Genomic DNA, 71545 nt, shown 5'->3' with positions numbered 1-71545 from the left:
CTGCTACGGCCTCAGGGACATCATGGGCGGCTATGACAAGTGCGCTCTGCATCCAATCTCGCGGCCTCTTACAACTTTTGATACTCCCCTTGGGAGGTTTCAGCTGACACGTCTCCCTCAAGGAGCAAACAACTTGGTTGCTGTGTACCAAGCGCAAATGGTCTGGATCCTCCAGGACAAGATTCCGGACCACGCTGGCATCTTCATCAACGACGGGGGTATAAAAGGGCCCGCTTCCAACTATGACAATGAGCTGCTTTCTTGGCATTCCGGCATCCGACGATTCATTTGGGAATACACCAACACACTGGAGCGGATTCTTTTTCAAATTTAGGAATCTGGCTTGATGGTGTCCGCGTCGAAACTAGCTGCCTGCGTCCCTGCGCTCAAGATAGTGGGACACGTAGTTTGTAAGGAGGGTCGGAAAATGGCTCAGAGTAAGGTCAACAAGATACTCTTGTCAACACTGGGTTGATACAATTCGACACAATATTAGGCCAAATTTTGTATTGAATCAATCCCCGTTACCTATTTGGACCGTTACCGTTAGCAGTAACAAGATTTTTTGCGCGCTGCGCGTATCAAAACGCTATCTGTGTTACCATACCGTTACCGTTATGGTAACACAGATAACGTGGTAACGGCAGTATTAGAGCCAAAAACAGGCTAAAAGAGCCAAAAAAACCGCGGCAATATTGACTTCATATCAGCGGCAATATTGTAACAGCTTGAAAAAAAATCCAAAATTCAAACCAAATATTGGTAACGCGCTGCTGTTACTGGTAACGGTAACAATAACGCACCAAAAATCGATATGATATCGACACATTACCGTTACTGGTATCTTATTGACCTAGTGTTGCTCTCGTGGCCGCATCCGAAAGAAGCAACGGAGGTGCGTGTGTTCTTGGGGGTGGTAGTGTATGTCTGGATCTTTATCCCTTCCTTGTCCCAAATCTGTGTCCCGCTGCGACGTCTGACAAGGAAGGACGCGGAATTTGTTTGGAAGGCGGAGTGCAAGGAGGCTTTTGCGACTCTGAAAACAATCGTGGGAAAGGACATCGTGCTGGCGAAGATCAACTACGGGCCCAAAGCAGGACTAATTAAGCTCGCCGTAGACTCTAGTTTCCATGCGGCGGGAGCCGTGCTCACTCAGGCGGATTCGGAGGGTTGGGACTGACCGGTGTTGTACGAGTCTCTTTTGTTCACAGATGTTGAATCCCGCTATTCTCAGCCTAAGCTCGAGCTCTGCGGGGTAGCAAGGATACTGAAGAAGCTCCACACGGTGCTGTGGGGCCAGCATTTCGAGCTCCAGGTCAACGCGTAATCCCTCATTCAAATGATTAACGCGCCCAGCTTACCGAACGCCCCAATGACCCTTTGGGTCGCCTTCATTCAAATCTTCTCCTTTTACATCGTCCATAGGCCAGGCAAAGCATTTACATTGCCTGACAGTCTCTCTAGGCGCCTCCAAGGGGACGGAGACTCAGATCCACCGGCCTCCGACTTTGATGAAGACGCACCCCACGTTAGACCTTTACAGGCATGTTCAGCGAGCTCCGACCAATCTTACAGCGGATATCAAGAAGGTTTCTGGCGGAAGTTAGAACAATATCTCACAACTCTGGTTCGCCCGCCCGGTCTGAGCATTAAGGAGTTTCAGGCGCTTAAGCGCAAGTCACCCAATTTCTTTGTTCAGGCAAGTTGGCTTATGAAGCGGGGCAGCCCACTACCTCGGATTGCTGTCATGATACCCAGCAAGCGAGAGGAAATCCTAGGAAATCTCCACAAAGGCCTGGGGCACCGCGGGGTCGCGGAAACTTATTGCCGGATTGCGGATTGATTCTGGTGGCCCTCCTTGAAGCAGGCCGTCGCGCGCTGGTGTCAGAGCTGCGAGCCCTGCCAGAAGAGGGACCTCTGTCGGCCTTTGGAGATGCGGTACCCAACTGTTTTTGGACAGGTGTCAATGGACGTGGTCCACATCAAGGCGGGCGGCGCTAAATACCTCATAGTTGCGCGCAATGATTTTTCCGGCTGGGTGAAGGCAAAGTTTCTCAAAAACATCACATAAAAGGCGATGACCGCCTTCCTCCGGGAACCCTGGACCATGAGGTATGGCTTGGCAAGGTCCTATTCCACCAACGGCGGATCAGAGTTCGGTGGTGCTCTTGCGGAGATGCTGAGAGCGCTACCAGGTCGAACTTAACACAAGTCCCTCCCTGTGCTCGCGGGGCGCGAGCACCCTCCCGCTTGCGGGATGGACTTGTGCCTAATGTCCAATATTTGGCCTGAGGCTGCCCAGCCAAACGTCTAAAAATTCCTTATATCCCCCATATCACCGTATACCCATCAGATTTCTTCACAGCCTCTGGCATCATTAGAATCAGGTTTTCTTTCTACATATTCTGGTGTGTTTAACACAACACCTACCCCCATCCCTTGAAAAAAAATTGCTGTAAAAGCATGGCTTGCAAGGCCTTGCAAGGCTGAAACCGTGAGAAAGTGTCTGTACTTGACCTGCAAATGGCCCGGCGGGTCTGTCACATTGCTCAGAAAATGCCCTTACAAGAATGGCTGCTGAGCGGCCAGTTCTTGATGAATTTACTTGAAAAAACATGTACAAGACAGCTGAGATCAAGGGCTAGACATGGCCAACTGGGATTTGGATTATGAGGTGATACCAAGTTGTAGGAGAGTTGTAAACACAAAATCACACATTTTCATTGAAAAAACCCGTCAGCCTCAGGCCAAATATGGGACATTAGTCCTAAGCCTCTCCTTTGGAGACGCTTCGCGCCTCCTCAGAGAGGCTTAGTTAAGCTCGCTACCAGGTCAGCACAGAGTCTCAATGACTTACTACCCCAAAGCTCAAGGCATGGTCGAGCGTGGGCACGGACATTTGAAAGCAGCTCTAGTCAAGTTCGCAGGCAAATTGGGCAAGAACTGTTGCAAGTTTTTGCCGCTGGTGCTGTTTGCTGATCAAATCTTGACGAAGCGAACCACGGGATACTTGCCTTACGAGTTGGTTTTTGGGCAGAGAGCGGCGCTCCCAATTGATCTGGACATTGAGTCTTTTTTGGGTGTCGACTGGGAAGACGTGCGCGACACTTTGGATTTGTTGGTGGCTCAATCTTGGCAGCTCAAGAGGAGCGAAGATTGTCGGCGTCTTGCGTATGAATGAATGATGAACTCGCGTCAAGAGTCCGTACGCTACTGGCAAGAAAAGAACGTCGGGAAATTTCGGGATCCACTCCAGTCTGGCAACCTCGTCCTCGCCTACAACCAAGCGCTAGAAGTGCAATGGGGGCAGCTTTTTGCTCACAAGTGGAACGGCCCCTACCGCATTGTCAAGCAGGTTCAAGGGGGCTCTTACGTCCTCGCCGAGCTTGATGGGACGGAGCTCAAGCGCCGGTTCGCGGCGGATCAGGTCAAGCGGTACTTTCCGCGCGGGGGAATTGCTGACCAAAAGCAAGTCCCCCTCCTTAGTATGCACCTTGGGTTCTACTACCGTCTTTGTTGTAAGCATTACATCGCCACTTCGTGAGCCATCCGCGGGACCCCTTCTGTCCGTTTCTTTAGGTTTCTCTCTCTCTCTTGGCCGCGCAGAACATTGAAGGAGTCTGGGGACAGACTCCAAGTGGTGGGTGGATGTGGTGGCCCCTCTTGTGGCCAGCTAGTCAGGAGCATCACAGCCGCCAGCAAGATCACCAAGGCTCAACTTCCTTCTCACACTTCAAGACTCAAGAACCACCCTCAAGGCCTCAAGATCCTCAAGATTCATAGTTCAGAGTCCCTTTTCTATCCCTGCTCAGTCCTCCAACTTCACCTCTCTTCTTAAGATTCTTTTTTTTTCCCCTTCTCTCTTTCCACTACTCCTTCCAAACACCTTTCCCATTTCCTCTCTTTCTCAGTCCCCCATCCTCCTTCAGCTTTCTTGGTCCTAACACAGCGCCTGCTGTGGTTTTATTTCTTTGTTTTGTTTCTGGCTTCTGTCCCTTTCCGTTTGTTTTTGCCTGTCTTAAGTGTTTTCTGTCTTCTCTTTCCTCTTTTCCCTTTTTCTCCTTTGGTTCTTTTCTTTCTGCCTCATCTCACTGTGCTTTCCTTGTTTCTTTGTGTTGTGTTATCTTTTCCTGCTTCTCTTGTTTGTTGTGAGTGTGTGCGCGTGTAGCGCGCAGTGAGGGACTCCTGTCCGTACTAAGCGGCGGCAGTCGTGTGAGGGGAGAGTTGCGGTTTGCGCTGCCCTCAGGGTGATGGTCTGTAAGAATGAGAGCGGATGGGAACGGTGATAGCTTGTGGGGTTGGTGTTTTTGAGAGGTTTGCCGGGGTTTTGGATCCGCAGCGGCGGTTGTTCTGTTTTGAGGGGAAGGGGAATGTGATCTTAAGGAAGAAGAAGGAAGGGGGGGGGGGGGGGTGGGTCTGAGAACTCTGGATGAAGGCGGATCGGCGAGCTGAGCTCAAAGGTTTGGAACTTTGATGATTGATCTATAAACTCTCTGATGGTCCGTATTCTGGGGATCAGAATGCCATGGCCACCCATCATCCAAGTTCGAGCTGAACTTGGACTCCGGGTGGCATGTCACATACATTTCATCACATCCTCCGCGCGCTACACGCGCACACACAAAACAAACAAAAGAAGCAGACAAAGAGAAAAACACCGCACAAGGAAATAAGGGAATCAAAATGAGATGAGACAGAAGGAGAGGAACCAGAGGAAAGGAAAAAAAGAAAAGGGGAAAGAGGAGACAGAACACTCAGGACAGACAAAAGGACAAACAGAAAAAAAGGAAAGAGAAAGGAAAAGAAAATGAAGAACAGATGAATAAACCCACAGCATATGCTGTGTTATGACCAAGAAAAGTGAAGAGACTGGGAACTGAGAAAGAGAGGATATGGAGGGGAGAAAAAGAGTATAAGGGAGAGGGGTGAAAAATGAGAGGGGATGGGAAGAGGGTAGATTCTTGATGGACTTGAGGATCTTGATGTTTCTTGAGGCTTGAGGGATGAAAGTTAAAACTGGACTCTTGATGACAATCCTGGCGGCGGCGATGATCCTGACTAGCTGGCCACGAAATGGGTCACCACAGCGGAGGATGTGATGAAATGTATGTGACATGTCACCCGGAGTCCAGGTTCAGCTCGAACTTGGATGATGGGTGGCCATGGCATTCTGATCCCCAGAATACGAACCATCACGGAGTTTATTGATCATATCATCAGAGTTCAGAACTTTCAAGCACGGCTCGCCAATCATCCTTCATCTAAAGTTCTCAGATCCTTTTCTTCTGTTCTTAAGATCACACCTCATCCCTTTCCTCAAAACAAACAGCCGCCGCCAAGGATCCAAACCCCCGGCGAACATCTCAAAACCACCAAAACCCACCAGCTATCCCAGATCCCCCTTTTTTTTAGCGCTCATTTCTACGGACCATCCAACCATGAGGGCAGCCTAAACAGCAACCATCCCCTCACACGACTGCTGCTGCTTAGCACAGACAGGAGTCCCTCAACACCACCACCACAACCATGTGGACACCATATGGGCACCACCACCACCACCACGTGGATACCATCACCACATGGACACCTGTATGGTGGTCACACCAGCAAAAATCCCTCACAAGGATCCCCACCCAAAAAAATCCTTCACATTTTACTATAAAAGGAGGATGTTTCCCCTCCTCAGTTTCAGCATGTCACTCAGGCAATCCTAACCAGAACACACATCTCACTCAGAGTTACAAGCCTCATCCACATAAAATCCAGTAGTGTGATCTCAATCAAGTTGCCCATCAACATCTTTCATGCCTCAGAGTAGTTCTAAGTAGTCAAGTAGCAAGTATCACCCACTTGTGCTCTTAACAAGTCAAAGTGATCTGAATTTTGCTCTTAACTGAAGCTTAAGGAAGAGGGCAAAGACACTTTGAATAGTTCACATATAACATCAATTCTCTCAGAAGTCTTGTATCAGTTTATCTCCACTTTCATATCACAAAAATATAAAAACCATATAAAACATATCTTACGTTAAAGCTCATTTCCATTATCTGACTCAAGGCTGCTGTAAACCACTCTGACTCCATTTCCCATACAAAATCCACTTTCTGCTGAATTGAAGTTTAATCTAGGTCTGATAAGAGACTGCTGTACATAGTTTTCTCTATCATTAGTTTGCCACAACAATAAATAAATTTGTTGTGATAGCTCTTGTGTAGTATCATAGAGGGGCAGGTCTTTCAAACCACCCGTAACATTTGTAATAGCTTCTTACATCTTTGAAATATTATAACTGGTATTTCCCCCTCGCAGAACTGCCACCTGTCCCAAAGGAGCTCTCACACCGCCGGTGGCTTGTGCTTTTCAAAGAGACCCGGTGTGTTGTGAGGGATCCGGAAACTTACAAGGCTTGCGCCTGACCAGCAACGTTGAAGAGAGAGGAGTGTGGATTCATTATCAAGCTGGTCAAATCCAAACCCGGTCTGTTCTTGGAAGAGATCCAAGAACACCTGTACAATGGGACCGGGGTTCTCCTCAGTGTTGAGGCGGTCCATTGCGACCTTGTCCATCAACTATTGATTACGCTGAAGAAACCCCCCAAGACCTGCAATATCCGGCAATCTATACTTGCCAAGTACTCTTTTATTGAGCGCATGGAGCATTTCCCCGCAGAATTCCTGGTCTTCATTGGTGAGGGTTTTTTGTTTCTGTGGTTTCATTTGTCCTTGCTAATATTATAGTCAGAGCAAATAAAAGGTCCTTTTGCAACAGGGATCTCCTCCAATGCTATGCTAGGTCGCCGCGAGGGACCCCTGCTGCTTGGTTTGTGATCAACCAGAACCCCCTTTGACTCAGCTTGCTGGCAGCCATCTCAATCAATGGACTTGCTGCCCTTACAACCACCGCCAACGTGTTTGATGGCCGCAAGTTCAAACATTCTTTGGAGCATGATCTTGTGAGTGATCTCAACAGCCGGCTCGTTTTTTTTGTCTGTAGCTGATTTGATGCACCAGCTTCCTCACATGAACCCATACCCCAATGTCAACTCGGTCCTGGTCTTGGACAACGCCAGCATCCACCAAGGCCACCGTGTGCGTGATCTTTGTGAGGCGGCCGGGATCCAACTCATATTCTTGCCACCCTACTGGCCAGAATTAAACCCAATTGAGCTCGGTTTTGCCTTGATCAAACATCCATTGCGAGCTTCCCAGATCCTCAATCGGTCAAACGACTCCAAATGGGAAATTCGCCTGGCAGCTGGCGATATCCTGACTGCTGACTTTGCTTGTAAAGTGTATGACCACTGTGGGTATTGTGTTCCACCCAACTGAACCATTTTTTATTCTCACTTTGTCCATCTTACTCCCTGATCTCACAAAGCCAAGCCTTAAGAAATACTTTTATCCTAGCTCACATGATTGTAAGTCTTGGATCGGACACTTGATCCAGTATTCTTCCCAACCCAAGCCTCAAGTCTGAACCATTTTACCCAAAAAACATGTATAGTATCTTACTCAAAAATAGTCTTAGGTGTCTTGTATTGTGTAATACGTAAATTTGTTGTTATCATTAAAATTAAACATCACTGAATCAAACTCACTGTGCATCTGATTCCAACTTGCATGCCTAAAATTGGACAATGAAAAACTAGATGGGCTGCATAAACAATGTGGAATGCAAACCACTTGATATGCTCAAGTTATTGAGCCAAGGGGCTCAAATTCACATCTTTAAGGCTAGTATTACTGTCAGTTTTTGTTAAGGATCTAATACATGTATCAGGCTATGCAAATGTATGAAAAAATAAAGCTAGATGTTCAGTTGTTTGAAGTCTTAAGCTAGAACTAATGCCATTGGATATATACAAAAAAACAAGCTACATGATTTCTTTTCAAGGCTACAAACGGTGATATGAAATGTGTTTAGTATCCAAACGGAATATAAAAGGTCAGATTTTGTACTCACAATTGCTTGCGCCCACTTTTGGAAAATGGTCAAAGTGAGAGGACTGTGTTGGGTTGGATCGGTGGGATCAATGTAGACAGGTAGTTTTTTTTCGTACTTCAGGTTTGGTAGGTGGGCGGCAAACATTTGATTGACAATCACGTTGATTGCATTGAAATTGCCGGGCAAAGCCCTCCTCAATGGATCTTCCGGATTCAAGGGGGAGGCCGTTTGAGCAGCCTTTCGGGTCACAAGGTGTCTCTTGACTTCAACAATGGCCTTGGCTTCTTTGGCGACGACCTCTGGGTTGACCATCACAAGATCCAGGCTTGCCTTTGTATGGTCTTTGCCGTTGGAGAGGACCGTAGCCATCCAGTGGGTGAAGGTCGCAACGTCTTTGACTTGATAATCCAAAATTGCCTTGAATTCATTGGCAGCTGGAAGATTCATCAAAATCTTCCAATCCATAGGCGGGTGCCTTATAGGTGATTTTGTTGAGTATTTAACTATTTAATCCGGATTTGTGCTGGGGTTATTTACTAAACTATTGGTATAAAACTAATTTGGAAGTGTTCAAAACGGAGATATGGTCCTTTCACTTCGCCAAAAAACAGGTAAGTTCTCCTGCCGTAAACTAACCAAATTCACTAAACAATATGCTAATAAGATTTGCTAAAGTAGTTCAAGATGTATATTGAGCCACTTGCTAACAACAGGAGCCTCTATCACTTTGGGGACTCCCTTGTAAAGTTCAAAAGTGTTCCTGAGAACCTTTTGCTGAGTGCAGAAAGGGATTTATGAGGAAAACTCTGCCTTTCCTGGTTCACTAGACACTAAAACAAGCCCACCAATCTCAGATTGGCAGGTTTAATGTAGTGATAGTGGAGTGTTATCAAAAGATAACTGTTGTTATGAAGTGGTTGCAATGAAGTTGCTAAAATGTGTTATGAGTGAGGAGTCTGAACTTCAACCAGGTGATATTTGGTCAAAGAGGACCCCTCAGGGGTTTGTGTTATTTAATGTAAGTGTTGTGTAGAGTTGTTATTTCATGTGTAAGGGTTTGTAATGAGTGTAAAACTAAAATATTGAGTGACTGATATATTGTGGAGTGAGCAGTTGTGTACTTTGTTATAGGGGAAACTGAGTGCAGGTAGTCTGCTGGGGGGAAGTTACAACAGGGGAGGAGAGCCTCCTTTTATAGACAACAGTGAGGGATTTTAGCTCCAGAGGAGCTCCACATGAGAGATTTTAGCTAGGTACATGAGGGTTTTTGGCTGGTACATATGCTGAATGGGTGAATGTGATTGGTCAGGACTGTACACGTGATTATGGGTTATGATCTGCAGGCTGAATCAGGGGTTGTGATTGGTCAGGAAAGGAGGTTAGTGTAGTCATGCTGTAACCAGGTCACCTGCTGTTGTCATGCAACAAAAATCCACTAGCGCATGCAGCTAGCACCTGCAGGATTGCCTGCATGTGTACACTATATGTATGTAAGTGATGATGCAGCTGTATGTAGTGTTCTGTGTATGTAACTATGTATGTAGCTATGTATTTAACCATGTGTGTAAACTAAGTGTGGTGAATGTGGTTTGTGTAACTGATTGAGGTTGTAAGGGGTGTTGTGAGTGTGTCAGAGTATGTAACTTCTGAATGAGTGCCATTATGACTGTTCTGTAAGGCAAGACAAGGAGTGAATTTGTCCCTAGAAGCTGAAGCTTGAGGAATATTAAGTGATTTACAAGAGGAAAAGGGAGATTAAGAGTGAAACTAATAGAAAGAAGAAAGAAAATCAGAAAATTTTAATTTTGGTATATGGGATACCATAAAGCATATGTCAGGGCACATCTCTTCTGTGAAGGCGCCCTGAATCAATCAAAGAACTAGCAGTCACAACCACTGAGTCGGGGCTCTACTCAACCGTCTATGCGGCAGGATAAAACCACGCCTCCTATGGGAGGGGCTGTTGACTCCGGTAAACCAGAGGCTAGAGGCGCTCCTAAGAGTTGGATAGAGAGAGGAAGGAAACCTGAGACTCAAGCTTACCTTGTATCGGCGAGGTCGGGCGCAGAGTCAAAGGTTGAAAGAAAGAAGGAAAAGAGATTTGATCAAATGCCCCAATCGCAGTGTTTGATAAGTGTCAAAGACTACAAAATAGCGGGCTTGGTATAATCAGATCTGGGAAAAGACTCCGAGTTGGAGTTGTTTCCTTCACTTATACTTACTTGCAGATCTGTCAATCTGTGACATGTTCTCTAGCTGACTTGCGGTTGTCTGTCAACGGCTGTTTGGCTGCGCGCAGGTACCTCCTGTCGCGGGGCTTCTTGGCCCGCTCTCTTGAGCGGTCTGTCAGTTTCAGCTACTACCAAGCTAGCTGGCAGCTGAAAGCGTACCACAGCGTAGATAACGTTAACGTAACAGAATTTTTGTTGTTATCTACGCGTTACGCGTAACAGCTGTGCAGTTACGTTATTGCACCACATTAAGCCGTTTTTTGAATGGTTGTTGCGTTATCTGGGCGCGCGGAGCCCCTGAGAACGGGCAAAAAATTAGGCTAAAAAAGCCTTAAATGGTCTGTTTTTGCGTCATCCAGGGGATAACGCAATAACGGGCTTGAAGATACCAACTACATTTTCTCAACTTACAGGAAGTTATCAACAAACTTCAAACTTGAATTCCAGGGTACAAAACTTCTGTGATGTCATACATGGACCGGAAAAAAACAGATCCCAAAGTATTGGCCTTGATTTTACTAAACCAAGAGGAAGAAGACTCAAAATATAACTGCTATTACAGTTGTGCCTTGGGATTCATCAACACTAAAATCTCCGGACAAAAAGTACCATTCACGGTGGATTCAGGATCAATGGTTAACGTAATTCCCAGCCAGGCAACAATTGATCTAGATCTAGAAGTAGTCAAAGTAGAGATTTCAATGAGAGGCATTGGTGGGGAAAGATGTAAAATCAAAGGAGTAGTGGAAAACTGCACCATTGGAATTGTGTGATTCTCCGGACCCGTACACCTCTTCGTTTCACCTCAAGCTCCAGAATGTATCCTCAGACAACCTTTCCTTTTCAACTACAACTGTAGGTTGGATTATCCAGGCACTGGCAAATTTCTATCCTTTCAAGGCAATAGCAGACGTAGGATTACGGTACCAATTTTCAAAGTTGGACGAGGCCAAGGATGGAATCAATTGAAACATTTAGGACAAAATCCCCCACAATTGGCACAAACAACGGCGTACATGACTCAGCATTCAAATCAGTCACGCTTCTCAAATGACACCGACTCCATCAAAATTCAATCTAAAATATCAAAGAAGCTGGGTTGGGTTAAGAACATGTGCCTGCGTCTCAGGAAGAAACCAGAAAAGGAGAAACCCTTACCTCAGATCACAACACAACCTCCAACTTTGGACAAAGACTTAGATGGCCTGGCCTGTCAAATGATGTCATCTGCAAGCTGCATGAGGGGTTTTTGCTATCTTGACACCTGCATGATGTCATCTGTCAACTGTCAGACTGCAGCCCCTATTACACTAGTCTGCATGCACCTGCATAAGACTGCATAAGCCTGCATCAAGTGTGCATGACACTGCCTGACATATGCATAGCACAATGTAATGAGTGCAGCTGATGAGGTAAAGGATATGTAAAGGGTAGACAAGCTGTCAGAGTGGTCCATGTAACAGATTACATGTCCTGGGTAAGTGTGGTTCATGTAACGGATTACATGACCTGAGTATGGTTTTTTGTGTGTATTTAACTGAATGATGGTGTCTTGAAGGGGTTGTATATTCTGATCCAGAGGGGTGTAAGGTGTGATGTCCATGGTTTCCTGTGTAGTTTTGGCCGTAGAATCCAGTGGTGCTGCCATATTGGGTGATTTGTGAGTGTAAACATGAGAAAAAAGTAAATTTTGAAATGGGCTAGATGGGTAACCATCAAGCATACCACACCGCATTGGGTTGGATCAACCAGGGATCAACTTAACCCGGAGCTCTGTTTGGAGCTAGTGGGGTCTAAATGTAGACCCCACTAATCCTGGGACTCATCCCAAAATGAATATCCATCATGCTTGTTAGCATCAACTTTATGTGTTTAGGTGCCAAACACATAACATATGGGCACCTAAAAATGTAACCTCCAACAGCCTCGGACCCGCTAATCCCCACCCATGCGGATGGCCAATTGGATTAGCCTATTCCAATTGTAATCCAAGCTAGTTAGCCCAGGCTAATCTAGCCATGGATGCGGATGCTCTGATGTTATGCATCTTTTGTTCCCCTAAAACTCAATCACATAATGTGATGTGATGAAGCTATACAGGCTTGAAAAATTCCAAGTTGCTAATTCTCTCAGGCCGCAGGGTCCACTTAGTGTATAAGTCCCTCCTTCTGTGGGTTCCTGTGGGACGGCGTCCGCCCTCCAATAGAGGGACTTAATTAAGTTAGCACACAGATTTTCCTGCAGGTCCCAATCTTCTGGACCCCAGAGGTCGGCCAGAACCTGGCCAAGAAGGGTTACTCCCATCTGATTGCTTGGATGCATTGTGCTCAAGATGTTCGCCGGCCAACGGCCCGTGTTGGACGAGGAGGCCATCCAGGCTATGTTCAAGGTCCCCTCCCCTTCTTCCCTTCTCCATCAAAGGTCACTGATTTGTTTGTGTTTGCGTGTGTGCTCAGTTGAGCGCCAAATGGCTTTGCCCGCAGGCCTCTCCCAACGTCAAGCTGGGATGGATGTTGGACCACTTCCCAACCCAATACTTCATCATGTACGCCTCACTCCCTTCCTTGAACACCACTACCCATATCTCTCTCGCTTGCATGTGTGTGTGATGGTGCTGAGTTGGTGATGGTGGCCAGACAGGGACCCCAAGGCCCGGCGGATGGCCATTAGACTCCCTGACCATAGCTTCCTGGAGATGGAGAGCAGGCCATGGCTTTTTGATCACTCCAATTTCAACTGGTCCTCGCCCACCTCTCCCCCATATCCCAGACACTGTTTTCTTGTGAAGCCCCCGCGCACACTAGGGTTTCACAAGGAGTATCACAAGACTCCCCGGCCCGTATACTTAGTTCTGCTTCCTGTCCACGTCCTAGCCAGTAGAGATTCTTGTTTTCCTATCTCTCCCGGCTAGGTCAGAGTTTCCTTGTTTCTTTCTCTTCATATTATTCCTGGTTGTACTCAACAGAGAGATTCTTGTTTTCCCATCTCTCCCGGCTAGATCCCCCGAAAAAATACAGCCCACCGATTGGACCTAGAAACGTTCCCGGCTTCTTAGCCCCGTCCCGAGCGCCTTTTCCCATCATTCTTAGTGAGGGTCCACGTGACCCTTACATTTCTTGTCTTAATACTCAGGGACAAATCCAAAAGTTTGGGACTCCAAACCAGGCAGTTGTCACCCAAGCTTTATGCACATCCGTAGGGAGTCGGGAGTTGTGTAAGTTTGACTGCGTCAACCATTTGGAATCAATCAATCTATCATGATGTAAGTCAGCCAGCCACATCATCAGTCAGTCTCCAATGGCCTGATGGACCTCAACCCCAATGGTCCCTGTCGGCAAACAGTACACACCTCTCTCTCCACCTATTAACAACCTATGGATCCCTTGCCTTCTTGAACCTCATCCTGCATTATTTTTTTGTTCTCCTGAATGCTATTGTATGTCTGCTTTGTCTCCGTAGTATGGGAAATGTGTTGTTTGTAATTATCAACAGGTCAAGAGAGATTTGTGTTTGAATGAGTTCGTGAACTTCAAGCAATGCGTCCAATGAAACTTCCCATTTGCATTCTATGAACCACTCACCTCTATAGATCTCTAAAAACCTATTGCTCAATCTCTGTCTGCCCCAGATTGGCTGTCTTCTGCCTCCTATTGCTAATAATAGTCATGTCCCTTATCATATATTTGCTATTCATGCTCATTTGTTGAACCTTTCCTTGGGTCTAAATTTTTTTTTATCACTAACCAGCACAAATTACCATTTGCTTTTAATCTTACATTATTCAATCACTCCTGCGCCTCAGGTTGATAAGAAATGGTAAAACATAGATTAGGAGTGGCATGTCATTCTGTTAAGATAGTGTACAATAATCTTATGGAGTTGTATGCTTCTACTCCATACACCCACGAGCTGGTCCATATTGGTACCATCTTATATAGTCCAGCCCCTGTCTCAGTTGTCTTCTCTTTTACTTCACTGAATGATGATTATATCTTGACTCACTGTCCTTGGACTTTGTCCTTGACATCTTGTCAAACCTCTCTCTTAGTCTTGTGTCAACCAAGTCACCCTCAACACATTTGACAAATTTCCCATTTGTTTGATGACTGATATATTTCTGATACACTAGGTTGTTCCATGCACTAGCTTATTGATGTATACCTGTGCTTCACCACTGCTGAAGTAAGTATGTTGCTACTTTTTTCATATGTTGCTTTAAATCCTCCTTGAGATAAACTCCTTTGAATGAAAACAATTTTTTCCCACCTAAAATTTGAATTTTCAAGGGGGCACAGGGATTTTCCTTAAAGCTAATAAGAGCTTTCACATTATGGGTATCACAGAAGGTTTAAAATGACAGCTTGGCCTAACTGAGAATGAAAAAAAATCCAAATTTCAAAATCAGCTATGAACAAATATTTTTTTTGCATTAGAAAGCTTTCAAATAATTCTTAGTTTAATTTTTGTGGCATTTTTGCCATAAACCACATGGTAATTAGACTTATTCAAAGCAGATTTGACATGTGTACTGCATGCTGACTGTTATAGTTGGTTTGAAGTCCTCCAATGATTGTGGTTTGGACAGAGGTATGGCGCAGTTGATGGCTTGAGGAAAGTATCATGTGGCCAGTGGCTTAATTTTTTTGGCTGATCATGCATGTTTCTGGATGATGTGTTTAAATAGCAAACCTATTGAGGAAGTTGACCTACAGCAAACTGTATGAGCTGGAAGTTTTTCTGGTGGTGGCACATAAACATGAGATTTGATGATGTTGGGGGAAGACTTGAGCTGCCAGAAACCCACACCTTTCAAGAAAAAAACAAGTTGAGTCCTTGGTGTTTGTTGAGAAGTGCTACAATGGGTTAACAAAATTCAAATTGAATCTTCAGGCCGGTAACATATCAGTCATCCTATGACACAAGGCCTGGACAAAAATTTTGGTCAATCTTTTTGACTGACTCATGAGTCATAGCCAGGCTGATGTTTTGAATTGAGGGATTCATTTCAAAATAGGGTTTTGGTCAAGTACTTTTTCCCCATGAATGTAGTTATTGGTGATACCATGGAAATGTTTACAGAGGGGTAGTAAATCTTATTTAAGGGATGCCGGCTGTGTGGAACAGATAAATAGATATGGTCAGGTTAAAAGTTAGCTTATAACTCACCATCAAGCCAACATTAACCTGAACTGAATCTTCAGGCAACTAGCGGGTGCCTGAATGGCCATGCAAAAGTGGAACCCTTCTTCTAGGCTCCGCACCATGGTGGTAGATTTTTGGTTCAAAGGATTTGTTGTAAAATTAATTTTGTCCCACAGGTTGTCACCTATTTCTGTAAACATTATGTTTGCCTCCAGAATAATCATAATCATCAACTTGTGGCACGTCTTCTTGTATTTATTAATCCATTAATGTTAAAAAAAATAACTGACCCAGTTATGGCACTGGCAAGCTGATTATTCCTTTGTGATGGGGCCTGAGTCTCTCTGCATCAAATGTCAGTTTTAACTTTACACCTATATTCTAGAACTCTCAGAAATAGGCTAAAGAATTGGGTTCTTGCTTTTGAAAAATTGAACTCAAGGGCAATTTAATTGGAAATAAAATGTAATGGGGATAATTAATGAGAGTATTTTCTACAGTTGGCCTCAATATTTCAGCTGAGACAAACAGAGGCGCAGCCACCTTGAAAGTCTAGTCACAGCTAAAATCTTACTTGATTGTGGTCTATTGACTACTAGTAATCATGTGAAGTTATCTCACTTTTCAATCTATTGATAAAGCTCCTGTGACCCTTAAACTGACTTGCGAACTAATTGTTTACATTATTAAACAAACAGTTCTCTAAAGCTTTACTCTACCATATATCATACGTCTCATAGGTCAACACAAGGAGCGCGTTTAATTGATTAGCTATTGTTATTTGCCTTTAGGTAATAACTTATAAACCTTTTATGATGTCTATTGTTATTTATTTGATTCTTGTTCTCATACTTATAAAAGAAACAAGGGGAAGCCCCCAAATTTGGGGTTCCAGGGGGTGTTAAAGTCATAGGGGTTTGTAAATTACAGCAAGGGCATAGCCCCCAAATTTGGGGTTACAGGGGGTGTGAAAGTCACAGGATGTGAAAGGCCCAAAAGGGAATGGGACAGAGCAAAGGAAATGACATAAAATTTTCAAACCTTTGATGATGCAATTTCAGGGTGACTATGCATTCAGTCAAAGGAGAAACCAATTTTCAACTGAAAAATAGGTTGAAAAACAAAATTTCAAGTGAAAACTGGGTGAAATAAGGGCATTTTATTTTGGGAAAAGACACAAACTTTGTTGCTGAAAAAGTAAATATTTGGAAAAATGGTGATGAGAGATACTCAAAAACTCTGAAAATGTGAAAGAAATTCCTTTTAAACAATTTTTGAAGTTTATTATGAAGGCTGGCCACTTTCAGGCTGTGGAATCACTACCTTAGTAGTTTGGCTTGACTTGCTTCTTGACAATGCAAAACACAGGTTCATGAAGTACAATACCAAAATTACCAGTTTTTTGACCTTGAGATTTATTGATTGTGAGGGAGGAGGCCAGATTGACAGTAAATTTCTTTTGTATGAGCTTGAAAGGCAGTCCAGACAGCTCCAGACTTATCTGGGTCAGATGTGAAAGGAATGTGACTCTGAGGGATGGGCACAGAATCATTAACTCTGTTACCTGATACAACTCTTGTGTAAATCACATTTGGGCCCAACCTGGTTCCATTACAAAGTCCCATTGTCCAATCATGGTTCCTGAGCATTCTTATTAAGCAATTTGGTCACCTGTTGGGAGTTTGTAAACTCTTTGATTCACATTTGTAGCATTATCAGTAAGCCTTATTGAGTGATTTGGATTTATTTCAGATGGAACAAATTCAAACTGTTGCATGAGAGGATATTAATGGTGAAGGATTGTTTAGATTCTTTGCATAAGTCCTGGAAGTAGATCTTGACCATGAACTCTGTGGTTTTCAAACTCATTTTCTGTGTCATATATGTCCAGCTGTAAGAATTTGGGGAATTCCTGTGAAAGTGGAAGCAAACTTCCAATGTTATGGTGAATTGTACCCTCATTTTCTGTGTCATATATGTCCAGCTGTAAGAATTTGGGGAATTCCTGTGAAAGTGGAAGCCAACTTCCGATGTTATGGTGAATTGTACCCTTCACCTTGAATGTATGGATACCTTCACCTTGATTGTTGAGTGCATCTCTGGTTGAGGCATTGACTCCAAGAGATGTAAATGTGAAGTTGCTATTTATCAAGCGGATGGATAGAATGAGTTGATTTCCCTCAGGTATATTTGGTTGATATGTAATTTTGAAGATCTGAAGCAATTCAGGGGGTGGGGGTGGTTTTTATGGAGTGATCCTACCTTGGCGGCAGCAAAGTTAGGTTGTTTATCCTGTGAAGATTATTGCTTGACACTTCACACAACATCTCACTCCCCTCAAAGTTTCTGGCCTGAACCCAGGAGGCTCAGTCCAACACCATGCATTTGGTCTGTTTACATGATTCTTGGAATATTTCCAAAGGAATGGTTACCTGTGAAATCATGTTCAACCAAATTTACAGCAGGAGGATCATTTAAAAATCCTTCTCTTGAGATAAACTTGAATCAATTTGTTCCTGAATAAGGCCCAAATCAATTTCAGGTGGGTCATTCCAGTTTGCGGGTATATGCACAGGGGATAGATTTGAAGAATATTCATAAGTTTGAAATGGACTCTGCATATTTCTTGGTGAAGCACTCTGGGAGCTGAGCAGGTTAAAAATAGACAACCTGGAGGTGTGGTTGCCATGATTGTTATTTCCATACTGGGATGGAGATTTGTGTGAGCTGCGTTCAGATTGGTTTTGCGGTTGAGGATTGAAATTGTAAGAAGATTCATGATTTAGATGATACTGTGTTTAGATTGGTTTTGTGTGTGACAATTGAAATTTTTAGGAGATTCATGATTTTGATGATACTGTGTATGCAGGGGTCTGTTGTCAATGTTGATGGAAATTTGGGGATGAAGACCACTCATGATTTGGATTATTTGATTTATGGTGTTCAAAGTTGGTTTGCATAATTTTATGCATGCATAAATCATAAAATCATAAAAATATTTTGGTGAGGAAATTTTGTATTACATAATCAGACAGTCATATACCCTGCAAAAAAGATTTTATGATTTTATGATTTATGCATGCATAAAATTATGCAAACCAACTTTGAACACCATAATTGTTGAGTATGAGGAAAATCTTGAGGCTGATAAATAGAATGTTGGTGCTCCTGCCACAGAGAAAAAGAACATGGGAATGTGAATATTTCTGGTAATGATGGGAGGGCAATAATTGATGATAATGGGATTGTTGAGAATGAAGAGAGTGTGAAAGTTGATGATGATGGGATTGTCAAGCATATATGATGAGGGGAATTATGTGGGTGTTATGATTGCTGAATTCATGCAGATCAATTATCAGTTTAACATTGCTTGAATGGAACTGGTGTCTGTAAGAGTCCGTTTGAGCAATCTGCTTGAACAGGATTGATTATTGAATTGTGATAAGATTCCATTCAAGCAATATGGTTGAGCGGACTTGGTGAAATTTGATCACCAAGTCCGCTTGAGCAGACTTGACAACATGACTCTGGAGTCTGATTTAATGGAGTGGAGGACTTCTCGTCGCAATCTGGGAGCAATCTGAGAGCCTCCCAGAGTCTCAAAGCCTAAATTTCCCTGCGAAATTTGGCTCAGATCTGGGTCTGGAAAGGGTTCCCAGATCGACGGGAAGTCCTCCAGTTGCTGGTCTGTTCAAGCAGAAGAGCAAACTCTCTTACCAAATCCTTTCAGAGAGTCGCACCAGGAGTACGTTCAAGCAGAGTCGATTCAGAGGGGACGGACTATGCATTGAACAGACAAAGTTAATACAAAAAAATATTGACGCCGGCGTTACTTGCATACCAACGCCGGCGTTACTTGCATGACAGGTATTTGAACTGGTTTGTTTGGCCCCCAGAGGCCATTTCTTTAGTTATATGTAGATAAAACCTTTAGTTTTCATCATTCTCACATTATTCCGGGTGACCTATGGGGCCATGTGCAAAGTAGTTTTGGGGGGCAGCAGCCTCAGCAGCTGGTGGCGTGTACGGTGTGGAGCTCCTACGGTGTCAGACCGTAGGCAGCGCTGTGAGGGGAAAGTGCTGTGTAGCTGCCCTCATGGCGGTCCGTCAAATCAAGTGGAAATAAGGGATCAGATTCAAAATATGATAGCAGAGTTGGGGGGGGATTTGTTGAGAAAAGCAAGGGGGATGAATACCCTTGGTGGTTGTGTTAAGAGGAGAAAGGATCAAGAGTGCGGAGTAGATTCTGCAACAAAGAGCGGAGCGGGATAAACAAGGTTTGAGGATCAGGGAATGCAGGCGGAGTAAGGGAAATATACGGAAAGAAGACCGGGGACACTGCCGGTAATGAAAATCAAAGAGGGATACGGTATGGAACTCCTACGGTGCCAGGCCGTAGGCAGTGCTTGGAAGGGAAAGTGGTGATGAGCCTGCCTTTCTGTGAGGTCCTAGGATGAATGAGATCTGAGAAAACCAGAGAAAGGGGGTTGAACAACAATGTCAGTGAGACTTGTTGGCGGGTTTGGGGGTTGAGGATCTGGAAAGGGATGCTGATGAGGATCTTGAGGGTTGATAAGGATCTGATGAGGTGATGAGGATAAGGATCTGAGAATCTTGATGGTGTATTTCGTGGATCAGAAAACTGCCATGCCTCCCCATCATCTGAGTTCAAACTTTGAACTCAGACTCCAGGAAGTGAACATGTCACAGACATGTTCATCACATCCCTAACTACAAACAAGCTCTGCACAACACAAACAAAACAAAACACGCACAAAGAAAAGATCAACCACATACATAGAAAAATGAGGAGAGTAACATAAGAGGATGGGTGCAATGGATCAAAAATACCAGAGAGAAAAATCAACAACAATCATCAATATCAATCATAACATCTGAGCTTGAAATTTGAGATGGATAATCTTGAGGGCTTGATCTTGATAACTGGTTGCTTGAATCTTGAGTCTTCATCTGGATCTTGAACCATGGACCTTCTGTACCATTTTGCTCACCACAACGGGCCACTTGGCCAGGGATCAGAAAGGATGCTGGGGATACTGCCAGCGGATCAGAAAAATGTGATGTTATTCCCCTTGGATCAGGATGTAATTGCATGGGGAACTTGTCCATGCTCAGCAGAGCTTGAACTTATAGTCTAAGATGAGCGGTGTGCGCCTGACCCTTGTGTCCGACGCACATCCGCCGCTATGACAACAACAACAACACGCTAGACGCTCTGCAACAACAACAGCCGCTAAAGAGATCAACAACAAGAAAAGGAACAAAGGGTGGGAAAGGATAGTAGAGAAAACAATTTTGGAGAAAGAACTAGCGGGAATAATGTGATGAGATGGGAAACCTGCGACGGCAGAGGCGGAGGCGGGCGGAGCGGAGACAGAGGCGGAAAAGAGCAGAGTGGAGTAAAGCGGGAAAGAGCAGAGTGAAGCGGGAAAAAGCGGAGTAAAGTAAATGGAGGCTGTGCAGAGGACTGAGGATCTGGGGTGGGTGATTTCATATGGCGGAGTCGGAGTTTATTTTGAGGATTTTCAATGTCCGTGGAGCCCTGTACAGGTCTGGCTACCACAACAGAGGGGGGCTTTATGTCACCATATGTTGGGCCCACGGAAATTCCCATGCGCAGAGCTTTTTCCTCCATGCGTAAAGTAAATCTGTAAAAAAATGTTATTTTTTTCCAACAAAACTTCTGAATTTTCAATACTTTACAATACATTACAGGTTTTATCCGCAAAAAACAGCCCGTAACTGTGGTTATCAAGGGGTTTTTTAAGCCCTCAAGTTTATTGTTAACTTATTTCTTCTGAACTTCCCGTATTATAACTTTTTTTTCAATGCTTTACAATATTTTATAGTTACAGTTAACTGTAACTGCTCACTGTTGACAGCCTGAGCATTGAGCACCAACAAATACATATTATCCTGTGTCATTGTAGAGTGATCTAAAAACCTAGGCTTTTCAAGGTCCAGTTCCCACTCTCAAATTTTTCCAAGGCAATCAATAAAAATTTAATCTCTTTCTTTCTCAAAACCACAGTTCATTCAAAGCCCCTGTGGCAACAAAAAAACAATTCCAGAAAGAATCTTCATCAACTCCTTGAGTCCCATTTATAAGCTGCTGCCATTAGCCTCATGATTCATTGATTCAGGGGATGTTTATTTTTACAATTTCCCTTTTGCAATGTGGGTACATTGCAAAAATGAGAAATTGTAAAACTGCATAATCAGCCCAGAACATACAAATTTGCAATTTCAGAGAACATTTAGGGCAATGCAAAGCAAGAATATGTAAAAATCAAATTGTAAATCTGCTCACAATATCCATTAAAGTGCTCATTTACAACACATGTTTTACCAAATTGACCCATTGCAAAAATGGGCAATGTAAAAAGGTCCCATTGCCCCTAAACAAATAATTTTGCAATGAGCTTCATTTACAAAGCAAAGCTCATTGCAAATCAGGGGTTGTAAAATTAGATTTCACTCCAATGAGGTGTGTATTTTTGCAATGCCTTGTTAAAAAAAAGGCCCGAAGGCCTGAAAAAAAAAAACAAGGGGACACACTACGTCGGAGGAACAAGCAGAGGAACCAGCAGGCAGGTAATTTTCAAGAGATATAGGAAAGAAACAAGCAAGAGTCAAATGTGGTGCCGGGGGGATTCAATGAGAAAAAATAGAAACAACAAGCAATCAAACCCGACGGGTTCGCGCAGACCTGCGCGTCCCCATGCGCTTGGCCACATCTTTCCGAGGGGCAACCGCCGTCTTGGCGGCAACGGAATTCAGGATGGCCTGGTGCTTAGCGGCGGCCAGAGTGGCGGCAGTGGCCCTCTTAGTGGCCGCTGCTTTCTGAATCGCAATGGCCCTCTGACTTGCTGCGACTTCCTGGGGGGTGGCGGAATTCTGAGGGGAGCCAACATCAAGAGAGGAAACCGGATTATTTGGGGGCCTCCCCACCTCTATTTGTAGAGCTCGGCCACCATTTGGATTCAGTCTCTGATACCTCTCATTCTCCGCGTTCCAATGAGAAGTAAAGTTGGCCGCCGAGCGGGCGGCAATGCGCTCCCAGTCTGCATCAGTGAGAGGGGTCAACTTGATTTTGGCCGCATCGTGTTTCTTCTTCCTGGGACGACCACGCTTTTTGGTTGGCTTGGCGGATGCTTGTTGTTTCGCCGTTACCTCAGCACTGGCTTCTGACAATTGACTGGGATCTGGACGTGCGGGATTTTCCGGAGGAATATTGGGAGTGGGAACCTTTTGAGGAGCCCTTGCATGGCGTCCCCGCCCGGGAGACGGCTTGGTGAGTGACTTGACAACGGTTGGTTTGGCATGGAGTTATTTTGGTGAGGTTTTGCTCAAGGGAGTGGGCTGTGTCTTGTTCATCCAAAGTCTAATCTTGATTGGTTGGAGGATAGGGGCACTCAATGCCGGACCACGAGCTTTGTATTTGGATCTATCATTGCTCGGATCATCCTTGGAGTGGTTGCCACTGTAATCACTATCACTGGAACCGCCCAAGCTGGATTCATCGGAGATATTGTCTCCAATGTTGCCGTGATATGTATGTCTCCGGTTAATTGCCAATTTCAAATTGGTTTCTGGTTTCAATGTTTCCAGATTCACATCGCCGTTGTAAGACAAATTCAAAAGACTTTTCATGTGAGCAAAAGGCATTGCCAAGGTGATTTTGGGGTTATCGCAGCGGATTCAATCAATACTTTGTTCCACAAAGGTTGCTTCATCTTGGGTCCAGCTTTGCAAATAGATTAACCAACTTGTATGCAAATGCGGTCCGCTGATACTGCCGGGAAGCGGGTTGACCATCTGGGAAAATATGGCATTGATTCGATCATTGTGGAGCCATACACCAGTCACTCCTCAAACGTTCCGCAAGACTTTACCCCAGTAGTGTTTGGCTCCCCAGAATCCACGCGAGATCAATGTGTAAACCTTGCCAGAGACGGTCAGCTTGAATGGCCAGTTCATCTGTCCCATGAAAGCTTGCTGTTCTTCTTCATCTGAGATGGTCGATATGTCAATGTGAAAATATAGATGAGGGGGAGCTTTTGCATCAGGGAAGGATATGTGGGAGACCTCATCAAGGAAACTACCGGTACTTGTTGGTTCTTCAGGATCAGTGGGCTGAGATCAATGGGTTTTCTTGGGCTGGCTAGTGTTACAAATCCGGCATTGTAGAGCAGAGGTTCCAGCAAGGCCCACAGACGACCACTGCACAATCAGTTTATCTGGTTCCGTTGGGCTGATACCGTTGTTAGCAAACATGGACGGGGTGACGGCAAGGACAAACAAGCGGCGATTGCCCCGGGGGTGAACAATTTTCTTGTTGTGGATCTTGCGGGGGCAGGTGAAATTTTGGGTCTCTTGGACTGAGAACAGGGTTTCCAGAACCTTTGACGAGTTTGTTTTTGGATTGAGGACGATTTCCATGAAGAAATCACAAGATGCATACTCCCCAGGGACAAATGAATGCGGATGAAGCTTGCGAGCTTCATCAAAGAGCTTGTGAGATCCGCGAGTGAGGGTGGACTTGAGATTCTTATTCTCAATTAGCTCCTTAGTTGTTCAAGCCGTAAAATGAGAGACAAGTACGTGGAATAGGTCGGTTTGTTTGCCCCCGGGGGATTGGAGCCACAGCGGGCTGTATACTGCGTACAGAGATTCCAACGCCGCCGCCAACCAACATCAATTTTTCAAATTGTCCTCCTTCTCGGCGGCGTAAAACATGAACGTGGTGTGAGTTACGCGGTTGATGTTGACGGATTTGGGGGGCCTGCCCCCTTTGGATCGCTTGTTGGGATGGTCGAGGAGAGCTTCCGTTGTGTCAGGAGGGCGACCATCGTTCATCGCAGACCTCTGTCGTTTGGTCGGTTTCACCCACGCAATGGAGTGGGCCACATCTTCCTGCGTCTGTCCATCCCGACCATATCGAATTGGCACCCCACGCATGGTGAGGGAGTAGTTGAACTCCAAGGCCTTGACAAAGGCAAAGAGTTCGGAAAATCCTCCGAGCATGGTTTTCTTACCCGTACTACATAATTAGTTGAGGTTGATCAGCTTGCAAATCAAACCCAAAAATAAAAATAATCCATAGAAAGACATACCTGAACATGTAGTATACCCGGTGCATGCTCTCCTGAGCATTGGTTGTGCTTGGGAGCCCATCATCGCCGTCAGAGGACGTCTCAACTAGCATCTTGCGCCGGCTTGGAAACAACATGGCCTCGACATCAGCCATTGTCCACCAGTCAAGCCATGCCTTGGTTTTGGGAAACCTACGGCGCATCTCGTCTATCTTTTTGTCATGAGTAGGTCCCTTGGTTTTATCTGGTTGTAACAATTCCAAGCACTTGGATTCAAATAAAGACTAAGGAGCGGATGTTAGCTGTGATTCTGCCCTTTTTAATCTGGAACCACAAGGTGAAACAGAAATTTGACCAACCTGCTCATCGGGCATGATAACTGCGCGATTCCTCTTGACCCAAGTTACCAATCGTTGGAAATGTTCCCGACAGCCTTTTAGCTTTTGCATTGCCTCGTTTGGGTTTGTTTCGCCAAAGACATCCATGTAAGCCGCAATGAAACCTTTTTGCTGGGCTTTGGAAAAGTCAACCACACTCCTGGCCATGCTTTCGCGCTTGTGTGGCAGGAGGGAAGGGATCATAAACTGGCGGAAAAGTATGGTGAAGTGGATTGTGTAATAAGACTCGCCAAGCCCTCGTATCCAGCTCAGCTGGACGGGAATCCATTGATTGATGTCATCGCAGTACATTGATGTTGTGAGCAGATATCCGGTGGCGAAGAACCAATACGTTGTGGTATGCTTTATGGTTACCCATCTAGCCCATTTCAAAATTTTCCATTTTCTCATATGTACACTCATAAATCAACCAATACGGCGACACCATTGGATTCTACGGCCAAAACTACACAGGACACCATGGACAACACACCTTACACCCCTCTGGATCAGAAGATACAACCCCTTCAAGACACCATCAGCCAGTTTCACACACACAAACACCATACTCAGGTCATGTAATCCGTTACATGAACCACCCTTACCCAGGACCATGTAATCCGTTACATGGTCCGCTCTGACACTTGTCTACCCTTTACATATGCTTTACCTCATCAGCTGCACTCATTACATTGTGTTATGCACGTGCCATGCAGTGTCATGCAGTGTCATGCAGTGTCATGCAGTGTCATGCAGTGTCATGCAGTGTCATGCAGTGTCATGCAGTGTCATGCAGTGTCATGCAGTGTCATGCAGTGTCATGCAGTGTCATGCAGTGTCATGCAGTGTCATGCAGTGTCATGCAGTGTCATGCAGTGTCATGCAGTGTCATGCAGTGTCATGCAGTGTCATGCAGTGTCATGCAGTGTCATGCAGTGTCATGCAGTGTCATGCAGTGTCATGCAGTGTCATGCAGTGTCATGCAGTGTCATGCAGTGTCATGCAGTGTCATGCAGTGTCATGCACACTAGATGCAGGCTTATGCAGGCTTATGCAGGCTTATGCAGGTGCATGCAGACTAGTGTAATAGGGGCTGTAGTTCATGCAGGTGTCAAGCTAGCAAAAACCCCTCATGCAGCTTGCACATGACATCAGTTGACAGCTCAGGCTAGCTAAATTCACCCATATGACATCATTTTACAGCAGGTGACAGACAGGGGCAGTACAGATGATCAGGTGACCCAATGACATCATACGTCAATGACATCATAGGCCAAACTTGAACCTCTCACCTCCTCTTTCTCACCAGCTAAATTCCCTCATCATTACATCATGTGACCTGTCAATTGGGCTAAATGCCCTCATCTAGGCTGTACCACCAGCCAAAATCCCTCATTTGACAGCTCAGGGCAGCTAAAATCCCTCACCCTTTTCTATTTAAGGAGGCTCTCCTCCCCCCAGTTGTAATTTCTCTCAGCAAACTACTTGCACTCAGCTTACCTCATAACAGTACAACACTTGCTCACTCTACAGTATTAGCCCCCACTATATTGTGGTTTTACCCTTATTACATAACAATTACATACATATCACAACTCGATTACATCAATCACTCATCATTAACCCCTCTGTCAGGGTGTTCCACAGCCCCCTTTGCGCAACAATGGGTCGCTACATTACACTACATTATCTAGATCTCCCAGTAGCGTAATGATTTGAATGACTGCCCCGCTACATTACCGCTAACCGTAGCGGGGAATTTTTACCTCAAGCCGTAGCGTAATGTCAGGGGTCATTTTTACCCCTAGACACCAGATAGTGTTGCATATATTGACCTAAGAAAGCGCATGAGTGCGCTTTCCTAACCCATTGTTGCTTGGAGAAACTGGAAGCTCCTGTGCTGTTGAGAGACTATTCTCTGCGGCTTTGGATGTATGTAGCAGCAACCAAGGCAGGCTGCTCCCAGAAACAATGTCTCAAGCCTTGTTTGGCTTTGGGAGGAAATCCCTCTGACGGGGGATTTCTCCAAGGCTGGGAAGGTTTTGAAGGCAATGCTGCCATCCAAAAAGAAATGAATTTCCATTCTGTAATGTAATGCAAAAAAACCCCTTCCAATAGCGTAGTTTCAATGAAAAATCTTTAAAATTATGCACAGATAATGTAGTGCACAAAAATTACATGTAAGTATGTGTAAGGTAGCAGTAGCGACCTTAAAATTGCTACTTTACCATTACACTACCGCCACGGGTAGCGTAGTCACCCATTGTTGCTTTGCGGCAACACACGGACCATATCAACTTACAACTCACTCAGCACTGGTTACATCACCCATATCCCCTAAGCCACTTGTTCGACGTAGGCTATCTTTTGATACACCTCCACTATCACTACATAAACCTTCCAATCATAGATTGGGGGGCTTGTTTTAGTGTCTAGTGACCCAGGAAAGGCAGAGGTAACCTCATTCATCTCTTTCCGCACTCAGCAAAAGGTTCTCAGGAACACTTTTGAGCTTTACAACGTGACGTTGGAGATTAAGCCGCCGGAGTACAACTTGTTACCCTGTTCGCCGCGATCCAAGCCGCTGAGACATCCAGTCTGTCTGGAATGTGATATGCTCTTGACCTCGGGTGCAGGCCATCGAGATGACATCCAAACCATTCCTGCATTGCAAAAATGCATACATCATTTGTCAGTCATTGTAAAGATACATAATAACATATTATTAAGAATGGAGATCATCAGAAATGCTCAACTGTTGCCATTCAAACAAGTCCAGCATGAACTTGTTGTTGTCTCTGCCGGATCCTGAACTGAAATTAATCTGCTGAAGTATTTGACATTGAAGATGCCGGAGCCGGTCCGAGTTACCAAGCAATTCATGAATATTTACCACGCTGCTGCTTGGCTGGCCGGGACCGCTGGATTGACCAATCTAAACCCAGAGGAATTCAAAGATCAGTGAGTAAGGATAATCTAACGTGGACCGGTCACAGAAATGAAGGAAATCACAATTACCTTCAGCTGGAGGGCACTGGCCTTTGGATTTGCTTGTATCCGTTCCATCAAGTCCTTCTTGGCCAGTGGATCAGGTTTCTTGGAGGATGGCCATTGGTGGTTGTGGAAACCTCGGTGTTGGAGGAGACCCCAGCCGCTCTTCTTATGAAAGTCAAATTGACACAGCGTGTCAGGACAGCTCTGCCAGTAAAGTTTCCCGGGGCATCAACCGGCCAGCCCTTTACAGGATGGGTTACTATCATTCACAAAAGAGAAACACATGTTTGTTAAATTTAGAAAAGGGACCAGGTAAATGGAGCCGCACTTACCTGATGAGTAACTCCTCAATTTTCCCATGGCCAGTTGGCGGGGGGCCTGCATAGTCACACCGTAAAACACCGAGGCAGTATAATCGGACAACTCGCCACTTGTCCGACTTTGCACCGCTACTGGATCTTTTGGTGAAACCAACCGCTCCAAAGTTTTTGATGTCGGCGCCAACGGTGAGAACGTACGTCATGGATCCGTTAGGGTTAAGTGGATAGCCCTGCCTATCTAAAATGCACCCATGATTGATGTAAGTGCTGAATCCGTTATCCATGGCAGTTGGGTACTGCCAGTTTTGGTTGGATTCCAATTCGGCTTGATTTGCAATGTCAGGGTTGACAGCGGTGTGGTCATTATTCCTGTGTTTGTAGGAGGAAAATTCAAACTTTTATGTGTACTCACAGAACGCCGCAAGATACGGCCAAAAGGACATCAGAAATGGAATCTAGGACCAAAATAACCCCTAGTCACCCACTGAAACCACCCTCATATCTCTACCGGATCAGAAGATACACAAATCACCCCTTTCACGCACCAGTCCGAGTGGGTTCACACACAGACTCAACTCTTGGCTACCATACTTGGCATAATGCATACGGCACATGAATTACTTTTCTTCCTTCCTTTTATCAGTCCTCACCTCCTATTTTCTCTTTGCATATGTTTGTTTCTCATTTGCATACCTATGGTCTTGGAAAATCCTTGTATGAATATATATGATCCTGTTTGCATATCAAAGGGACGCATTGTAGATAGACTAGCTAAATTCCCTCAGTTTTACTTTCTCACCAGCCAAATTCCCTCAAAGCTGCTCCCCTGGAGCTAAATTCCCTCATCATTGTCTATATAAGGAGGCCTCTGCCTGCCAGTTGTTTTCTCCTCATCCCATCAGGGGACATTCCCCCTCAGATCCTAATGCCATCCGGCGGTCTATATTCCCTACTCACTTATCACTCATATTATCTATCCATATCACAGTTATCAGCTCACACCACCACTCAGTTCACATACCTTTCACACTTTATTTGAAATTCATATCACCGCTCAGTCACACACCTTTCACCAGTAACCAGTCCCCGGTTCCACTCCTGGTTGAGCTTAGCTCCCTCTCACCCTCATCACCCCTCACGTTCTGAACTTATATACCCTCAGGCCAAGGACCTAGGTTTAAGCCCCACTCGAGACATCAAGTCACCGTCACCTATCACATACATCAGTAACCCCATCAACCTCGGACATCAACAACAAACCTCTTATATATCTCATCTTTGAACATATCCTATCACAAAATAAATTGCCAAGCTTACCTTGGTGGTCTTGTTTTCTGATATACAGAAAGGCAGAGCTTGCACCTCATCCATACCTTTCGCCATTCAGCAAAAGGGTCTCACGACTCCTTTTGAGTCTTACAGCGGTTTTTGTCTTCAACTCGTCGGGATTCGTGGTGGATATTGAGTCCATGGCGGATTTTGTGGTGGATATCGTGGGTATTGTGGGAGGACGGGCTCGAGGGTTGAGGTGAGAGGTGGGATTTGCGGTGGTAATTTTCTTGTGCATCCTGCAGTATGTATTATTAGATATTGAAGCTTATTTGCAAATGGTATAAGGTAACCAATTGAGTTGGTAAATCCTGGATTGTCTAATAAGTTTGCTGAATAAGCTCGTGAGAATATGGATATAGATTCAGTGGAGAAACAAGCATTGATTGGGCACTTTACAGCAGCAAACAACATAGAAATGGCCGACCGGTGGGACGGAGTTTTCTTGTAGCCCTAAGTAGTGCAGTGTGTCATTTCTAGCCCTACCTAGGTCTGCCCCAACGCTCGCGGAGGGCAATGAGCGGCTTGGTCTAGGTGTTTTGAGCGGCAAGGGAGGGACATTGTAAGTTAAGTGGTTGTAAATGTAATTGTTTGGTGGGGTATGTACATATTTACATGCATTGTAACTTACATTGTAAGCTGTCAGGTTGTAAATGTACAGGTTAAAGGTCACAGGGTTGAAAATTCCAATTGGTGATTTACATAGTGTTAGTTTACAATGAGTGGTTTAACCCAAGAAATTGTAAAAATAACTCAACAACACATTATATACAATTTTACAATTTCCCTCCTTTGCAATGGAGGGGCATTGTAAAACACCAATTGTAAAAATAACCCACCCCATTGATTCATGAAGCAGTAATCTCTTGGAGTTGAGGAGGAAGGGTTGAGAAAATAACTGGAATAGCAATCTAGTTCAGGGATTTTAATTTTTGTTAAATTCCTGATGAGACTGCTGACACAGGAAAATTGATTCTTTTACCAACACCACCTTGAAAAAACATGGCCAAGAAGAACACAAACAAATCTTTCTCACCATCAAGAGCGGCATACAAAATGTAGTTGTACTTCATGAACCTGAATAATTTATCAGAAGATGAAGGTTATAGGAAATTTGTGTCTGATTTAATGCTTTGCTACAGTACCGGCTCACTAAAATTAAGTATCCTGCTTACCAGTTGTTTCAAAACTTGCAAGCCCAGAGCTGTGATGTTAGACCTATGGCAATATGCATGGGTTTTCCTGTGTAGGCCGCTTGGATGAGGAGAGGTATCAACTTTGCTGGTTGAAGCTACACGTATAGGATAACTCACAATTGTATAAAGCTGGAGCAACTCCGAGGAAGAGAGGGACATTGATATGGTAGAGTTTGTATTGCGGCCAAAACTTGTGGGCAATGAAAAATGGTATGGGGAGGAATAGTCCCACCAAAGTTCCAACACTGACTGCTGACTTGACCCATAAATTGACACAAAGTTCAAAGTGATGAATAGAAAAATTGGCCACCTTCATTGAAAGGTACAGAATTGTTAGAACAAAGTCATACCAACGTATACTCACATACTTTTTACCATATTGAGTCAAAATTGTTCAGGGCACGTTTGGGTACCAAGCGCAAAGAGAAGATATTCAAAGCCCTACAAGCAAGTCAACCAGCGGTCAAAAAATATATTGATGCCTTCAACCGCTGCTATTCTAACTACACAACAAAGTTCCCCAATCAGAAACTAAGTGATGCAGCGGACTATCCCCTCAATTACAATGATTTTGTTAACTTTGACATGGATCATTGTTTTTGGAATGATGGTCTATACTACCATTCCAAAGCCCCTTGGGCAATTGATTGTGATTTCCATGTTGGTATCACTGCAAGCTTAACCCTCAGCCGTGTCCAAGAAGAATTCCAAATTCTGGCCCAAGAACTATGCCGGGCAGTTGGATGGGGAGTGGCCTACTATGATTGTCTGGCACATTCAGTAGCATATCTCTCAGGCCCTGAGCGCAGTAACTTATGCTACCAATGTCCTTTTGGAATTGACCAATAATTTTTATCACAGGTATTGCTCAGTTAGAGAACCTATTGGAGGATGCTATTGGCCAGCTTTGCCCGGATCACGTGGATCAATTGAAGTTGGGCAGTTTTTCACAAAAATAGAAGTACATTGTCCTTGAAAGAGACATCAGGCAACACTTGGAAGCTCATGGTACATTGATGTACGAGTGGTCAGATAAGATTATAAACTGGTTGTGGAATTGCTGCCAGCCACATGCGAATAGGGATCAAATGATTGAAAAGGTAAAAGTAGGAAAACCCGCCACAGCAGATATTCTGAATGGTGTTGATGAAGAAATGGAGGAAACAGTCCTTGCAGTTGACCTGGACAATGGTGAAGATTTGGCGGACAAAGCCCTAATATCTGCTATGGAAGGGGAAAGTTCCAGATAAAAATGCCTCCCAGCATGTTGTATTTGTGCAATTGATCATCTTGACACCTGAAGGCTGACTTGTATCTCCCTTACTCAAGTCTCAAAACATGACTCATTCACCTGTTGTCTCTTTCTTTAATTTGTGTCACCATTGTCTCTTTGCTTGTTTCACATGCTCAAATATATGTTGTCTCCTTCCTTGTATGTGTATGACGTTTCCTGTTTAACCTCCTCAATGAATTTCAGAACAGTTTTTTGTCTCTTAATTTTTTGGTTTAGACCGCTCAAAGTATCTAAGAAATGGACAAAGTATTTTCTTAACCTAAACAAAACGATGCCGGGTGGGAAGTGAAGTGATGTGATGTTGGTAGCAGGGTGAGCCAAGATGTGATGTTGAATGCCAAGTGGGAGGTGAGGTGTGGTGAGGTCGGTGGCCGGGGTGAGTGAATGGTAGGTGCAACACCGCAAGAGCTACGCTACGCTCAGAAAAGCGGCATTTTAGTGCAGCGAAGCGGGTGGCCGCTTTTTTACTTTACAAAAAGCGATAGTGATAGCGCGAAATCGCTATGCTTAGCGCTAGCGCAGCGGTGGAATCGCTACGCGTGATCCGGACTGCGCGAAGCGCAGCAATTTTTCTTCGCTTTCGCTACGGTTTAGCGTAGCGTCAGCGTAATAGCGGCTACAGCGCGCTTCTGTGCGCTATCAGCGGAGAAAAGAGCCAGAAGCGTAGTGGTTATGGTCGCTGTCCGCGCAAAGCGCAGCGGGTGTGCGCTTTTAGGCTCAAAGCGCACCCGTTGTGCACTTTTCCGCCCACAGGGCTAACCGGGAAGCTTGTGGATATATTCTCACCATGGAAAAAAGTTCTGGGACCAGCACACCTCGGAGTCTGATTTTTCCAAATATCACTGAGAAATCATTTTCATAACTGCATCACCCAGCACCAATATACATAAATATTTGCCTTCTTGCTCGCCTGTGCCCTTTCTCCAAGTGCTGCTGATATGTCTCGACAAGTAACTCCAGAAAATCTACCAGTAGCTCCGGTGATCAGTGATGCTACCCCGACTAATGCTCCACCCTCTTCCCAACTCCCAATAAGACAATCTGCACGCAAAAAAAAAAACAATTTCAACCCCCGGCTTTGTGCCGACACAGTCAGACTCCCGAAGGGCCCTTTGCCAGCAGTCATCCAACTCACGCACAGCCGATAATTCCACTCGCACTGCCCGTGGAGAAAATAATAACATTCCACGCTCTGGCCACACTAGTACCACCAAGGTGAGTCGAGTTCCCATCATTTAGCTCCCCCGTATGTGTTTGAATGATTTTATACTAAGTTGGCTTTTGTTGGTTTGCATTTATATTCTTTGCAGAGTGTGATTCCCAGTTCGTCTCAAGAAACTGAATCTTTGCCTCAGGAAATCTACGATATGACGCAAAACTCTGATGAGGAAAACAAAAAGGCCAAATCCCGCTCGTTGAAATCCAAGGCCGATAGGAAATTAGCGTCCCGCAAGGACGGAACCAATAGTGTCCTAGTTTTCTTTGACCAGATCGAAACATCTCTATCTTACAGCTGTATCTGGTGCCCGAAACTTGTCAAAGCGTCGACCTCTTCGTACTACAACCTTAAGATACACCAGGATGGATCTAACATCAAAGGTACAATCCGAGGAGCGTGTCCGGGTAGATCAAAAGCTATTGCTGCTGGTGCGAAATTGCCACTCACCGCCGCTGAGCAAGCTGAAGAGGCTCAAGCGACCTCCGAGACCAGTAAGAAACCCGGAAGCACTGTTGCCGCCTATGTGACCAAAGGACGATTCGACAACAACACTTTCAACAAGCTCCTAGTATTCTGGCTTATACGACACTCGTTACCTTGGGCTTGCTTTGAAGATGCTATCCTCCGTATCACGTTTGATTATGTTGATATGTGCACCAAGATATATTCACGCACTTGGGCAGCAACAACCGCACAAAATCTCTATCTCGCTCTTCTTTCCGGTGTATTTGATGACATCAAGGTGCAAATTTCTTCAACTTTTGAATATGATACTTCAGTAATCTGACGTCTCCATCCTGTTTGATTAGAATTCCAACTCAAAAATCAGTTTAGTTTCCGATATTTGGACAACCAAAGGTGGGCACAAAGCCTTCCTCGGAATCTCGGTGTGCTACATCACAAAGCAATGGGAATATCGATGCCAGCACTTAGCAATGAAATACATATCTTGGCATCACAAGGGAAAGTATCTCGCTATCCCTTTTGCCCAAATTCTGATCAAGAATGGACTTCATGATAAGATAAGTGTCATGATTTTTGAAAGTCAAAGTCGTCTCCAATCAATCATCAAAGATCTTACTTTTTTCTTGTTCATCTTTTGCTACATCCTAGCCAAAACGACTGACTCAGGATCAAATAACTTCACCATGACTAAGGAGATCGCTCAAATAATTGGTGATCATGATGGGACGTTCTGGGATCAAGCCGCTAACCATCAGCGTTGTTTCTGCCATGTCCTATCACTTATACTGGGGGCTGGGCTAGCTGCAATCAATCTATCAACAGCCAAGGGACCAGCCACAAAAAAACCCGAGTCGTTTCCGACCCTTGAAACGATCACTGAGGAAGGTGAGATTATTGATGATGCGCACTCCGAGGATGGGGAAGATGAGGAAGAAGTAGATCCAGACGATGTCTCCGAGTCCAATTTGGATAGTCAACCAGAATCCGAGGAAGATGACATTCATCAACCAATGCCTAGCAAGAAGAATGCCAAAGGGAAACACTCCAAAAGTGGGATCGGCTTTACATTGAAGAAGGTCTGCATTTTCTTTTTTGCCCTTTTTCAGCCGACCCTATTTTTCTAACTCGCATCTGTGTATCCATCATCATGCATGGAACAGATTGACTATGTGTGCCGTCGCATCTGTAGCTCCCCAGCAAAGCAGTCCGAGTTCAAAGTTTGGGCTCTAAAGCTGGGTTACGATGGCCCAGGAATCATAGGTGGATATGGAATACGATGGAACATCGCTTATGATAGTCGGAACCGAGCATACAATGCACAAAAGGAAAGTTATTTTTGTGATTTTTGACAACTGTCAGTAACACTAATGTCTTCAATGGTTGTTTGCTACTGATCACAGGTTATACATCAGCTTCTGGCCAATGAAACCGAAGCCAGAAAAGGTAATTTTTTCAAAGGTTATGAGTTCACATCCAAGGAGTGGGAGAACATCAAAGTTCTCAACAGGGTTCTAAAGGTACGTGATTGATCAACAGCTTGTTTGTATTTGATTTTTTTGCGTTTTGACACTGTCCGTCTTACTTGGCTTCAGGGTTTCCTTGATTTAACAAAACAAATGGAGGGCGAGGGCCCGTCTTGCACAATGGTGCTTTACGAATATAGTCGGCTGATTGAAAGTCTCATCCAGTTGAAAGAAGACAACAGCAGAGGTCTCTTGGAGGCAATGTTCAATCCAATGATCAAAAAGGCAACGAAGTATCAAAGCCTTGCTCTTACTTGTGAACCAATCCTCATGGCAACAATGTTGCATCCAGCGTGGAGACTGCTCTTGTTTTCGAAAAAATATCCAGCTCATCACACTGCAGCTCAATCTCTCCTTGTCAAAAAATTCAAGGAACACCAAGAATCCCTCAAACCAACAACACCCCCACCGACCGAAGAAAAGTCACAACCCACTACAGATCCCGAAGAAGACGGTTACAACTTCTTTCCAACCCAAACCGGAGTGGACAACAGTGAGGACGAGTTGAACCGATATAATGCAACCAACTTTTTGTTAGGTATCAAAGGAAATGTTCTATTGTGGTGGAAGGCAAGTATTCCTGCTCAATCTCGTGTGTATTTCACAGCACTGACTATCAAACCTTTTTGTTTCAGACTCAAGCGGCTTTGTTCCCAGTCCTGGCATCCCTTGCCAGAGACTACTTGGCATGTGCAAGCAGCTCGGCAAGCGTGGAGCAAACCTTTTCCGCAGCTTCTGACATATGTACCACAGTTCGGAGCTCCCTTGCACCTTGAACAATTGAACGTTGCATTAGTAGTCATCTTTGGCTTCGGAGCGGAGCCAGGGCCAAAAGCCAATTTGATGACTGCCATGCAGTTCTTGATGCAGCCAATAAATCTGCCAAGTTCAACACTGACAGCGATTGACAACAATGATCAATTTATTCAATCATTGTCCGGCTTCTCTCATGATCAAGCTGCCTTTCTTTCTCTCCCGAGTTCTTTTTCCATCTCTAACAATATCATGTCTTGCTATTACATACTTGATACACGACCAAAAAAACAGATACATACATATTATAAGTAGATACAAACGCAAACATACTCACCTATCCCTCTACCGGCCGCTTTTTGGGCTCTTATAGCGAGAAACAACTCGCTATAAAAGCAATTCTTGTTTGCTTTTTGTAGCGGAATAAATTTGCTACAATAGCGTTCTTAACGCTATTATAGCGATAAGCGCAGCGGCAGCCCGCTTTCTGCCGCTGAAAAAAGTGTGCTAAAAAGAAGAAAAAAATATCCCCAGGCCAATCAGCGGAAAGCGAAGCGGTAAGACCGCTTCGAAAAGCTTAGCGAAGGGGCTGCCAATTCGCTGCGCTTTTGCTGCGCTTCCCGCTTCAGTCAGCGTAGCTCTTGCGCTATTGGCAGGTGGGTGATGTGAGGTCGGTTGGTTGCCGGGGTGAGTTGAGAGGCCAAGTATGGGCTGTACTAGTATTGGCCACTGGTGAAGCTTATGACCGTCACTTGGAAGTTGGAGCACAATCAACCCCCTTTGTGTTCCATACCCAAGACCCGGTGGCACACGGGCGCGCAGGACTACACGGCGGACGCAAAACTCCAAAGTATCACCAAAAGTATTTCAGAGAGCCTCCAAAGTACCCGCCAGCAGCAGCGGACGGTCGGCACTTGGTCAAAATATCTGACAAAGTTCCTCCAAAGTAAGATTTCAATGGAACTTTGAATGTCCTTCGGAGATCCTTTGGAGGAAAACCTTACTCCGAAGACTCTCCAAAGGACATTCAAAGATCCTTCGGCAGGCCTTCGGAAAAACTTTGAAGTCCCTTCAAATCATAATGGCGACTTCAAAGAGGCTTCAAAAGCATTTGAACTGGCCTTTGAAGGCACTCGGGAGATTCTTTGAAGGCCATTCGAAGTGTGTGTCCTGTTGGGCTCCCCAGATCGGCCCCCCCAATTGGGCTCCTCTGATTGGGCACCTCTGATTGGGCTCCCCTGATCGGGCTTGATTGGACAGAATGCTACGGGATCGGGCGGGCCCTTGGGCCCACCCCTCACAATTGCTTGGGATATTGCTGCGTGTATTTCTTGTTTGGCTAATATATGGCTGTACATACATGTAGAGAGTGGAGAGACAGAAGGGGGGGAGAGAGAAAGAAAGGGGAAAGAGAAAGAAGCAGGAAAGGGAAAGCAGAGGGAAAGAGAGAGAAGGGGGAAAGGGATAGGGTTTTAGTTGGGAGGTAATACAACTTCTGGGGGGGGTGGATTTTGAGCAATGGAGGCCACGCACTCCATGATTTGTTCTTTGGGAGGGGGCTCATGTTGGCACCACTCGCCTCCATCAAACGGGTTGACATTCAAAGGTCCTCCGGAGGTCCTCCAAAAAATAATCGGAGGGGAGGGCTCCGCCTCCGAAGATCCATTGAAGTCACCGGCATTCAAAGGTCCTCCGGAGGTCCTCCGAAAAATAATCGGAGGGGAGGGCTCCGCCTCCAAAGATTCATCAAAGTCACCGGCATTCAAAGGTCCTCCGGAGGTCCTCCGAAGAATATTGGGAGGGGAGGGTCCTTCCTCCCAATGGACTTCGGAGTAGAGTGAGATGTCAGAAAATAAGGTTTTATCCGGTCCAACCCGGTGGTCGGACGGATACGTCTGTCACCTTCAAATGTCATTCAAAGTTTTTGCCCCACCTTCGGAGAATCTTTGGATTTTCTTCAAAGATCATCCGAAGGACCGCGACTTCGGAGGTCCTCCAAGTGAAAACCCTCACTTCGAAGGTTTTTCGGTGAAAAACCTCAAAAGTACGTCCGCCGTGTAGGTGAAGGTTCAGACTGATGTGGTTTGTGATGATGATCCATTTTGGATTGGAACAAACTCGGACACAAAGACTACAATGTGCTCTAGGGTCTAGAGCTGGGATGAGCTCATGTCTGGCGGGGGTTCGGGGAGCCGATGATGTCATATTCGGATCCAGCCTCATCAGGTTGTGCAAGTTGAAACCTACCCTGCCACTTCGCTTTACAGCATGGTCACCATCAGGAACAGCGACCTCGACCACAGTCGGCTGGTATCCTCAGAACCCAGCCCAGAACAGCTCTACTCTCAACTAGCATCGATCCCATCCATCAGCTCAGGACGGTTTATCAGCAGTCACATCACCCCCGAGTCCACCTCGATCCAGCTCGACTATTCGATTCGGGATCACTCCAGGCTCACCAAGCTCAACGCCCGTCAATCATTTCATCTCATCAACCATCCTCCATCTCCGCTTATCATCAATGGTACTCTAGAGTTCAGCGACCCTACGATTAACTACCAATCACTCTCTCCTAGTTGCTCGAAACTCGCCATCTTTCGTACCCTGACCACCCCCAGCAAATCTGCTGAAAAGCAGTTTTATCTCGAAATCTGGCATACACAGACCAATCGCCAGCTGGTATCTCATAATCTGACATCGGTACATCAATCATTTCTACTGAATGACACATTTGGCTATCCGTCTTGGAACTCATCCGAAACTCAACTAGCATACTTGGCAGAGACCAAAACAGAGAAAGATCGCACGAAATCCAAGTCCTCTTGGCTGGAGCGGAACCGTTATATCCCCGATTTCGGGGAACAATTGACCGGGATCCAATTACCGGCTATCTTTATCGCGTCAACCAGCGACTCGGTCGGGGACTCCCAAAAGATCTGGGCCCCAATCGTTCAACTGACGGACCCGTCCACTGATCTCTCAAAATTGGTTTGGGGACAACCCGTTTTTGGACCGGGTTCTGCCGAGGAACCTGTCGAGATCTTTTGCACTGGTTTCGGCTCGCTCTCCGACCATCGAAGGCTCGGGCTAATTTACTGTCAAAACCGCCCCTCAACGATCTACAAATTATCATTCAAGATTCCCGTGATCGAGAGGAGTGCCGATCCCCAAGCTCTCAAGCTTCATCATCCTTCAAACTTCATCTCTCATCGCGTTTCGCACCCCGATCGATCTGCCCGGTCTCCACGCGTGATTGACGGCAAGGTCGTCTATCTTTCGAATCCGATCGGGGGCCCTCATGCTTCGTGCGCTAGTCTCAATGTTTATGAACCCAAGACGAATGAAGACAAGGTGCTGGTCGGTCCGGTCGATGAGCCCGAGTCGGGCAGTCAATTTCCAGGGCTGTACATCGATGACCTACCTTCACAGCCGACTTTATATGACTCCTATCAATCTCAAAACACGTTGATAGTCGCCAGCTCAATCTGGGGCTCCTCGAAAAAGTTTTTAACGATTGATTTGCGAAGCGGTGAGGTTAAGGCTCATCCGCCTCCTTGTGAGGGCAGTTGCACTGTCCTCAACACAAACGGCGGCCGGCAAGTTTTGACTGTCTGTAGTCAAACCAGCTGCTCGCCACAAGTGTGGATTGGTGAACTAGACCAAGGCTCCAAGTTTTCCTGGCAGAGAGTGACTCATCTGAAAGCATCAACAAACGGTATGCTTTTCCGACTTCCTCTTTTCCTTGCTGATCTGATACTGGTCGAACCTTACTCATTCTAAACCAATCAACTGTGCAGTCCAATCTCAGCTTTCCAAGTTACAATCTCAAATCATCAAATTGCCGCCCAATGATCTGGGTCCTACAGAGATCGTCCTAACTACACCTAGCGTGAACTTCGCCCGGGAACTCGGAGAGAAGAAAGCTTCTCTAATCATCGTTCCTCATGGTGGCCCGCATTCCACTTCTCTCAACGAATTCTCGCCCTCTACCGCTGCCATGTAAGGTTTCAAAACATACACGTGCACTATCTAGCCCTGGTTTTGGTTTTTTCCTTACCATGCTCTCATTACTCGATCACTAGGGCTTTATTAGGACATTCCATTGCGTATATCAACTACCCAGGCTCCCTTGGTCAGTGAAAAGCCCCAATTTTTTTATCTTCTGCCCGAATCGCAGCGCAAGGGGACTGAACGAGGTCATGGATAACACAGGATTCGGCCAGAAATGGGTAGAAGAGTTACCGAAACGACTGAGCATAGCAGATGTTGACAGCTGCAAGTTGGCATTAGATCATTTGCTCTCATTGGAACTGATTAAAAAACTTGGGATCGGTCACCGAATCTTTGTTAATGGCGGATCTCATGGCGGCTTCATCACTGCTCACTTGACGAGCAGATATCCCGACTTATTCGCCGCTGCCTGTATGAGGAACCCGGTTGTTGATCTAGTGGGCACTGCTAGTGGCGGCAGTGATATCCCAGATTGGTGAGCCTTCATTTTCAGCGGCAGCGCTCTCTTATGTGGAGACAGAAAAAAAAATAGGCACAGTAAAGAGACTGAGGCACAAGTGACGATTGATTTTGTGTGGTTTTGGGTCCCGGATTCGCGTGCAGGTCGTATGCAGAAGCAAACATCACGTTCCCGCTCTTGTCGGGTGGCTCGGAGAGGAGCGATGAAGAGGTCGGAAAGGTTTCAGTGAGCCCGGCCGATTTTGCGATCCTCAGAGACCGGTCACCCATCAAATTCATCGACAAGGTCAAGACGCCTACACTGGTTTTACTGGGAAATCAGGACCGAAGAGTATCGAATCAACAGGGTTTAGCGTTGAGTGCTCCCCCGTCGTCACCTTGGCTACATCCTCACATTGACGTGTTCTTTCTTTTCGCGCTGTTCTGGATCGGTTGTCGAACGATCCAGCTGGTACCACGGCTTGAAAAGCTTGAAAACTGAGGCCGAATTGGTCCTGTTCACTGATAACTCGCACCCCTTGAACTCCATCTTCGCCGAATTAAACTCGTTCATGGTCTGGTTTGAATTTCTTGCTGATCGTTGATCATTCACTTCTTTTAAGTTCACCAGTCGTTTTGTTCGAAGACTAGCAGAGGCAAATGCTGCCCCTGCCCCTCCTCCCCAAAAAAAGAAAAATGTTTTGTATGAGAATTGTAGGTTTGAGTTCGACTGCTGCTGCTTTTAGAGAAATCATCTTGATATGTAACACTTGCTGGCATAAGTACAACATGAATCCTGTGCTTTCGTTGTTGTCTTCCTTTTATTATAAGCAATTCAATAATGTTCCCCCCTTCGCCTTACATTGTACTCCCAAATAGATTCTCAAGACATATACCTGGACCCTGGAAAGCCACTATGGAACACAGTAACCTAAATTGCAAGATTTTTGAAAAATTCATACATTTTTGGAGCCCATTCATACACATTTTGTGCGTAGGTGCAGAGCTTTTTCAAAAAATTCATACAAGTTTTGTGTGTACGTTTTTTTTGCCGCGGGCGTGAAGAAATACTCCCAGAAATACTTTTTTGAGTAGCCATTTCTGCTACATACCCAGAGGAGCAGTGACAAAGGTAAAAAATGGAAGAAGAAGATATTTTAAATTTCATATTCAAGTAGAAAACTGCATAGACTATCATCAACAACTGATTGTTACTCTTCATCTACATTTTTATTGCTTTTTTGAGAGCTTTTATCTTCAAAAATTTGTTCTGCCAGTGTTCTAGAAAAGCAATTTGAGACATTGTAAGAAGAGAATGTAATCTCTGGGAGATGGATACACAATTCCCACCAGCATCTGTAATATTTAAGCCTTTGGTGACTGGGAATAAATTGTGCAGATGTGCTACTTCAAGATGCACAAAAATCCTGGAACTCGGCAAGGAAGTGTAGAAACCAGCCGCAATTGGGATATGTGGTTGATACTGGAAGAGCTGGACCAATATAGGGGGGGGGGGGTGCAAAAAAAAACCCTGGCATCATATCCTCATTCTCATACATTTTTGGTTACTACCCCCCTAGTCCCCCAAAAAACTTCATACAATTGGGGTGAGTACCTTATCCGCCAAATTTCCCATTCATACATCTGGGGTGCATACGTTTTTTGTTTTTTGACCAAAAATTCATGCATTTTTGTTACTGTGTTCCATAGGGGCTTTCCTGGGTCCTCTTATACCCCGTTGAGAGGCTCCAACAGAGTGTTTCAGAATCCCTTACACTTGAGTAGTTGTATCGGATCCTTGCAACCCCTGAATCAAATCCTGTGACATTTTTGCCCAGGTGAAATGTGGAGTTGCTATTAAGGCTAACTTAACTAAGTCCCACCCTCCTACAGGTGGAGTGGTAAAACACTGGTCGCATTGCGCCGACCGGAAGGAGGGAATTATGCGCTAAACAGACTTACAGGCTGACAGCATTTGGTTTTTTGGTGGGGACTTTTTTAAAACTGCTCTCACCCATCCATTTCCTGTCCAATTTCATTATTGTTTGGATTTCCATGATTACCAAAGTCTTCTTTATCCATGTACTATACCCACCTATCCCCAACCTGTCTTCTTGATCTGCAATGTCCCTTGTAACATCATGAGTCTTGGATTCTGTACAGTGTGAGCTTTGTAATATAGGATGAAGCGGACCACAGATAGTCACAAAAAATAGGTTCTGAAGGCCTCAAAAAATTCAGAAAAATTTGGAGAGATTCTCCTTGATATTGGGAATCTTTTGTTCCCCCAAACCTTTGCTGCCCAATGGGAAAGGGTGAAGCCAGAAACGTTTGAAAAAAGACATAGTTCTGATTCTGTCAGCCCAAACTTGGACATTGGGTGTAAGTCCCTCCTTCGGAGGGTCCCGGCAGGACAGTGTCCCCCCTCAAATAGAGGGACTTTGTTAAGTTAGCTATTAAGGAGAGGCACTGTTTTGTATCAGAGATAGAGAGCTTCGTGCTGTTGGTGGGTGTATTTTTTTTTTTTTTTTTTTTCATTTTTTCATTTTTTATTTATTTTTGTTTTCGGAGTGGATTACATAATCCGGTGCACTCCACCACCCACCCAGTCCCAATCAAGCAGCACCCTCAGCCCAGACAGAATGACCTGAACAACCACCCCGACTCACACAAGCAAACCCAGCCGCAAGCATGTCCTCCGCCCACGACCTCCGGGAACTGCCCCTGCACATCCTCAAGCAGAAGGCCGCCGTAGAAAACGACAAGAACGTGCCCCTCGGCGACTGGATCCAACAGGCCAGCCAGAACTACTCCGCCGCCAGCGAGGCCGACGCTCAGAATCAGCCCAAATCAGCCTACTATCACTACTTCAAAGCTGCTGGGTTGGTCCTATCTCCACACACAATCAGCCTGCCAGCTGGACAACCCATTCTGCAAATTATCAGCAAACAGGTCCCATGCTGACTGACTTGTTTCTGTGCTCCAAAGCATTCTCCAGCTCATCCTCAAGCACCCCGGATTCCCAACCCTAAAGGTCCAACATCCTGCCGATTATCGAGTCTATCTCGGTAAGTGCGTCAACTTTCCACATTGCCCTATCGTATCATGTATCATCTTTCTCATGATCACTATCACCAACACAACTCATCCGAACCACTGACCAATATTCCTGCTCCCATCATTCACCATCATCCCAGAGCTCACGCCCAAGATCCTGGCGTGCACCGAACGTGCCAAAACCCTGGCCGACTTGATCGAAAACCCCTCCCGAAACTCTGTCCCAGCCGCCTCCTCATCCAAAGTAACCGCTGGTCGCCGGCCGGTTGGAGGCGGCATTTCTGACCGCATCAAGCTCTTCGAATCTTCCAAACCGCCTGAAAGACAGCCCCCATCCTCCCCAATCACTAGAGATCCTTCTAAAAACCAACTCTCATCTCCAACTTCCTCCCCCAAGAGCAACAACGACCGAAGGCAATCTTATATCCCACACCCAAACGGACTCGCTGCTGCTACCCCTCAACCAAGTTTCGTATCCACTGCTCTAGAGTCCGAGTCCACCATCCGCTCCGGATCTGCACCACCCGAATTGTCCATCGAAACATCTTCCTCTGGAGTGCCCAACAAGCTCAAGCTGAACTATGCCATCGGCAACGGTCTGCCTCACACAAATGGCCATTCACCCTCACATCCACAAAGTCCATCAAATCTACACCTCGATCAAATTCGCACGCCCTCTCAGTTCAATCAAGCCTTCCCGCCCCTCGAAGACCCTCCATCAAATCAATCCGAAGAAGCGCTTCCACTCCCCTCTCTGCCTAGTGTCCCCTCAACTCTCCCGCCCAACTCATTCTCCCCCCTCCCCCCGCCGCCTCAACCCTTCCAACTCCCCCCTCCCGATCCCGATCTGGACTCTCAACCTACATCCTACTCCGTCTCGGACCCGTTGGTGAACGACGTCACACTTGGGGCAGGCCTCACAGATCACAACCTTCCCAACAGGAACGCCTCTCCCGTGGGCGACCCACCCCCGTATCCTAACTTCGAGATCGAAGCTCTATCACGTTCCCCACCCGCTCAAAAGTTGCCCTTCACTCGGCCTCCTGATTTCCAGTCCCCCCCTGTTGTCAAAGGCCCCCGAAGTATTGACTGGACCCTCTCCTCACCCAAAGTCGCCGCATTAGACTACAGTCCTCTCAAACCAGCCCAGCCCGCTGGTTCTCTGCCCAAGTTACCTTCGGACGCAAACGAAGTCTTGCCAGCTACATTGATCGATTACTTCAGAAGGTCCGCTGCGTGTGGGGTTGACACCAAAGTTCTGTTTTTGGATCTGCGGAATCGCGATGATTTTGAGTCGTGTCGAATCAAATCGACTGATGTGGTTTGTATCGAACCTCTGATCCTGTCGAAGAACGGTGGAAGAGGCGTCAGCTCGCGGGACATCGAGGACTCGTTGGTCATCTCTCCGACGAAAGAACAGAAACTATTCATGAGTCGTGCGAATTTCGATTACGTGATTATATATGATAAACGTTCGGTGCAACTCCCAGTTAATCGTTCGAAAAGCGAGCTGCTCTACTCGTCGGATCCAAGCGAAGAACCTGCAAGATTGCTTTTACTGTTGTATCTTGCGATTCACAAGGAGGAGTATATCCAACGACTGAAACAGCCGCCGATGCTGCTCAGTGGCGGGATTGAGGGTTGGATGAAAGTGGCAGGAGAACTTGGCGTTGTTGGAAAAGGTTCCTCAGCTCAGGCTCTCTCGCCTCGACAATCCTATCAGACGCCATACTCCACCGAAATCACCTCAGCCATGAATGGTATCTCGATCACCCTCAGGCAGCCATTCAGTACTGACGGCGACCGAAATCGAAATGGAATCGGGAATGAAAATATGAATGTTCACACTGATCTAAAGCGAGCGCGTCGGCAAGCTTCAGTAATCCAGCGGGACGACTCAAATCATATCGTCCGATCGATTCCGGACCTTACAACGATGCCTAACGGAATCCCTTACCATCCCCCCACATCAACGAGCATGCCCACCTTCCAGCCCAGTCGCCCTCCCTCATACTCGTCGAGCAGTTATCGTAACAACGGAATTGCGAGCTCACCCATCACTCTTCCCCAGCAGACCCTCCAAAGACTCAAGTCAACAGAGCTATACGATGGCAACCGCTCATCCAACGAAACGGTCCCCTCCGGTTATTCCTCGACATCATCCAATCACATGCCACTCACTCTTTACCACCCTCACTCCGGGCCTCCAGCACCACCGCCGCCGATCAACTATGGGCCTCACCCGCCTCTGTCCCATCCATCCCACCCAATCGATGTGCGGTACGGGGGATTCATGGCCAATCCACTCCGTCCAGCGATCCAGTATCCGCCCCTCCAGTCTCACCCTCGTCCCCTCCAACCGCCCCCAGCAGCCATGACCCCCGGCGGCTCAACTGCCATGCCCAGCTACTTCAACCGCGCTCCCCTCTATGCCCCCCTTCCCCCACAACCCGCCCTGCTCGGCGGAGACTCGAGGAGTACTCCGCCTATCACCCCCTTCTCTGCCAATCGACACGGACCCAGCGAACTGTACTTTAACCCTAGCTTCGAAGACGGTCAAGTCGGCTTCACCGGCTTGAAGAACCTCGGAAACACCTGTTATATGAATTCGACCCTGCAGTGTCTCAGTGCGACCATCCCCCTGGCACGGTTCTTCAAAGGTACGTTTTTCCTCTCCTTTCTCCGTTCAACTCCCAATATTCACCCCTTTCTGTTTTGATTTATAAACACACATAATCAGACGGATCTTATAAGCGTTGTATCAATCGGACTAATCCGTTGGGCACCCAGGGCTTGTTGGCCGAATCTGTCGCCGAGCTGGTGCGGGTATTGTGGGGAGCCCAATACACGTTTGTCTCGCCGATCACGTTCAAGGTACGTTGTGTCTGGGACACATCTCGAGGGTCTTTCACGCCCCTCTCTTAACGATTTGAAATGAGTTGAAACCAAGAAAATGTCCGCTGTTCGTTTTTGGGAACGAACTTTACACATGCAGGATGCGATCTGTCGGTTTGCGCCCCAGTTCCGCGGCTCCGACCAACAAGACGCGCAGGAATTCCTGGGGTTCTTGCTCGACGGACTCCACGAGGATCTCAACCTGGTCACCAACAAGCCCGCGCCGCTCGAGATGACCCCCGAGCGGGAGGCGGCTCTCGAGGCCCTGCCCACCCAGATCGCGTCCGCCAAGGAATGGGAAATCTACAAGCGGAGGGATAATAGCGTGATTGTCGAGCTCTTCCAAGGCCAATATCGGAGCCGACTACAGTGCTTGACGTGTAACACGGTCCGTCCCATCTCTTCTTTGCACCTGATGCTCCCATCACGTTGTTAACACTGTCGTCATTTCCCGTGCTTTTGTTTGGGTCTAATCAAAGACCTCGACGACCTATAATACCTTCATGTATCTGTCTCTGCCGATTCCGAGTAAACGTGGCATCAGTAAAGTCAGTCTGACGCAATGTCTCGACGCCTTCCTGAAAGAGGAGATCATGGAGAAAGACGACGCATGGTGAGAAAAATGACTCTTTTTCGCCTCTCTACATTCGAGCCCACCCGGCCACTGACGCCAATCGTTTTTTTCTTTCTTTCGGGGGATGGATGTACGGATGTGGTGTGTGCTATGAACTGTTCACAGGAACTGCCCGAAATGCAAGGCTCGAAGGAAGGCGACGAAGCGGCTATCGCTAGCGAAGCTGCCGCCGATCCTGCTGATCCATCTGAAGCGGTTCTCCTTCAAGGGCCCGTTCTCCGACAAGCTCGAGACCTTCGTCCAGTACCCGCTCTACGGCCTCGACCTCTCCTCCTACGTCCCCCCGCCCCTTGCCCCCAACGCCGCTGCCCTCTCCCTCGACACCATCAAATCCGCATCGTATGAGGACGGGGCGGCTCGGTCGAACCCCGAGTCTAATATTTACGACCTCTATGCCGTCTGTAACCATTTCGGGAGTCTCAGCAGTGGCCATTGTTTGTCCTCCCCCCTCTTTTGTCCTTCTTCATCCCCCCCTCAACCAGCTATCGAAACACTTCGACTCGATTGCACGGGCTGATGGTTTGGTTCGGTTGGGTTGACAGACACCGCTTTCGCACGCTCCCAGAAAGACTGGTATAATATCGGCGACAGCAGGGTCTCCAAAACCGACGAGAAATCCGTCAAGGTCCGCCCCTCTTCCCTTCCCTCCCTTTTTGCTTGAATCATCACTGATCGGACGTTCTTTTTTTATAGGCTCGGAGCGCGTATCTGCTGTGTTTCCGTAAGTGGAATTTCGTGCGCTCTCGGACCAAAGGGATACACATGCTCATCGTTTTCTTATGTGCTTTTTCTCTATGCGTGCAGGGAGGAGAGGATGACGAGCAAGGTAAGCCACGTCCGCCGAAATCAGCAGAAAAACGCAAGACCGAATCCGGCTCGCTCATTTCGCTCGTTTTTAGCCCAGACCCCGCAAAACCCGACGCCCTGTGCCCAGACCGCAACCCGAACAGAACTACCTTTCCAACCACCACATCCACCACATTATCGTTTTTTTGCTCCGCTTTTGATTATTATTATTTTTCTTACCAAATCTTAATCACTTATCTATTTATACACACATATATACCATGAGCACCCTCTCCTTCTCTTTTTGGTTTACTAAATTTACTCTCCATTTTTTTTGGTCATTCTTCATGAATGGTTGGGCACTTTTCCGGTTCTGGGGATCTTTTTGTTTGGTTGGCCGGTGTTGCTTTTCCTACGGTCCCATTTTATCACCGCTCCCAACACCATCATCATCGTGATCCTCATTCACATCCACTTGTCTACACCAATCTTTCCCTGTTATCTTTCCCGCTTGTTTTTTGAATTCTAACAACCACAGACAAGGAAAAAACTGAACACCCACACACACACACACATGTATTTGTTTAACGATTCTCTATACTATTACTATTCTTTGGTTGCTTCTTCCTTTTTCTTTCCCTTTTTGTTTTAATTCATTATTCTTAAGAGCATTACTAACTGTGACGTCCCCGAAATCACACTCAAACTACCCAAAGGGTCTATTAATTCATGCGGAAACTCAGGTGACGTCTGGGCACACTCAAAAAATGCGTTTGTAACTTTTTCTGCTAATTTGTGACCACACACCCAAAACCTCATTGTGCCCCGAAATCATAAATGTGCATATGGCCTGTCCACAAATCCAGGATTGTCGGATTCAGGAAAACACTTCATGGGCCATATTGGTACAGAGCTCCCTCAACAATCCACCCCTCACACTCGGATACAAAGAAGTTAAGAACAAGAAAACAACCAAGGCCCTCCGAGTCCTTGTGTTTCATCAATTTGAGCCCCTCACACCGAGCAACTTGCGGTCGCCGGCTTGAGAGCCGGCATTGCGCAGGTTTGCCCCTGAAATGCCAACCAGCATCGGTCTTTAGGTGGAACGTATAACATACATTGCTGGTGCACTCATGCCTCAAGGGAAGACACCGGAAAGGGGGACGGGAAAAAACTTCCACCAAAAGGGTGAAAGCCCTCACGCCAAAATCTTGTGATTACCTGCAAGTTCCTCCTTCGGATGTCGCGCTTCGCGCCAGCCCAGGGCCCCCAAAGCGAGGGACTTCTGATAAGTTAGCTCCCGTACTTCGTGGCCGGGCAAGCTAGAATAAAGTTAGAGTTCGGGGAGATTCAGGGGACCTCCGGGGCTCGGCTGGGAAGATTGAGAACTCGTTTCACGAGACGACCCCCGACGACCGTGGTGCGGGCGGTCGCCCTGGTTTCCCACATCACTGCACATCCGACCGAGACCTTCAAGGATATCCTCGAGGCTCGAGGAGACCATCTACAAAACCTAGCGAACTGAATCGATCGGTCAACCAGAAATCGCATTTATTGGAAAGGGTTTGAGTTTTTCAGCATGGGGGGCAAGTCCCGGTTTGATTTTTCTGATGGATGATGTTTCGGCAGAACCTAACAACTTGATTTATCTTTTTTGACACAGGGCACTCAATGCTCCCTTTGGAGCTTCCGAAGATCGATTTCCCGAACGTCTCATATAGAATCGTTAGCTCAAAGACTCTCGCAGAAACCGACATCCAATTCTCCAACTCAGATCAGTGCATCAAGCATCTCAAGAACTATGGATACAACTCTGCAAACACTTGTGAGGTCTGCTGGATCCGATTCATCTCTTCAACCGTTGATTATCCTGAATTTTGGACTTGTTTTAGCTTCCGCCATCATACATCCGTTGGATACAACCTGCCGAAGATGAGCTTGAAAGGGGATGTGAATATGACATGGACGAGCAGGGTAACCTCATTCGAATTCCAGATTCTATTTCATCATATCCTCAAACGCAGCCTGACCGAATGAACATTCCCACATACTTGAACCAGACCTAGAATGGCTTCAAGCACTCAACATTGATCGCAAACGACTCAGCCAAGAACCCGTGACTTGTGAACTGTTTGAAATTGTCATGGATAGGCTTGAGAAAGAATGGTTCCGATTAGTGCGCCTGAACTTTATTGTCTCATTTCCCTCCACTTGCACTACATTTTTGTTGAAAATGCGTTTTTACAGAGTCAGCGTATGCACAAGCCCGATCCCAATATGCCTACTGTCGAAGATAGCCGCTGCGCCATTTGCGAGGATGGGGACACCGAAAACAGCAACGCGATTGTGTTTTGTGACGGATGTAATTTGGCGGTCCATCAAGACTGTTATGGGGTACCATACATTCCAGAGGGCCAATGGTTGTGTCGGAAATGTACCGTCTCACCCGATCGTCCAGTAGTAAATTCCCATTTGCAACCTCTTTCTCCAGCCGTTGCCCATTCATTTGACACGTGTACTTGCTGATTTGCTTCCTTTCGGCAGACATGCGAGCTATGTCCGAACTCGTTCGGCGCGTTCAAACAAACTTCTGAAAATAAGTGGGCTCATCTGATTTGTGCGATCCATATTCCCGAAACTGGGGTTGGCAATGCTATGTATATGGAACCTATTGATGGCGTTCGATGTATTCCTAAACAGCGGTGGAAGTTGGTTAGTAGGGGCGTGCTGTCACACCTTGTCAAGTATAAGTCAGCTCCTAATTGTCGTGCATAATTTTACTTACAATTTTGTTCATTTGTAGAAATGTTACATCTGCAAAACAAGTGATGGGGCTTGTATCCAATGTGCCAATCGAAGCTGTTGTGTTGCCTATCACGCCACCTGTGCTCAACAAGCCGGTCTCTACGTGAAAATGAAGCCCGCTGGTTCTCTGTACCCCACAAACGGCTCACGTGGGACAGATGAGGGCCCTGAGAGCTGCTCAGCTGATCATGTCGGTGGAGAAGGCGTTCGACTCAGTCAGAGTTTTTGCGATAAACACACTCCCGTTGGCCTCGTTTCATCTCTTGAATCTTCGTTTGACATGCATGCTCAGTCACCCTAAATTGACCCATACACTAACCCTGCCTGTCTGTCTCTATTTCAAGAGAGGGCACATCGAAGCACTTCAAGCTGCCGCAGTAGTTAGGCTGTCCACCACCCTCGCAACCACATCCAAATCCAATACAAACACGAAAGCTGCAGACCCACAGCCATCTGATCCACATCTGGCAATTCATTCGAAAAAAATCAACTCTCTTGATGATCTTCGAGCCCTCAAACTCTTAGCCATCGGTTCGCAATCTTCCAAGTCAGCGCGAGCCTATTACAAGACTTGCTCCAGTGGGCCACCATTAGTACCCGAGGTGATATTTCAACGTGTGATGCAGTACTCAGGTAAACTAAGATGCGCGCACAAAAAAGCTGTCATCAACATGATTTGCAAGTATTGGAGCTTAAAGCGTGAAGTACGCAGAGGTGCACCATTGTTGAAGAGACTTCATCTGGAGGTAGGGCTGAATTTTCATCTCATGTCCAAGTCCATGACCCGTACTGTGTTCTGTCTAACTGTTCTAATCTATTCTCATTCGGGGTTTTTCCAGCCTTGGACCGCTGCTAGTGGTACTAGTTCTAAAAATGAAGAAGATCGCCGAAGAAAATACGGTTTGCTCACCGCGGTCAGGCATGATCTCCAGCAAGTTAAAAACCTAGCAGCCATGATATGTAAACGTGAAAAAATGCAGCTCCGAAAAGCCGAGATACAAAAAGAAGCGCTTGAAAAAACGTTATTCCCGGTTTATCAACAGATGTCCTTGGCCTTAACCGCGCTGATCGAGTGAGTAGCACTCAACTAATCCTGATATTCCTCTTCTACTGCACAACGCTTGAGCTCAGATCTTTAATCAACAGGTCAGACAAGCAGAAGTATTTTTTGCATCCAGTCTCGGCAACCGATGTACCCGACTACTACGACATCATCAAGCATCCGATGAATTGGTCCACTATACAAAGAAAAATAGACCGGTTTGAATACTTTCGATTATCCGAATTCATTGTTTGTGTTTTGCATTCTATTTCTCCATCAATGTCTCTGGTTTCTCAGCCAGTCTCTAGCCGTCATTAACCAATCATCTGCTTATTAATCTTGACAGTCAGACGTTCATTTAACTCTCACCAATGCACGCATCTATAACCATGCTTCCAGTATATATCACAAGACTGCCATCCGGATCGGTAAAGCAATCGAGCCTCTGCTTAAAGAATTAATCGCCTCCGAGCCTTCTTCCGCAATCGCTGGATTGGGATCCGAATTGTTTCCAACCCGTCCACAGAAAGAACACTTTGCAGAAATTACATCCGTTCTACTTCCGGATCACATTAGTGACTTGCTGGATGTACATAATCTGCCAGATTGGACTCCCAGGCCATATGAAGAGGTGCTCCGAGATAGAAACGCGAAGAAATCGACGCAAGGTCAAACGAGCATATTGTCAAATCTACTTTCTGTCCCAATACACTCTCAAGACCAACCCATTCCATCAACTGAACCACCCCCCGCTAAATTTGAACCACCTTCCCGATCACGCTCTGAAGGAATGGCTGCGAACCCAGATGTTCCGAGCATCACCAACCAACCATGTATTTCACCACCTCCCAGAAAACTGCCCAATCCTCGCGGCCGAGGAAGGCCTCGCAAGAGAGCTAATAGCTCTACGGGAGATCTGCAGGAGCCTTCAAACATTATGCCATCAAATCAAATAGCACCCACCCCTGCTCCAATTTCTACTCCTACCGTGCCATCGACAGGTGAAGAACTCAACTTGGTAGGCAACGAGACGAGAAATACCCAGAAAAGTAAACGCCGGCGGACATCCAGCGCGCTATCGGACTCAACAGTTGACAAGCCGCCAAAGAAAGCTCCCCGCGTGAAGCCTCAATCGCAGTTAGAAGAGGAAGCTTTAATTGAGAAGCAAAACCCTAACGCTACAAGAGGTCAGCTGATATCACTCAAGCTTCGTGCATTACACGCCAAGCGCATCATTGAAAGAGAGCGTAACATGAGTGAGGCAGAAAAGGCTCAAAGGCTTCGATTCAGAAATAAAATTCGCCTCAAACGTCAGAAATCACGGTCGCAAACAGCAACTGCCAGTCAGGCGTCACCCGATGCAAGTGAAGCTTGTGCCACGCCCAACGAACCCGAGACCAGCTTATCTCGAGAGGTCAGCTATCCCATGTCAAACGATAGTCAATCAAATGACAACAATCTTGATGGACGAGCCTCCCAAGCCTCGCCTGAGCTTTGGAAGGTGGCCGATGATGATAGCGAACAACGTCGAAATGAGCCAAAATCTACAAACCGCGCCTCCAGCGATTTCAACCCAGAATGCACGGTATCATCGTCATCGACATCAGGAAGTGGTACTGCCATGGCATACACCAATAGTCGGACAAGTATGCAGAAACAAGAAGAGATTGCAACCGGAATCGATGGCAAATCTGATGACAACCACAGCTTGGTTACTCCGACCGACCCAGTCAAATTGGGGTCGTGTATGATAAATTCTGAGCACTCAACTTCCTTTGCAAATCAAGATAATGATATTCAGCAGATTCACAACGCTAGCCGGGAAACTACCGCACTACCCACAACTTCATCGCTGATGCACACAGACACGGATGAATTATCTCCAGTCAAGTCTGCTGATCTGATCGTGTCTGTATCTCACGCTGCTGCATCTCTGGAATCATTTGTCAAGGCCAATCCTGTCACCCACCATTCTGGCACATCCGGATCAAGTGAAATGGTATGTGACGAGGTCGATGTTGATATCGCTGGAAATGGAGGTGGAAGTGCAGACAACTCCGTCGTACCAGAGCACTCTGTTTCATCTCATCCAGAAGCACCCGCTCCAGATTCTCCGCCCCAGACCAGTCGCCATCCGACTTACTCTCAGGATTCTCTAGCCCTTCTAGCTCCAATTCCCGATAGCGAGTTAGAACGTGCCGTAGGCCAATCTGGAACTAGCCGGATTCATCTTCCGGGACCTACAAGTATCATCGACGAACAAACAATTCCAGTAGGAGAAGGAGCGACAATCCCAGACATAAACATGTCTCTGGACGTTCCTTTACCCGACGACCAAGTTGAGCTCTTCGATCCACCGCTTAGCTCTCACGAGGACATTGAGGAGAAAATCGCCGAGGGGGATCAGACAATACCTATGGCTATCAGTTCATCTGCCAACATCGCCGAAGCTGAAGATACACATTTGACCACCAGGGCAACGTCAGTCTCGTTGGATGGAACTGAAGTTAATGAACTATCCGCTCCTCTTGAAGTTCGATTAGAAGTTCCCCCGATTCAGATCGCCTCAGATGAACTACCTCATCTGAACTGTCACCCAGACTCCAGTCTAGTCGTCCACTTGAGCCCTTCTCCCAAGCGCCCCTCCACTCGGTCCTCCAAAAAGCTGCCGCCAGTGCAAAATAAACCAGCTGTCAGACCGACCACACAGCGGTCTCACTTGAATCCTCCGATTGCTCAGCACACGCTGGATGATTCAGAGGTGTCCGCCAACATCAATTCTGTGCAATCAGGGCGAAAGTTGAAAATCCGGATTAAAAAAATGGATTCATCCGCACCAATACGAAACGACCAGCCTGGCGAAGCTTTACTTCCAGAGATTATTCCGGTTTCGCCCAGTCCAAAGTTGCGTTTAATCTTGGATGGTTCTTCACCCAACTGGGGGGCAGTCCGCGAAGCGGGAAGTTCAATAACCGGAGAAACAACTGCTGGCCAAAACGATGCTGCTCGACATGAGAAAGAAATATCCAAATCGAAAACCACAAAGAGTGCCAGCTCTGCTGGTCCCCCAGAATTTGTAACTGGTTTACCTGGAGAAAAAGAGTCTTTCAGGCTTTTCAACACAGGCTTCATCCTGCGAAACAGGACCCGACGCCATACCGCAGGTCACATGGCTGATCAATCTGATCTAAAAGTTAGAGACAATGCTCATTCGCAATCTCGTAAGTCGTGATTTTATCTCGCAACAGTAGCGGGAAAACGGCAAAATGCAAAGCCCTAGTGTATCAGCTTACATCTTAATTTAATCACAGCAGAGCGGCAAGAATCAATTTCACCCAGGATCAAACCTCGTCAAACTCGTGTCTCAACTCGCCTGAAACCTGTGCGACTCACACTGCTCCACAACCCCCCTCCCAATCAAGAATCTGCACAGTTGAACGCTTCCAATGCGATTTCCCTGGGACTCTCGACCGATAACCAAGACCACACTTCTCGGGAACCCGCCTCTCCTGCGGATGATGAGAGCGGAAGCAGTGAGCTTTCAAAGCCGTCTTCCCCTTCCCTCGAACAAGCCAGCTCAGGCGAGGGAGAGATGACAAACCCGTCCGACCTTCAAATATCTTTGGAAGCCCCTCAGGAAGAAATTGGAATAGCGATCGAAAACGAAGGTTCATCTGAGCATCCTCGCAATGGACAAAAGGCAAGCAAAACCTCCAAAACAGCAAAACGAGGTAGACAAACACGAGCTCAGCAAGAGAAAGAACTCGAAATGGACCCCCGCGGGTTTCTCATATACCCTAAAGCCCCCCACAATGGTGCAAAGCGTGTTCACCCCCTAGCTCGTGATGCTTTCACAAGAATGAGTCAAACCACACGCTTGCCTGAAGAAGGATTGATCGAAGACGGGACATTGGTCTGGGTGAGACTGAGTCTTTGTGTTACTGGTCGTATGTAAGTAGGAGGATACTGATTGAATTTGACGCCTTTTTCGATAACTACAAACACAGGCGAAAGTACATGGACATCCCTGGTTCCCTGCTGAAGTTGGGCTTCCTGATGACCCAGCGGTTCCGCAATCAATGCTTGACAAACAACCGACCGATGGAAAGATCGAACAATATGTTCTGGTGATGTTCTTTGACCGCCAGCGTAGTTGGTATGTTTTCCGTTTTATCATGTCAGGTCAGGGCTTTAACCAATGTCACACTTCTTATCATTTAGGCAGTGGGTCCAGCGTCGCAACACGCGTCTTTTAGGCGAATCAGACGAGCTCGATGCGTTACTTTCCTCGGAGGCTTATGTATCAAATAAAACACAATTGGAGGAAATCCAAAACGGTTGCGCATTTGCTCGCGCAAATATTGAGCAGTCGGATGATGCAAACGCTCCGGAGTTAGACGTCCTGGAGACGAATCAGCAACCTCGCAGTGCCAGTTCGATGGACGATGATCTCGGCCCCAGTAGTGAACGACACAACGTAGACGACTCAAATATTCAAGATGGCGCCTATGAGATACCGCTAAATAGAATGAAAGGTTTATCAGTTGGCCTCAAGCGAACAAGGAGCTCTCGACTTCGTACCTCAAATCCCCCCCTTTCATAATGGCTTTCTGCCAAGCCGTTCCTTCGTTATTGAACTCCGAAAACACTTGAGATTGTAACACCATCAGATTCGACCCAAAGAGATTTGTCCGTTTTTTATTTTGTATCCAGGTATCGGGTCTTTTTTCGTCTTCCTTATCTTATCACTCATCTTTCCTTGTGTTTTTGACTAGTGATGTAAAAAAATATCCGGAAACAATTTTACTCTATTGGGAGATGATTCTTGTAACTGGTTTATTTTAGGTCCTTTTTTAAATTTCCTACTTAATATCCCTCATATCCCATACATTTCGATTTATTCGAGCGTTTGATAACCTTCATGCTGCCGGGTGTCTATGTCTAAAACCCAACCTGTCTCGAAGCTGTAACAATCTGTGATCTACACTGTGTGTACTTCTTGTTAATTCAATCTAACTTATTCGAATTGTTCTTGTCTGTTATGCCAGTGGGCCCTTGGCCATGTCCGTCTTGCCCGCAAGAAAATGACTTGATAACCTACTGGGAATTACAGTGACATGTACTAGGTACCTGTTTCTTCAGATGTGCTTGGATCTTCCTACAAAGCTTACAACAGTATTCACTAGCGGCAAATCAGGCAATGGCTGAATGAGACTAAAAAAATTGAAAGATAGCCACAGATCTTGGAATACTTTGAGTTAAAGGCGCATGTGCATCATGTTGGGTGGACTGGCTTGGACATCAGTTGAGATTTGAGATCATGTCTTCCATCTTATCTATTACCAACGTGATCCTTGTCATATACCTTCCAGATTCAGGTGTTTTCATGTAATCTAACAATTCTCTCAAACTTCTAAGAATAATTGGCGTAGTTTGTCAACAAAATAAGGCAATTATTATAAATACCATTTCCCTTGTCTGTCAGGCTTCAGGACAAGATTTTTTTTGTTTATGTTGAATAGGGTGGGTGGGTGGTTCAATTTTTTTTTCTTAATGGATGAATCATAGCCTCCCGGCTCAGCCTTCACAATTGGCCTAATTTGGATTGTGGGTGACGAAGCCGTAGCTGCCTGGCGACCCAGCCCACTGAGCGACTCTAGCGCAACGGACTTCGGAGGGTCCATGGGGCTTCAGAATCAGGATCCAGTATGAGGGCTGACCATTCTAGCCGTCTTTCTTCCCCCCCCACCCCCAGCCCGTTCGCCTGCCTGGCACATGTTGATAGTTGTCGTAGAGAGTTACTCCCAGTCTTCTCCCGCCGCTTTGCAAGTGTAACATAAACCGAAAATTTCAAATCCGTTCTTCTTGTGCCATACAGTTCTTCCAAATTATACCTTAAACCCTTCACCACCACTCCAGAATGTTTCCAGCCGGTTCTATCTGGAAATTATACGATGTTTTGGTCGAGATTGCTTTTGTCGGCTTACCTGTCGTTGAACTTGCCGAAGTTCAACGACACGCTCTTTTACAAAGAAACTCGCTACAATCGCGCAACACCCGAGCAACCCAACGCCAACGCCGACAATGTTCTAACAGCTATTCTGGACCACCTCTGGCTAGATTACAACCGGACATGGTCGGTAAGCTCACGGATCCTTTGATCGTAGTTTGGTAGCAAGTAGTTCAACCTCTAACTCTCGAAAAACCACAATTGCTGCCTACAGCATGCAAAATATCCAATGGCGAGCTTTTCCTTTGTAAAAAGAGTTCATGCCATTCAGGGAGCGAGAACGACACACCAACAACCCGGGCCAAATTACGTGAGTATATTAGACTCTTGGCAAAATCTTTAACAGTGCAACACTAGAACTAATAATCATTTACTCCCCTTAATTTTCCTTGTCTTCTAATCCATCAGTCGACGACTTTGTCTTTACAGACTGTACACGGTACCCCAATGCTTCAGAGACAGATGTTAAAACAGGACTAAGAGCTCATCCAACGCAATACTGCAACCAAGAGGATGCTAGATTCTTATGTTCGTGATCCACTTTTTTACCATATTCATAGATGACTGCAAAGCTTATCCCCCTTGTTTGAAAAAATTTGGTTTTAAGGGGTCTTTGGTCGAGACAATGCTAATGATAAGGAATCACGTCTATACAAATGCAATTTCAACGAAGTTTCAAGGACCAACCTCCAAAGAATTTGTGAGTGCAAGCTTCAAATTTTGAGCAACACATATTACATCCATACCAAGTCCTTTGTGCTAAAATCATCCTATTGAAAATTCACAGGGTGTGATGACTGCTTTGACCCAGGCCCCAAGAAACAGAACATTGACTTTTGTTCTCCCATAGGACCCAGGAGACCACCTATACATGGGAGTAACAAAAATGGGTGATTTGTTTTTGGCCAAAAGCCAAAATGGTACACATCAAAGTTGAATGAATGAACTTCTTTGGAATTCAGTGTACACAATCCTAACACGTACTTTTTTCCCTGGGCAAGGGAGGATAGCCAGTGAATAAATCTAGAGGCTTGGAAAAATGGCTCCCAAATTTTACTCCCAAAGCTTGTTTACCTTGGCAGGAATTTTTCTCAACCAGGCCCCTTTTTGGGCTACAAATCTTTTGGGAGCCATCTGCCAAATTTGGGGGACATTTGGGAGTTGTCCACCTATTTTTTTACGGACCTACTTCGCGCAGCAGCAAAAAACTCTTTGCGCACAGAATGGACCATCCCCCGACGTCGAGCCCGCTGTGCGCGCAAGCCAAAAAATACTTTGCGCACAGCGACTTCCCCCAAAAGAAGGAGGGAGTTTTTCTGGATTTTTTTTTTGATAGATCAAAAGAGGGGGTCTTGCTTGCCCCCTCCAAAAAATCTTGGATTTTTTGGAGGTGTCCTCCATCATGTAATTTTTTTGGGTCAGCCTAAATGCACTCCAAACTTTTACTTCATGCACTCCACATTTTTGGCTTTGGGGGGCCAGCACTCCAAAAAATTTGGAGTGCCTTGATTTTGTACTCCCAAAACATGGAGTCCCCAGATGGGAACTCCATGTTTCTTGGAGTACACAACTGGGTACTCCAAAATTGACCAAAATAGGGGAGTGCAGCTAGATGCACTCCAAAAAAAATGGAGTGCAAGCCCAAGCACTCCACCTTTTCAGTGAAGGATTTTGGCTTTGCACTCCAGCTAGCAAATACCAAATGGAGTGCATTGGGGTGCACTCCAAGTCTCCTTTTTTTTGGAGTGCCCACAGCAATCACACCTCTTGATGACCGGTCTGGACCGGTCATTGAGGGGACTCACACAACCAGTCATCCAGAGGACTCATACCTCTTGATAACCGGCGCGGACCGGTCATCAGTCACACCTCCCGATGACCGGTGTGTACCGGTCAACAAGGGGAGGTGCTACTCTTGATGACTGGTCTTTACCGGTATGGCGTTCCGTCCGGTGCTAGGCCGGCGGCAGCGCTGGGAGGGGAAAAGTGCCTTGGGGGCTGCCCTCAAGAATGGTCCTGATGTGAGACGAGTGTGATCGAAATTGATAGCTGGGAAGTGGTTTTGGAGGGAACAACAAAGGTTGGATCTTTGTTGGCGGTTGTTGTTGGAAGTTGTATTGCGCAATGAAATCGGGAAATGGATCGGAAAAAGATCGAGGATCAAATAAATTTCTTGATAGCCGCCTTGGATCAGAGCAGATGCTATGGCCTCCTATCCTCCAAGTTCGCCTGGAACTTGGATTCCTGGAGGCCTGTCACAAGCATGTCATCATCTCCTCGCGCGCCGTGCGCGCGCACACACCAAAAAACAACAGAAAAGAAGAAAGAAAACACAACACTCAAAAAAAAAGAAACCAAAAGCAGGCAAATATAGAAGACATGATAAATGGAAGAGTGAGAGGAGAAAATAATCCAGAAATAAGAACACTGACAGAGAAGAAAGAAGAGGGAAGCAGAGCTAGAAGAAACAAAACAAGCCAATCAAACAAACAAATAAACCCACAGATAAACTGTGTTAGGACCAAGAAATGTAAGGATAAGTGAATGAGAAGGGAGACAGTGGAAAAGATTTGAGAGAGGTGGATTGGAAATGAGAAATAGGATGGAGGAGGAGGAGGGAACTGAGAGGGCTTGAGAAGGTAATCTTGAGTCTTGAGCATCTTGGAACCGGGGTCTTGATCTTGAAGGTTGATCTTGACGATTGACTACAATTTTGACCACCACACCGGTCATCGAGGGCACTCCCACCTCTCAATGACCGGCGCGGACCGGTCATCAGTCACACCTCCCGATGACCGGCACAGACCGGTCATCAAGAGGACTCACACCTCTCGATGACCGGTCACCACCGGTCATTGAGAGGACTCACACCTCTTGATGACCGGTCATCACCGGTCATCAAGGTGAGTCACATTTCTTGATGACCGGTCAGACCGGTCATCAAGAGTAATAACACCTCTCGATGACCGGTGCGTACCAGTCATTGAGGGGAGGTGCTACTCTCAATGACCGGTCGGTCTGACCGGTAATCGAGAGGAGATGTTACTCCCCTCGATGACCGGCACAGACCGGTCATTGAGAGATGTGACTCACCTTGATGACCGGTCATCACCGGTCATTGAGTGTTACTACCCTCGATGACCGGTCTGACCGGTCATTGAGTGGTGTGAGCTGGTGTGAGCACTCTCAATGACCAGTCTGTGCCGGTCACCGAGGGGTGTAGCACCTCCTCTTGATGACCGGTCAGACCGAATGGTCATTGAGAGTAGCACCTACCCTTGATGACTGGTACACACCGGTCATCCAGAGGAGGTGTTATTCCCCTCGATGACCGGTCTGACCGGTCATCAAGGGATGTGACTCACCTCGATGACCGGTGATGACTGGTCATTGAGAGGTGTTATTACCCTTGCTGACCGGACTGACCGATCATCGAGAGGTGTGAGCCCTCTCGATGACCGGTCATCACCGGTCATCGAGAGGAGGTGTTATTAGCCTTGATGACCGGTGTGACCAATTATTGAGGTGTGAGTCCCCTTGATGACCGGTCTGTGTCGGTCATTGGGAGGTGTGACCGGTCCGCGCCGGTCATCGAGAGGTGTGAGTCCCCTCGGTGACCGGCACAGACCGGTCATCAAGAGGAGATGTTACTCGCCTTGATGACCGGCACAGACCGGTCATCAAGAGGTGTGATTTCTGTGATTTCCCTCAATGACCGGCGGTCCGGTACAGACTGGTCATTGAGAGGAGATATTAATCCGCTCAATGCCAGTCTGTACCGGTCATGGATATCAGGAGGATCAAGTGGGGTGTGTTTGTACATAGCCCAGTTGAAGTTGTAGGCACTCCAGCTCTGGCTGGAGTGCACAGTACTGCACTCCCCTTTTGAGGAGGAGAAATATCAGGAATGGAGTGCTGGGGGAATGCACTCCAATCTGATGGAGTGAGACTCATGGGCACTCATTACATTTCCTGGCCACTGGAGTTCTTTGTGGTGCACTCCAAAGAGTCTTGAGTCCCCGGTTCTGCACTCCAATTGACTTGGAGTACTCTAGTCTGTACTCCAACAATCATTGGAGTGCACACTCCATACACTCACTTTTGGAGTGCTTTTGGGATTTGTTTGGAGTGCATTTAGGCTGACCCATTTTTTTTATAATATTAATCCAAAAAATAAGCTCCCCCTGCCCCGATAACCCACCCCGGGGAATTTTGATTGAAGGGGATCAAGCGGGAACTGGCGAGTTCCCCCCTGTCCATGCAAGCAGAGAGTGGGAAGGCTCGTGGAGATCGGGACTGAGCCCGGGTCAATGTCATGCGCAGTACACAAACGCCCGGTATATAACATCGACGCTCAGGGTGATGGTTGTTGCAAAGGGTACCCCATCACCTCTTTCCCCTTGCAGATCTCAGAGCCCTCTTTCCCCTTGCAGATCTCAGAGCCCTCTTTCCCATCTTGGGTTAGCAGTTTTTCAGGCACCTCCCACCCGCCCTTTCTAGCAAACTTTGCACTTCCTTACACGGGGTCTTGGGGCTTTCAGCTGAACCCATACTCCCTCTGTAAGAGCACACAGTCCACACATTTTCCTCTGGTCGAGGCGTTGCGGGGAAGAATGGAAATTTCCTCCCCCGCAAGCCTCTCTTCCCTGGTGGATATCACTCGCGTTGGAGTTTTTGCTCTCTCTTATTGAGTAAAGATCACTCATAGTATGCCACCGTTTGTTCTGTTGGAACAGCCTGGAAGAGAAGAGCCATCCTCGCTCACATCAACGGCAAAATTCAAAAGGGTCTGACTCAGACAAGAGTTATAAGGGCCTCCCCTACCCGTCGGAATGGACTCAAACGGAGTTGCAATGGAATGCGAATCATAGGGCGTTCTACATCGCACTTTGCAATGTGTACGGCATGGGATTGTTTGCGGCAAGGTTGCTTGCGCACAAAGAACACTGCGATGCTATAGCTTACGGAGGTCACGGGCTCATGACGGCGATGCGCTACAACATGGCCATCAGAATGACAGCTTTTGTGCACAGGATCCCATCAAAGGACGGTATAGCCATACAAGACATTTCAGTACATCAGTTGTTGGTGGTGGATCAGTGTTACACAGTTGCAAGGACTTTCCATGAGGAAGGTTGGACCAAAAATTTGTACGCGACCGGCCATTGCACTAACAATCCAGAGACGGGCAAGCCTTATGTGCCGGGGGCTCTTTGCCCTTTCGGTTTGGGCAAATCAGATATGGTTAATGTACCGGGCTCCTTCTCTCAATACGGGATCCAGTATGGGCATGGCAAACCTTCTCACGCTTTGCATTACGGTTCTCAACAACACTATGAACACAATCCTGATTTCTTGTACGGTAACAGTCCCTTTTCCACCGGCGGTCCCAATTTTCAAGAAGCGATGCAACCGGGCCGAGTTCATAACCGTGGCTTTCCTCCGGAATTTCATAGATCTTTCACGGCACTGAACTTCTACCGTCCAGCTGGGAGCGGTTTCCATTCCTCTTCACCTTATGGCAAATCTAGGAAGCGTTTCAGAGGCCATAATGGGCCGCCAAGAAACTTTGTGGACGACAGACCCCCCAGATCAAATGCGGCGAGTGGTGCGGCAGGCCCTAGTAACGCGCAGAAGAAGTAGGTTGCCACCCTCCACATCCCCTCCCACGTTCCCTTTTTGCTCCTTTTCTGGTTCTTCTACTCGGAAAAGGGCTGCCCTCATACCTTCTGCGCGATTGTAGGGGGTTTTGGCAGTGGATCGTGATTGTGGGGGCCTTCATTCTCTGGTTTTTCAGATCCCTTTGGTGATCTGATTTTGTGTTTTCATATTTTGTCCTTGTTGATTGCCTTGGTAGTATCCACTGTTGGTTTCTTTCACACACTTCAAGGATAATTAAATTTCCCAAAAAAAATACTCAAAGTTTGAGGTTGGGAAAATCATTGAAAAAAAATCACTCTGTACTGAAAAAAAATGCAAACTGAGCGTGCTCAGCCAAAAAAATAAAAATGTGTCAGACTGAGTAAAAAACAATGGGGCACATTTTTGGGGTGATTTGTTGGACGGGCCTGCACAAGGCCCGCATGGGCCCCTAACAGGCCCGTTGGGCCCATTGAAAAAGTAGTGTTTGTTTGGAATTCCGATGCTCTGCTAAAATGTGAAATGGGTCAAACTGAATAAAAAACATGGGGGTACATTTTTGGGGAGATTTTTTGGACAGGCCTGAATGAGGCCCACATGGCCCCCACAAAGCCCACTGGGCCCATTGAAAGAGTAGCATTGGTTAAGAAAGCATATGCTCAGCTAAGAAATAAAATGTGTCAGACTGAGTAAAAACCCTAGGGGCACATTGTTGGGGAGGCTTTTTGGAGGGGCCTGAATCAGGCCCGTATGGGCCAACAGGGTTCCAAGTAAAAGGAAAGGGCCTGGACATACATTCTGTGAGTGCAAAAATGTCATACAGATGTCAGTAGCCCTTCAATATCTTCTGTTGATTAGTGGTCAATTGGTGCTGTTCTGAAACATCATATGGGCATTCTTAACCAAGACTACTTCTGGGTTGGCCAAACCAGCTTTGAGTGGGCCCTGACGGGCCTGATGCAGGTCTGTCAATAAGCCCTCCCCAAAAGTGTGGCCCATGTTTTTTACTCAGGTTGACACATTTTTGTTTCTTAGAGCATCCACCCTTGTTGCGGTAAATCTTTAGGTAGCCAGCAAGTACATTTTTGGGGAGATTTTTTGGGCGGGCCTGAATGAGGCCCACATGGCCCCAAAAAAGCCCACTGGGCCCATTGAAAGAGTAGCTTTGGTCAAGAATGCCTATGCTCAGCTAAGAGCATCCACCCTTGTCTCTGTAAACCCGCTCTTTAAGGCAGATTTACAGAGTATGTAAGCGATTTTCCACCCCCGTGCCCTCTTTAGGGCTCTTTAGCTAAGTAGTTGTTTGGAAAATCTTCAAGGCTCGCTAGATTTACCAACAGCTACAGAGCCTCTGTAAGGAAAAATTTGACGAGCCTCCCAACCCTCACCAAACACAAGTACATACTACCCAAACATGCCAACACCCACCCCCCACCCCCCACCAAATAAAAAATAAAAAACAATAATATACATACAATATACATTACACTTTGACTCACCGGTCATTGATTGACCAGTCATGGATCAACCGGTCATCAATGGGATGACTGGTCATTGATCAACCGTTCATCAATGGGATGACCAGTCATTGATTGACCGGTCGTCAATGGGATGACCGGTCATCAATCAACCGGCCAATGATAGGATGGCCAGACCAGTCCTTAATCAAGCGGTCATTGGTCAACCGGTCATCAATGGGATGACCAGTCATTGATCAACCGGTCAATGATAGCAATCAACCGGTCAATGATAGCAATCAACCGGTCAATGATAGGATGGCGGGACATTGATAGACCGGTCATTGGAATATAGGATGACCGGACATTGATATGGTGACTGGTCATTGAATGATCCATCATCAATAGACCCGTCCTCAATGGGATGACCAGTCATCAGATAGTACGACCAGTCATCAGGATGACCTAGTTGAAATGATGACTGGTCTTCAGTAGAGGTCATTGGCCTATATTCTTATGAATATGTGGACTGTGTTGTGCTTAAATACATACATACATATTTATGTAGACACAAGGGTGGCGGCGGTGTCTTTATCTAAATATGTGTAGCCTACCGAGCCGCTATCTAGAGATGAGGGTGGGTTTTTTCTTTAGCCAAGCAACCAAGCCTTGCGGGACCCCCATGTTTTTTATTCAGTTTGACCCATTTCACATTTTAGCAGAGCATTGGAATTCCAAACAAATGCTACTTTTTCAATGGGCCCAACGGGCCTGTCAGGGGCCCATGCGGGCCTTGTGCAGGCCTGTCCAACAAATCACCCCAAAAATGTGCCCCATTGTTTTTTACTCAGTCTGACACATTTTTATTTTTTTGGCTGAGCACGCTCAGTTTGCATTTTTTTTCAGTACAGAGTGATTTTTTTTCAACAATTTTCCCAACCTCAAACTTTGAGTATTTTTTTTGGGAAATTTAATTATCCTTGAAGTGACAGTTGGTTGCTACGGTTTCCCAAACTTTTTCCAGTTTTGTCTAAAGCGTTATCATTATATAACATGATCCCTTTGTTGGTAATACAAGATCCTCACCATTTGTTTGACTTAATTTGTCTTAATTACACAGAGTCAATACAGTTTTGTGGCCATTGGCCGTATCGTGCAAAATGAATATATCCTGGCCTCCTCCCCGAGTTGTCCAGTATTCTGGCCGGTTTTGCAACCGGTTTTGATCAAGGCATTCCGGTTCACTGAGATGGTTCACACATGAAAACCATTTCTCAGCGGTAGAGGCAAGAGAAAAGTGTAAGGACTCTGAATAGGAGTCCTTCACTGATCTAGGGGAGAGTGGCTCGAAGGTGGCACGAGGCTCGAAGCAGCTCTAGTTCACGGGGCTGGTATTTCAAGTGAGAGGAAAGAACTAGCCGGGAGAGATGTGGGAGCAGGGATCTCTCAGTACATGATGGGTTTTGAAGGAGGAATAGAGAGGGAAAAGGAAACAACGAGATAAAGAGGAATGTGCTCGCTTACCTAGCCGGGAGAGATGTGGGAGCAGGGATCTCTGCCGGCTAGGACGTGGAGGGAGGCACAGGTTGATGTAGCCTAGGTGCTGTGACATCTCCTTGTGAAACCCCGCGATGTGCGGGGGCTTCACAGTCTCCCCCCCTATAAGAAACAAGGAGGGTTCAGGTCGAAAACCGTTGTTGATGGTCTGGGGGCTCCTGGGGTAGTCGAGTGTCGGCGGGTCGGGGAAAAAGGAGGAAGGAAGAAGGAAACACGGGGAAGGGGTGTGAAGGGGAATGGGGATCGGGGTTGGGGGGGCTGGGGGAGGTGGCCGTGAGGGCCGACTTTGAAAAGTTGGACTTGAAGGGCGTCGAGGGGGGCATTTAAGGGTCCGGAGAGCTGTCAAAGGCGGATCGCGTAAGCATCGCCCCGCATGCAATCGATGAAAGCTGCGGGGAGGGACAGGGACATACCTGTCCCCAGCTGGGTCCTCAGAGAGGAGGTCCCCAAGGAGGGACCCGCAGCGGAAGGTAATCTGATCGTCCGGAATGAGCTCGTCGTCGCTGAGGGGGAGGGAGCCTTTGGTGATGGTTGCCGCGTCCGGGTCGCCCGCCAATGCCGCTAATTCGTGTTCGGTGTGGATTTCTTCAAGAGGGTTATCATAGCCGAGGAGGGAGGCCTCCGCTTGGCCATCAATCTGGGCTACACAGGAGGCCGAGAGCTTGTCCAGGTCAGCGGCCGCCTCGGATAACGCCGCCACTCCAGCTGGGCGACCAGTGGGTTTTCCTGCACCGCCTCGGTTGGCCGCTTGTCCCTTGGTCCACGCATTGGGCACGATGTAGTTGTTTGGCCTGGGAGGGGTGACGAAAGAGGGAGGGACTTCTACTTGGGTTCAATCGATTGGGCCGGGGCACGCCCCTACGGGGCTGCCGCAGTGTTTCTTGCAGAAATGGCATTTCCCAATGCTGTCGAGGTAGGAATTGATTCGCCAAAGGTGATCCTCGTTGATCCCACGACCCCCTCCTGTTTGATTGTGGGCGGTTGGAGTGGGGCGCAGTCGAAGGGCGGATTCCTTGATAAGGCTGATGTAAAACCCGCTGGTGCGGCTTTCGAATTCCCCGTACTTGAAGCCGGTGCTCACGAGGGCTCGATGGTCGCTAATCTTTACTTGAAGGAGGTCAGGCAGCCCAAAGGTGACTGCCTCAGCGAGGTCAAAGTCGTCAAGAGTGTGTTTGTCAAAGTTGAGAAGGGATTGGATCGTTCTGGCGCGGGTGCTGAATTCGAGGAATGTCTTGGTCTCCGCCATCTTGAGTTGGTTGACGCTGCGTTTGAGTTCGGTGTGCCACTCGGTTGGGAGCGCGAATTCAAAGAGACGAGCTCTAAACTTGTCCCATGTCTTGCCAGCGTATTTTGGTGACTCGTTGGCGTAGAAGGAGAGCAGGTTGGTTTCGGCGATGAGCCCGCCGAGAATTAGGCGTTTGTTGTCCGCGTGAGTGACGTCTTTCATGGCATAGAAAATTTGGACCCCTTGGATCCATCGAAGGAAAGGTTCCACGTCTTGGAACAGTCCTTTAAAGGCGGGGCCGTCGGAGACCCTAAACTTTTGGAGGTCGATGCGACCTGAGGCCAGTCGAGGGGTCGACTCGTCCTTGACGATGCTTGTAGCGTTGTGTGACTCAAGAGCTTGGAAGCGGGCGGCGCTCGGTTCTTGGTCGGCTCTAGCTTGCTCATGGGCGGCCTTGACATCCGCCCGGGCTTGCTTCTGGACAGCTTGTAGGTCGGCACGGGCTTGCGCAATGGCCTCTTGAGCGATCCGCTGAGCTTTGGAGACTTGGGTCTGGGTGGCCAGAAGTTGTTTCGCCGTGTTCTGTTGGATGATCATGATCGCATTCAGCAGCTCGGTCGATGACATGGCCCCGGGGTCATCTGCCGGGGGCTGGTTGGAAGAGCTGGACGGGAAGTTCATCGAGGTCGTGACTGATAGGAGATGATCCAAAGGCGAGGACGTGTCTTCGGGGCCTGGGGTGGGTTCCAAGTTCGAGGGAGGTAAGGATGGTTGGGCAGCTTCTAGTCGGGACCGCTTGCGGATTTCCCGAGCGAGCTTCTCAGGGTCGGTGATTGGGATGAGGGGTTTGGTATTCGATTGCCGGGTGCTCATAAAAGAAAGGTGGCGACGGAGTCGAAGACTAAGATGTGGATCCTTTGATGGTTCAGAAGGGAAGGAAGGAAGAGAAGAGGTCTTTGGTGGCAGGGAAGGGAAAAAAAAAGGGAGCCTAAAGAAGGCGTAAGAGGAAGGCGATCGACAAGGTGAAGACTCGGAAGGCTGGTCTTTTTCTTTGAGAATTTTTTTTTTTCGTTTTCGTTCTTTTGCTTTGCTGGGAGTGAATCGAGAGGAGTCAATTCGAGGTGAACTAGAAAAAAAAAGTGTAAGGACTCTGAATAGGAGTCCTTCACTGATCTAGGGGAGAGTGGCTCGAAGGTGGCACGAGGCTCGAAGCAGCTCTAGTTCACGGGGCTGGTATTTCAAGTGAGAGGAAAGAACTAGCCGGGAGAGATGTGGGAGCAGGGATCTCTCAGTACATGATGGGTTTTGAAGGAGGAATAGAGAGGGAAAAGGAAACAACGAGATAAAGAGGAATGTGCTTGCTTACCTAGCCGGGAGAGATGTGTGAGCAGGGATCTCTGCCGGCTAGGACGTGGAGGGAGGCACGGGTTGATGTAGCCTAGGTGCTGTGACATCTCCTTGTGAAACCCCGCGATGTGCGGGGGCTTCACAAAAAGTTCCAAAAATCCATTGCTTTGGAAGTAGAGTCAAAGCGCATGTTTGGACCCTTTACTCATGAAGAAGTTGCGGCAAAGTTTCCATTTTTTCGGACGAGTCCTTTAGGATTGGTAATGAACGCTGTGGTGCTCCATTCCAAACCATAAGCAGTATTTTATTATCTTCTTTTACATATATTCATCATTACATTGCCTATTACCTCATCAACCCTTCACAAATACCTCATTATTATTGCATATTCAGATTTTACGCCAAATTTCACCTATAGTCACTCATACATAGTACCCCCTTATCTTCAATGGTTCAGTAGTTATAAAGGATATAAGACTTACAGAAACCCTACATTCTTCATTAGTTACAATACTCATTTCATTAGTAACTTACTTGAATCATTTCATTACATTCTTTTTACAGATATATTCTCACATACTAAACCCTTTACATACTTTACTCATTATGTACTATGCCTATTGTACACATTACATCATTGGATCTGTGCTTACCTCTTTCAGTAGTGCTCATTATTACAAGTTGTTACTATGTTCACATCACTTTCCCCCATTTGTACAATCTTTTATTCCCATAGCCAGAACCTTTCCCCATTTGTAAAACCTTCATTCCCATAGCCAGAATTCCTCATTGTCTGTGCTCATTCTCCCTTCATATAAGAACTGTCCTTCCCCCCTCACTTGTACCTTATGCAGAATTTTATACAGAATTTTAGATACAGAAATTATAGTACCCATTCTCATCAACCCATTGCCATTGAATCATTTCCAATTGCTTTCCCCCTTCAACCATTGCCCAACCCTCTCATCCTCAGTAGCCAAGCAGTAGTTAAAGCTCATAGTACTAGCTCCTAAGATCAAGTAGAAATCAGCCACACCTTTTCTTTCTTTTTCTTAGTGTTACTCTCATCCCCTCAGCATTAGGCAGGAAGGCAGCCTCATCAGCACCCTTGCATAGCTTACATTAGTACTAGTGTTGCTATCCATCTCCCTTCCAAGCTCTATTCCCCCCTTTGAGTAGATCCACAACGCGGATGGCAAGATGAGGCCAATCAACAATCTTTCTTACCCTTGGAACGTGAGCGAGACCCCCTCAGTAAACTCCTTTGTGGACAAGGCAGATTTCAGCACCACATGGGACAACTTCCAGGTGGTATCCTGCTTTTTAAAGCAGCAAGTAGAACCAGTGGAGCTTGCAATCTTTGATTGGGAAAAGGCTTATTGCCAAATCCCGAAAAAACCGTTGCAGTGGCCCTTCTTAATGGTCAAGGATTTTGACGGCGGCCTCTACATCAACACTAGAATAACGTTTGGGGGGGTAGCGGGTTGCGGATCTTTTGGGCAGCCAGCAGATGCTTGGATGAGATTAATGGAATTCAAGTTTGATGTGATAAAAATATTCAGTTGGGTAGACGACAATATGTTTGTCAAGACGCGGGCCTCAATTTGCAAAATTACGGACGTGGTTGACCGCTTGATACGTTTAGGTGTGGCTACTAACAAGGATAAATGTTCTAAATTTGCCGACAAACAAAAGTACATTGGATTTATTTGGAACGGAAATAGTGAAAATTTTGGAGAAACTAAAGTTCATTTCTCATTAGACTCTTGCAACTACGTTTGTAACTACAGGATCATTAATAAGTAGCATTTTTCTCTATGTACCTAAAGGCAGGTCGAGAGTGGCCTGATGGCTATGGAGATGAGTGGGATGAGTTGGATGGGTGAGGAGCACTGCGTCTGCGCTGCTTATCGCTAGCTATATGGTTGATCTACACGACGGGCAGAGCTCATGTCTCAGTCAGTCCCTGGAGCTCATCTAGCGTTCTCTTTCTGGTTGCTGTTGCTTACGCTGGTGACAACGGTTTATTGGAATAAACGTTCTTTGTCCTGACGGAATGGTTCCGCTGCGGTTCTGTCTGTTTGCGCGAGCGCTGTTCTCGGTCAGCTCGGCTTCTGCATCTTTACGGTCTAGGGAGCTGCTCCAGTACTTACGGTGGTCTATGTCTTCCGTAATTCTGTTGAGCAGCTCGTGCCTGGTCTGTGTGCCGAGTCGTTCCGCAAGAGTTCTGAGAAAGGACAAGATTTAGTCAGTATGCTGCTTGAATCTGTCTGTCTCTGACCTCGGGAACGTACAAGGTTCTGGGGTTTGTTTGGGCGTTTCGCTTGTTCTTGGCCGTTGCGTTTGTTGCTTCGGCTGGGGCTGTTTGCGTTCGACGTGGCGATACGCATAAGCTTTCTGACTGGCCTGTTAGGGCTGCGGGTCTGGGCTTGGGAAAAAGGGGCTTACCCTTATCTCCGGCTGGGTCTGTTTTGGTTTCTAACCGCGCTAGCTTCCTGGCTGGTTGCTGCGGGTCTGGGCGTGTATTCCTACAAATAGGAAGTCGGTCCGCCTCCCGGACAACAAGTTGAAAGAGTGGATAAATCAAATCAAGTCCTTTCTAGAGCCAAAGGCCGGATTCAAGTTCAAGGAGGTAGAAGTTCTGGCTGGGCATCTGAACCACACCTCTTACGTACTACCTCAGCTTAGATGCTATTTGCGGGGTTTGTATTGGTGGATGACACAATGGAAGTGTATGT

General features: G+C 46.6%; 5 protein-coding genes across 5 annotated transcripts; 4 read left to right on the top strand and 1 right to left on the bottom strand.

Annotated features, from left to right (window-relative positions):
- Nucleotides 1-12507: 12507 nt before the first annotated feature.
- PtA15_2A650 (uncharacterized protein) lies at nt 12508-12845 on the top strand (the record flags this gene model as incomplete). Its single annotated transcript, XM_053166692.1, has 3 exons — nt 12508-12564; nt 12632-12720; nt 12812-12845. The coding sequence occupies 3 exons, from the start codon at nt 12508-12510 to the stop codon at nt 12843-12845; spliced, it is 180 nt and encodes a 59-aa protein (XP_053017888.1).
- Nucleotides 12846-22507: 9662 nt separating this feature from the next.
- On the bottom strand, nt 22508-22663 carry PtA15_2A649 (uncharacterized protein; the record flags this gene model as incomplete). The annotated part of the gene is made up of 1 exon (XM_053166690.1): nt 22508-22663. One exon carries the CDS (start codon nt 22661-22663, stop codon nt 22508-22510), a length of 156 nt encoding a protein of 51 aa, XP_053017887.1.
- A 15508-nt stretch (nt 22664-38171) lies between these two features.
- Nucleotides 38172-40957, top strand: PtA15_2A648 (uncharacterized protein; the record flags this gene model as incomplete). The annotated part of the gene is made up of 6 exons (XM_053166689.1): nt 38172-39618; nt 39701-39902; nt 39986-40035; nt 40116-40389; nt 40518-40727; nt 40822-40957. 6 exons carry the CDS (start codon nt 38172-38174, stop codon nt 40955-40957), a joined length of 2319 nt encoding a protein of 772 aa, XP_053017886.1.
- A 2086-nt stretch (nt 40958-43043) lies between these two features.
- PtA15_2A647 (uncharacterized protein) lies at nt 43044-57732 on the top strand (the record flags this gene model as incomplete). Its single annotated transcript, XM_053166688.1, has 27 exons — nt 43044-43234; nt 43341-43420; nt 43550-46069; nt 46150-46283; nt 46405-46692; nt 46784-46917; nt 47044-47372; nt 47481-47563; nt 47632-47673; nt 47743-47764; nt 47838-47924; nt 49388-49554; nt 49617-49698; nt 49785-49900; nt 49972-50184; nt 50269-50436; nt 50528-50773; nt 50874-51233; nt 51369-51601; nt 51676-51820; nt 51918-52661; nt 52887-54792; nt 54883-55490; nt 55579-55727; nt 55793-56114; nt 57140-57277; nt 57580-57732. The coding sequence occupies 27 exons, from the start codon at nt 43044-43046 to the stop codon at nt 57730-57732; spliced, it is 9660 nt and encodes a 3219-aa protein (XP_053017885.1).
- Nucleotides 57733-62822: 5090 nt separating this feature from the next.
- PtA15_2A646 (uncharacterized protein) lies at nt 62823-63224 on the top strand (the record flags this gene model as incomplete). Its single annotated transcript, XM_053166687.1, has 1 exon — nt 62823-63224. One exon carries the CDS (start codon nt 62823-62825, stop codon nt 63222-63224), a length of 402 nt encoding a protein of 133 aa, XP_053017884.1.
- Between the last annotated feature and the right edge of the window lie 8321 nt (nt 63225-71545).

This window comes from Puccinia triticina, chromosome 2A (assembly GCF_026914185.1).
Source record: "Puccinia triticina chromosome 2A, complete sequence".
Lineage (NCBI taxonomy): Eukaryota > Fungi > Basidiomycota > Pucciniomycetes > Pucciniales > Pucciniaceae > Puccinia > Puccinia triticina.
Note: the sequence above shows the minus strand (reverse complement) of the source record. Positions and strands in the feature narration are given on the sequence as shown.